This window comes from Acinonyx jubatus, chromosome C2 (assembly GCF_027475565.1).
Source record: "Acinonyx jubatus isolate Ajub_Pintada_27869175 chromosome C2, VMU_Ajub_asm_v1.0, whole genome shotgun sequence".
Classification (NCBI taxonomy): Eukaryota; Metazoa; Chordata; class Mammalia; order Carnivora; family Felidae; genus Acinonyx; species Acinonyx jubatus.
Window position 1 is genome coordinate 11785421 of NC_069384.1, and position 71216 is coordinate 11856636.

General features: G+C 45.6%; 1 protein-coding gene, 1 long non-coding RNA gene and 1 pseudogene across 3 annotated transcripts; 1 reads left to right on the plus strand and 2 right to left on the minus strand.

The window, feature by feature from the left end:
- Nucleotides 1-3936: 3936 nt before the first annotated feature.
- Nucleotides 3937-29719, minus strand: IFNAR1 (interferon alpha and beta receptor subunit 1). 2 transcript variants are annotated; one of them, XM_027041689.2, is made up of 11 exons: nt 29499-29688; nt 25670-25793; nt 20092-20270; nt 18150-18307; nt 17902-18040; nt 16879-16993; nt 13227-13426; nt 12958-13115; nt 10059-10209; nt 8257-8402; nt 3937-7125 (listed from the first exon to the last, which is right to left on the minus strand). In XM_027041689.2, the coding sequence occupies exons 1-11, from the start codon at nt 29569-29571 to the stop codon at nt 6895-6897; spliced, it is 1674 nt and encodes a 557-aa protein (XP_026897490.1). In that variant the 5' UTR covers nt 29572-29688; the 3' UTR covers nt 3937-6894. The 2 variants fall into 2 exon arrangements, with proteins under 2 accessions (XP_026897490.1, XP_053076581.1); XM_053220606.1 differs by lacking the exons at nt 17902-18040; nt 18150-18307 and having other exon boundaries at nt 29499-29719.
- Nucleotides 7395-9200, plus strand: LOC113594384 (uncharacterized). Its single transcript, XR_003414769.2, has 2 exons — nt 7395-7796; nt 8222-9200. It is a non-coding gene; the product is annotated as an uncharacterized LOC113594384 (long non-coding RNA).
- Nucleotides 29720-43404: 13685 nt separating the features above from the next.
- On the minus strand, nt 43405-44892 carry LOC106966458 (mRNA turnover protein 4 homolog; annotated as a pseudogene).
- Between the last annotated feature and the right edge of the window lie 26324 nt (nt 44893-71216).

A 71216-nucleotide genomic window follows, 5' to 3' on the forward strand; every position in this document is an offset into this window, starting at 1 on the left:
GTCCTTGATTTCCCCTATGTCTCCCATTCCAGGCCCGAAGCCATTTGCTAGGATGGGTTCGTGGGTGCAAGTAAAGGCATTCATTCATTCATTCATTCAAAAACATGTATTGATCAAGTACCCGCTTGTGCCACGCCTGCTGTTGCATGCTGGGATCACTGTGGTGTGCATAACCGGCTGTCCCTGCCTTCTGGGGGCTGACCGTCGAGTAGGGGGAAGGTATTTAAGTAATTTCTCAGGGCGCCTGGGTAGTTCCGTGGGCTAAGTGATCAGTGTCCGATTTGGGCTTAGGTCATGATTTCCCGCTTCGTGAGTTCAACCCTGCGTCAGGCTCTGTGCTCACAGTGTGGAAATTCTTTCTCTCTCTCTCTCTCTGCCCCGCCCCGGCTCACTCCCTCTCTCTCTCTTTCTCTCTCTTAAATCCATAAACATTAGAAAAAAAAAAAAGTGAGTAATCTCTCGGGTGACGTGGAGGTACAGAGTGCCAGCACGGGAGGTTCTGGCCTCGTCAGAGAATAGTCAATTCGAGGAACAGAAGTAAGGCCGCAGGTGGGGCTGCAGAAAGGAAGCCCATGAGGTGTGGAAGGGCTGGAGCTTAACCTAAGGGCAACGGAGAAGGATCTGATGCGTCTTGAATGTTTTCTTTGAAGGACCAGCGACTGAGGGACAACGACTTGGAGAAGGTTGGGGAGGAGGAAGTGTAGATAGGAGGCTGGTGTGTGGGAGCCCAGATGCGGGTGTAGACTACCGTGGGGCGGCAGGGACAGAAATGGGAGGATTCGAGAGCTACTCAGGAGACAGAATGAAGGAGACTTGGCGAAGGGTTGGATAAGGAGGAAGAAAGAAGGGCCCGAGACACCTCGTCGAGTTCTGGTCTGAGCCAAAGGATGCCCCACGGGCCCATTTCCTGAATGGGGGAGAGTAGGGGGAGGTGTGAAAGTCCGTTTATTCATGTGCATTTATTGATCTCTTAGTAAGAGGTGCTAAGGAGAGTAAAGGGTTGAGCAAAAAAGGCTGTCTTTGCCCGGAAAAAGGGCACAAAAGAGAAATGTCCCCCAAGTCAAGGCAATCCAGAATATTCCTGCTTTTTGGCCAACTTGTCCTGCTCCTGGACGGTGGTGGGAAGAAACGACTCTAAAGAAAACAGCTGAAGTTAAAAATCAATATCCCTTCTGTCGAGCAACCACTCACAACAGGCCAGGTGCCACTTGGCCTAAGGAAAATCCGAGACAAAGGCACGCGGCCCCTGACTTCAAGTTGCTCACAGTCCATTAGGAAAGACAAAAGAAGCATAAAAATAACCGTGATATGAAACACGCGGTCTGAGCCGGGTGAGAAATGCTGGCAGCAAAGTGGGCCGCAGGTCAAATTCCTCAGAAAGGCCTGCACCCCCACAGGATTCAGACCTCCCCTGCTGTCCCCAACACCTTCTCCTGGGGAGAGAATTAGATTGAAATTAATTTTTCTGGCTATATCATGTTTGCAGTATTAACTCTCTTAACCACTGTTTCAGATTGTAAATAAAACAGGTACTTACTATACATTTCTCTAGGAAGCATTACTTCTATTGGCCCAAGGGTCTGAGAGGGCCTAATAGTACTTCAGAAACCTAACATTAACAGGGTTGCCAGATTAAAAATGCAGGGCATCCAGTTATACGTGAATTTCAGATAAACAAATGAATGTTTTAGTATAAACATGTCCCAAATATTGCACGGGACATAAACTTTAGGACAAAGGTATTTGTTGTTCAGCTGAGATTATAGATGGAATCCAAAGATGACCTCTACACGGCTACGTGGTAGGAGTCATTTAGAGTTCAAAGAGGGAAGGATACACTTTTATACTAAAAAACTCCTAATAATCCCTCTAGAAGTAAACGCCAAAGTATTCAAAGCATTATGCAACAAAACCAAATTATTTAAGCATAAGTATATCCCATACAATGTTTGGGACACACTTGTACTAAGAAAAGCATTCACTGTTTACCTGAAGTTCAAATTCGATTCAGATTTAACTCAGTGTTCTGTATTTTTATTTGCTAAATCTAGCCACTCGAACCCTAGATAGTCTTTAGCTGCACATTTGCTCTCTTCGTGTTTCCTCATTGACTGGGCCCTTTAGGAATCTCTTTCTAAGATACCAGCTGGTTGTGAACCTGAACAGGGTGACTTGTCTTCCCCTAGTGGTGGACTTGGTCAGTTTATGTACCTTTAATGCCCCACTTCATCACTGGTGAAACACGGAGTGTCAGCCACAGAGCTATAAAAAAAAAAAAAAGAAAGAAAGAAACTTGCTTCTGTGAAGCTCGCCATTTAGCAGAAGGATATACGGAGGCATATCGCTATGAAATCTCTCCTAGGCAGCAAGCTAGACAAATGTGCAGGTGCCCAGGGTCACAAAGACGACGCAGGTGGATGAGTAGGGGTCTTTTAGGAAGATTTCAGAGTGGATGATGCACCCCTTTATTCTGTAAAAGTCATTATCATCTCTTTTTATGACTAAAATTCCAGAGTGGCAAAGCATTACAATATTTGGGACTATGCAACTATGCTATTTGTTGTATATTTAAGGACTAACTCCAATCTTTTGGAAAAAGGGACCATCTTTCTACTTGAGAGATAGGGAAACGTTTTCATTCATTCATTCATTCATTCATTCATTTGCTTTCCTCTCAGCTCCTTCTCTGATGGAGCTAGGAAATCTTGAGGATTGGGTTCAGGGCAGCGAGATTCACCGTGAGAAGGGCAGTTTACGTTAAACCAGCGACTGAGAGGAACAATCTCCCCATGTCCTTTCTCTTCCTCAAATTTTTCTAGGCCTGTCAATTTTTGCTTTCTCCCTCATCAATGACAACTTCATCTGCAAAATATCCTCTGCTAGAATGTGAGTCCCAAGTTGGGACCGGCCTCCTAAAGGGTAGGAAACTGGTATATCCTTCACACAAAAAGCATCAAATTCTCTCTTCTTGCCTTTTTCTTCCCTCAGGTGAGGGAAAAGCTATTCCTCTTTTTCTTCCATCCATATAAATAGCCTATGACATATATTCCACATATATTTATGTGGCCTGCAAGACCTAGAATTCTGGGGTCACCTAAACCCAAGGAAAAAAATGCGGTGAGAAAATATTGGATGTTACTGGTATTTGTTAGGTTAACAGGGCAGTTCTTGGGCATCGGAGATGAATTTATTAGTATTTTGAAAAAGTACTGTCCATTTTGAAAAGAAAATTTGAGAAAGCTTATAAAAAACAGATTATTGAAGGGTCCCCGGTCCGAGTATCAGTTGTGTTCAACTTCAGATTAAATGTGTCCAAATGGCAGGAGAGATCAGTTTACGTACAGGATTGGGGAGTGTCGTCAGAAATTTCTGAATTTACTCGGAGAAGAAATATTTGTAAAAGGCAGGCAGTTCAGTTCAGGAAAGAAGCACACGCAACACCATCGCACAGATTTATCCAAGGCTGGGCTCCATCCACGTGTCTGAAGTGGAGGTTGTGAAAAGGAAAAGAACAAGTGAGTGAGCGACTTGTCCAGGGGCTGGGGGACGCAGGATGGCCGCAGTGGCTCCTTCAGGATCCTCGGCACTGGGCCTCAGCACTCTGGGCACAGGCATCGGCCCCCTTTGCTCTGAGCACTGTGTGAAGGCATCAGTTGTGGCATCTTTGGTACATGAGAGTTTATTTATTTTTTAAATGTTTTATTTTTGAGAGAGAGAGAGACAGCGCATGAGTGGGGTCGGGGCAGAGAGAGAGAGAGAGAGACACAGAATCCGAAGCAGGCTCCAGGTTCTGAGTGGTCAGCACAGAGCCCGATGTGGGGCTCGAACCCACAAACCGCAAGATCATGACCTGAGCCGAAGTTGGGCGCCTAAATGAGCCACCCAGGCGCCCTTGTACATGAAAGTTTATTAAGTCTAAACATGACAACAACAAACTTGAAGACTTCTGGCCCCAGTGTTTATTATATAGAATTGTTCGCAGTAACAGGGTTTAAAGACAAAAATATGAATAAAGGATGCAAGTTTACTGAAAAGAAACACTGAAAACATGGCTATGACCTTCCAACAAACTCAACAAACATACAAACATTGTCAGAGACACCCACGTAGTTCAAACTGTAGATTTCACACATTAGATAATTATTTTCTGCTGAGGATACAGCAATGAGTAAGAGAAAGTCTGGTCTCATACAGCTTCTGGTCTCACGGGGGCAGACAGATACCACATGAAAAACAAATATGTAACATGTCAGGGGAGTCACGGGAAGGAGAGGGGAGGGAGGAAAGTTTTTGTACACTCAGAATTCTTAAGAGCAATCCGGGGCTGTTTTAAAGGTCACAGGCTGGGAAAAAGATAACAAACTGCCAATTCTTTTTTTTTTTTTTTTAATTTTTTTTTTTTTTAACGTTTATTTATTTTTGAGACAGAGAAAGACAGAGCATGAACGGGGGAGGGTCAGAGAGAGAGGGAGACACAGAATGTGAAACAGGCTCCAGGCTCTGAGCAGTCAGCACAGAGCCCGATGCGGGGCTCGAACTCACAGACTGCGAGATCGTGACCGGAGCGGAAGTCGGACGCTCAACCGACTGAGCCACCCAGGCGCCCCCAAACTGCAAATTCTATTTAAAAAAATAACTTTACCGGTTGTAAATTTCTGGTCAGATTCTAAAATGCTCTAAGATGCATAGTTCTGAGCAGCATTGCTAATTTTCGAATTAGAATCTACACTAGTAAGTGGTTTAGGGCTGTCCTAACAATGGAATATGGCCCACGTCATATGTGAGGGCAAGGGTAAATATAAACATGAAGGTATGTGTTTACGGACCCATGGCACTACTTACAATGGATATTAATCTATGATAAAGATTTCTGGCTGCGATGATACAAATCTTTTACACAAACTCTTAGGTTACATTCAGCCTCTCCGAGAACAATCCATATTGTGATCATGAGGCATTTTCTCGGCACCCCCGAGGACACGATACTTCCAAGCAAACTATTCTTCGGGAAAAATACTCCTCACTTTGCAAGGAAGCACCTCCTGGCTGTGTTACAAGCAGACCATAATGCAGAATGGAAAGGAACTGTATTTTCAGGTCTAGACAACGAGGGCAAAACCGAGCAGCTTTGTGTTTGCTGCTGCTGCTGAGACGTGTGCTCACCCAACACCATAGAGGTGAAGACGCACGCTGCCACATCGTGGGGCCCAGCTTTGTTGCCGGGGTCAACCTAGGGCCTGGGTGCTGGCCGGGACCGTCACCATCAGCTTGGCATGAAAGCCACAGGGTGGGGGACAGGGTGTCCGAACAGGTTCCTATCACCTCTACAAACAAAGGGCCAACCCAGAAGGTCTGCCTGCAAGGAAATGTCTCCGGTCAGAAAGATCAAAAGGCGAATGTGTGCGGGTCACCTCAGGGATCCCCCCAGCGCAGGCCTGTGTCTCAGAGGGGCTCCGGGGCCTTCCTGACCCCCGCGGCACTCTGCCCGCAGCCTGGACGGCAGGTCCCAGAGAGCGCAGGAAGCCCGGAGAGCGCATGACGTGCAGGTGTACGGCCTTCCCACGGCAGCCGCCTTCAACCTTTTCTTCCCCACGGAGGAACCTGTCACCTCCGTGGGGACCACCGCGTACACAATACTGGCCTTAGGTTACGGATGTCCCAGCGCACCATGTCACTCCCATCTCTTCTCCCTTCAGAGGCCACCAAAATTCCCAGACTTCCTTCCTAAGGGAAGGATCTCCGTGAATAGTTTAAATATAAACTCTAGGTGGCCTTTGGAAAACACGTAATTCTTAAAATTAGGTTTTCCTTCCAGTTACATTTTCTTCCTCACCTCGGCAATACATTTTCCTTTTCTTGAGCACACGTAAACGAAACAGAAGGGATGCCTGAACACAGCTACACACACAGAGAAGCTGGCCGGGTTTGAAACAGGACACAGGTAAGTTACAGGTCAATTACATCTCGATACAACTGAGAAAGGAAAAAAAAATGGCACATGAGCCTAGCAACAAGCGACCACACGGCACGTTAATAATTAAAAGTTGATTACACACATTACTCTTGTTTTTCATTAAAGTCACCTGCTTTCCTCCTACTGCATTATCTTCTACTTCTTACTCTATCGGTAGCAAATTCTGGTCTCAAGCCTTCCTGCATACACCTGGCTCACCTCTACATACTTCCTTCTGCTAAAAAAAATCCTAACTTCTCTAATTAGACAGTTTGCCCTTTCTCTGTAACTTCGGTGGCTGCGAATTCAGAAGCTACTGCTCTACTAAGTTGTGAATTAAGTTCTGAATCGGGAAGTGTTAATGTCTAGCAAAAGATTACCTGTTTTGAAGCCTCAACCACAGAAGGGAGAGGTAACTGTGATGTAGAGCCAGTGTTTCGGGGATACCCGGAGAGAAGTCCCCTGAAAATGTTACGGATCCCATTCCTGGCATCTGCAGATGTTTTCTGGACTAAGCTGTTTTCCAGAAAACCAGTGGTAACGGAACCCGGCTTTTCTAAGGAAATTTCCCAAGGGCCTACAAGAGTGTCTAATTGCTCCCCGAAAAATCCTGAACTATCACACTGGGAATGGAGGATGGCGAACGAATGGGTGACGTGCGGCCACAGGCAGCACGGTGACCGTCTTACCCGACAGGAACACAATTAACCACCCTCGGTCACGGCTCTACACGTGGGAAAGAATACAGAGAACGTGTGTCCCGATCTGTGCTCTTCCGTTTGCAAACACCACCCAGTCACGTGCTTGCCTGTATTTTAGGACCTACGACCCGGCGATGTTTTCCTTCCCCAGCAAGCCGGGGCGGAGGGACAGAGCGGCGCAGCTCGCACTTCCGGCGTGCCTCCCACGCAACTTCCGGAGGGTGTAGGGCTCGCTTTCGGTCACTCGGCTTCCTGCTGCGGGAAGTCTTCGCCGCTTTTGCTGTCGTCTTCGTTCGAGTAATTTCCCGAATCTTGACTGGTTTGGGAATTGTATTTTTTGTGATCTTCACTGATTTGCTCAGTTTCTTCTACTGCAGTGATAATGTTTGTATTTTCGATTATAAAACACCTTTCAGTTTGCTCTTCAGAAGTGAAAAGGAGGAGGTTCCGGAGTGGCGGCTCAGAGAAATACTGATTTAAAGAAGGGGAGGAATGGAAACAGGTTGTTTAAAAGAGTTAACAGTTTCCTACTAATAACCTAGCTTCCGTCTCCTACATCCAGTACCGAGAAAAGCTGTCTTTTGGCGTGCATATGAAAAAAAAGTCAGCTAAGAGCCTGTCGACCCCAGTCTAAGGTTTAGAACACGGCCACTTGTGAGGTCACGTACAACTGAGCACTGTTAGGGTCAGGGGCCCGGTGAGCGCGGGAGAGGACGGAACGGGGGCGGGGGGGGGGGGGGGGTCGTGCTCTGGGATTGTGGCGAGGGTGTCTGGAAATTTTACCCCGTAAGGGTGCTCGCCCAGGTTCTCTTCAGTGATCGGCTGGAGCTCACAGAGTGAACATGTGCAGACGGATTGTGGCTGATCAACAATTCGCCTCCACGTCTCTGGAGCTGCAAAGCCGGGGCCCCGAACGACACTCTCGAGGCAGGCAGCCTGAAGCCCACCTAGGTGAACCCACCATCCCCAGGCCAGGTCCTTGCGCTTGGACCTTGATCATGCTTTCATTAATTAAATCGGCTCCCCTCACAGGTGTGCCAAACAGGAACCTGCGAGGTATCGCCAGAGGAGGCTCATTCTCCTTATTTCCCTGTCTGTGATGTCATCTACAGAATACGCTTTGTGCAACTCACGACAATGTGGTAGGCTTTTGGTGACTACCAAGCCTTTCTTTCTTTTTTTTTTTTTAATATGAAATTTATTGTCAAATTGGTTTCCATACAATACCCGGTGCTCCTCCCAACAGGTGCCCTCCTCAATACCCATCACCCACCCTCCCCTCCCTCCCACCCCCCATCAACCCTCAGTTCGTTCTCAGTTTTTAAGAGTCTCTTATGTTTTGCCAAGCCTTTCAATGGTAAAACAAATGCCACAGGGGCCAAACTGCCAGAATCATAGGAGATGACGGACACATGTTACCAGTCCATGTTATGTGATGTTAAATGGCTGTTTCTAAAGCCAATTTACTGAAAGCTGAAGAAAACAGCCCAGTCTGTATTAGTTTCTGCGCAACAAGAAAAAAGTATGGATTCTGTTGAAACAAAATGTACTTCCCGTTCATTTTAAGAAAAATCCACCTGGCGACACAGAAGAGTAACATACCTCATCTATCGTGGAAGGAGGTTTACTTGATGGGAAGAACACATAACGGACACATCGCAGGAATAGTTTCAGAACGTAAGTGACGACCGGGATGGACAATAAGGCAGCACAAATCCCAGCTATGAGCCACGTTTTGGAAGTACTTCCTAAAACAGAAATAAGTGATGTTTAGCTTCAACGTAAGTTTTGACACGCAAACACGTTAATAGTGCTGACACTGTGTGCGCATAACACGTAGCCACGTGAAAGGAAACATAAAATGTAGGCAACCATACGCCCTTAGAAATATTTCTGGTAACACTGAGCATACAGCAGCTGTGGGCAACCCACTTCCGTTTAAAGATGGTGGCCTGGCCAGTGAAGTAAGAGAGGCTTAGTGAAGGAGGCCACCGTTGACATGTGGCTCCCAACGTGCGAAGTATTCTCTAGCATTTCTGCAACACACAGCTGGCCTAATTAAAACCATTCTGTGACGAGTAAGTACCTACAGGTCAACACTAGGAACTGGAAAATACAACATGGGACTTCACCATTCCCTCATAACAAAATTCACAATTGAGCTACTTAAGCGATTTCCGCGTGATAATCGTATTAAGAATGATGTAAAAAAAAAAAGTCAAAAATAGTTTTATTAAATGCTAAAGAGTAAGTGGTAAGAGCAATTAATTATGTGGGTACTGGAAGAAATTTAACACATTCAAAAACACTGAATTGTGCATTAAAAATATTTTCTAGGGGTGGCTGGGTGGCTCAGTCAATTGAGTGTCCGGCTTCTGCTCAGGTCGTGACCTCGTGGTTTGTGGGTTCAAGCCCTGCGTCGGGCTCTGTGCTGTCAGCTCACAGCCTGGAGCCTGCTTTGGTTTCTGTGTCTCCCTGTCTCTCTGCCCCTCCCTGCTTGTGCTCTGTCTCTCTCGCAAAAATAAAACATTAAAAAGAAAAGAAAAGCAAAATATTTTCTAAAACCGAAAGACTTAACTTCAAGGTCTACTTTTGATTCATGTAGTTCATGAAGAAAATATTCTCTTTATACTTTTAAAGTAGTCAAAAAGGAAATATTTTACAATCTCAGTGAACTGAATTATTTTTAAAGTTTATTTATTTATTTTGAGAGACAGCGAGCGAGCTGGGGAGAGGCAGAGAAACAGCAAGAGAGAGAGAATGCCAAGCAGGCTCTACACTGTCAGCACAGAGCCCGATGTGGGGCTTGGATTCATGAACTGTGAGATCATGACCTGAGGCAAAATCAAGAGATGTTCAACTGATTGAACCACCTAGGCTCCCCAGTCTAGTTACATTAACAAAAAAAAAAAAAAAAGAAAAAAAGTTTATTTATTTTGAAGAAAGAGAGAGAGCAAGCAGGGGAGGTACAGGGAAAGGGAGAGAGAGAAAATCCCAAGCAGGCTCCATGCCATCAGCACAGAGCCTGATGCAGGGCTCAAACTCCCAAACCGTGAGATCATTGACCTGAGCTGAAATCAAGAGTTGGATGCTTAACTGACTGAGCCACCCAGGCGCCCCAAGTCTAGTTACATTTTTAAAAAAGATACAATGAGGGCACCTGGGTGGCTCAGTTGGTTAAGTGTCCGACTTCGGCTCAGGTCATGATCTCACAGTTCATGGGTTCGAGCCCCGCGTCGGCCTCTGTGCTGACAGCTCACAGCCTGGAGTCTAAGATTCTGAGTCTGCCCTGCTCTCTGCCCCTCCCCCCACTCACACTCGGTCTTCCTCTCTCTCTCTCTCTTTCTCAAAAATAAATAAACATTAAAACAATTTTTTTTTAAGACATAATGAAAGATTCTGACCTGGTTTTGTTTTCTCGCACACAGGATCACTAAAAACGCTGCTCTTATTCCACCTTTCATTCTCAGTGAGTGCTCTGGCTTTGACACAGTATACAGTCAGTGGTTTCAAGTTAGGAAAAGTAAAGTCAGTTCTTTTCTCTAGAGTTTTTCTCTATAAAAAATATAAGGAGATCATTGATAAAACTTAGTTACCTTAGGAAATCAGATAGGGAATGTCACTTTCCTGAATTCTCTAAATATCCAGTCTAGGACTGGCCCCTCCTAACCACTTAGTTGGAGTGCATTTAAGAAATATAAATTTGTTTTGGATGACACATCAGAACCAAATCAAAGTTAAAAATGCTGCTTCCAAAAAAAAAGAGTAAGATAGAGTCCTAAGACAACTCTAATTTATAAGTACCCGTGGATTTGGATTAATTGCCATTGTACTTCCTCTGCTCAGGAGTGGGGGGTTCTGGCCTTAAACTGCCTGTATTAAGGTATCACGTATAGCTATGTGGCCTTTGGCGAAGTTATTTCATTTCTCCCTGCCCTATTTCCGGATCTGTAAAACGAAGACAATTATTGTACCTCCCTGTAGTAGTCGGGTATGGCCACCATAATATTGTGTAACAACATCACGAAACAAGGACAACGAAGTAACGTGCAATGTTACATAATAACACTAAAGGTCCTGTGGCTGAAAACACATTTATTCTCCCCCCTGCCCCGCCCTCCCCAACATGTTCTGACTGGCTGGGGAGCCCTCATGGAGGCGGTGGGTCAGGTTTAGGTCTCCTCCAGGAGTCCCTCATCCTCCTTGGACCAGAAACCAGGTGGAGCATTGTTCCCTCCTGGCAAACGAGAGAAGTCTGAGTGCCAAGGCAAACTATGCTCACATCACACCCAGCCACGTTCCACTGTCGAAAGCTCCGCATCAATCAGGGAAGGAATAAGGGACGGACACTCCACCGCAAGTGTCTGCTGAATGATTTCATCAATCAGATCGCCTGGCAGGGTTGTTCTGTGGAAGAATGACTGAGACAGTTGATGTAAATTACTTACCACAGTACCTGCTGCTTAATAAGCTTTCAATAAATAGGAGTTGCTATCATGAGTGTAATAACTGCCGTACTGGCCAGACAGGACAAGATGGCCAGTGAAATTATTTAATCTCTACTATCTGTCAAGTCATGTGCTAGGTATTTTCATATGTTGCCTCGTTTTAAAAGATTTTTAGGGGCGCCCAGGTGGCTCAGTCGGTTAAGCGTCCGGCTTCAGCTCAGGTCATGATCTTACAGTCTGTGGGTTCGAGTCCCGTGTCAGGCTCTGTGCTGACAGCTGAGTCTGGAGACTGCTTCCAATTCTGTGTCTCCCTCTCTCTCTGCCCCTCCCCCAGTCGTGCTCTGTCTCTCTCTGTCTCAAAAATAAATAAGAACATTAAAAACAATTTTTAAAAAAGATTAAAAAATTTTTTAAATAAGGGGTGCCTGGGTGGCTCAGTAGGTTGGGCGTCTGACTTCGGCTCACGTCATGATCTCAACAGTTCGTGGGTTTGAGCCCCACATCAGGCTCTGTGCTGACAGCTCAGAGCCTGGAGCCTGCTTCGGATTCTGTCTCCCTGTCTCTCTCTCTGCCCCTCCTCCACTCATGCTCTGTCTCTCTGTCTCTCAAGAATGAATAAACGTTAAAAAAAAAATTAAAAAAAAATTTTTTTTAAGTAATCTCTATACCCAACATGGGGCTCAAACCACAATCCAAGATCAAAAGTCACAAGTTCCACCGCCTGAGCTGGCCAGGTACCCCTCAGATGTTGCCTCATTTTAAACCTTATAAACATAAACATCCTTTCAAAAAAAATGTCGTTACTATGACTACCACCACTTTACAAAAGAGGAAACAAAATCTCAGAGAGGTAAAGCACCTTGAGTAAGGTTACACAATTTGGTGGCTTGAGACACATATTTAGGTTTTCCTGATGTAGGGATAACTGAGAACTGACTAATTCTCAGTGTACTAAATTATGCTTTGGTTACAGTGTGTTCAGATAGTTAAAAGGAAAGCAGCCAAGTCACTGGAATCTTCTTAGATTTCCAACTGAAAATGAAGTCAAGTTACAGGATTCACCCCACTCGACTGCCTAAGATTTTTAAAGGTTGAGTCCTTGATTGTAATTCCACAGGGAAAAGAGATCTAGAAATAATGTGGATTATCTGATGTTGTATATTATCTTTGCCCATGGTTTTTGAATTTTAGTATTTGAACCCATGTTTCTTAACCTTTTTTTTCAGGAGTCCCCCAGCTCAAGAGCCTTTTTAGACGACTGTTCTCTAATCTTTCCCTTGCCACGAAATTGATTTTGTTGAGTGAAATTGAACTCTGGAGGCATGGTTTCCTCCTGGAGGGCCACAAACCGTTGTACCATCTAAGATTCTTCACCTCCTCGGAGGTACCCTGCCTCCGAGGGATATCTGGCAACATCTAAAGGTTTTTTTGGTTGTCCTGACTGGGAGGGATGATCCTGGCATCCATAATGCGTAAGACAACTCTGACCACAAAGAATGATCCAATCCAAAGGTCAACAGCATTGAGCAACCCTGGTTTAGATAAATACCCAGGAATCGTTTTAAAAACACAAATTCCTGAGTTCTACCTCTGGAGATTCTGATTTGAGTAGTAAAAGGGCTCAGGGATCTGAGTGTTAAAAACAAACGGGCCCAGACGCAGATGATCCATAACTAGCACGCAAAACATGGAAAGATGCTAACATTATTAGAGTTTACAAATTTTGCCAAAATTTTAACTTCAAACTTTGTTTACCCAAATCACATTTACAGCCCTACATTACAAACTTGCAGCACATAGTTTGTTGTTGTTGGTGTTGTGTGTGTGTGTGTGTGTGTGTGTGTGTGTGTTTTACCTCAGCATTTGAAGTATTTTCCCAAAATACGACTTCATAAATTAGTGAGTAATGCTGGTTCACAGACTTGTTTTCAGGCTCTTCTGGAGCGCCAATAAAGACCCGCAAGGAAACATCATTCGTGGGTTTCACGTTAATGGTTGGAGGAACGAGGACACCTAGGGAAAAAATGTACAGACACGAAGCTCAACTTGGGACTTAGGAAAACAGCGTTAAGAATTTGCATCAAATCAGAGAAACACATTCCGGAGGAAAAGCTACTGGCTTACTTTGTAACTGAGCATCAAATCTTTTTTCTTTAGACCAAACAGATGTGGTATTTCCATCAGATGCTTGAACACGGATAAGGTAAATTCCTTTCTGGAAAGTATTTTGAGGAATGGCACACTGGGTAGTTTTGACATTTTCACAGCCTGGCATTTGTTTCCATTTACCTGAGTTGTTCCCAGGAATCTTTTTAAAATAGGCACTTTTAAGACAAAAAAAAAAAAATTTTTTTTATTACAAACATAATCATTCAATAAGTATTTATGAAACACCTATAATATGCTAGACACTCTGTTAGGGACTAAGGTTACAGAGGCAAACAGTCCCCACCCTCAGTGTCTCGCAATACGGTGTCAGAGACGTCCATACGACGCAGAGAACCGAAGACCTTGTTCCAGAATGTGATAAAGCACGGGTGTGCCGGGGCTGACCAGTGCCAGCACACAAAAACAGCTGCTGAATAGTCAGCAATGCTGCGAACCCATTATTAAAAGCCATTATTAAAAATCAAATTGCAGGGCCCCTGGGTGGCTCAGTGGGTTGAGCGTCCGACTTCAGCTCAGGTCATGATCTCCCGGTTTGAGAGTTCGAGCCCCAAATCGGGCTCATTGCTGTCACCCTGTCAGTGCAGAGCCTGCTTCGGGTCTTCTGTCCCCCTCTCTCTACTCCTCCCCCACTTGCACTTTCCCAAAACGTAAATAAGATATTAAAAAAAAATCATCAAATTGTATAAGCCTACAAAGAGTTTGTATTAAAAATAAAAATACTCAAAACTCTTCTCTTCTTTTTTCATTTTCTGTCTTTTTTTTTTAATTTGTAGCTGGTGGGTCAGAAGCACAGGTGACAACCTGGCTCGAAAGTCCTCTGTCCTAATTATTTGACTATATTTTGTTATCTGTGCTCAAAGCTATTCACGCCTATTGTATCTATGTGGTGGACATACTGTGTAACGGAGTTTTGCTGTGCGTTTCTTCCCAAAGCCATGTTCGGTGACATCATGTTGGAAGCTTGAAAGTGAACACAGTAAAAAGAAAAAAAAAAGTGACCACAGTGGGAGCATTTACATCATGAAAACTGGCAAACATTAAAAATAAGGCTTTTTCTTCTTCTGGAAAACCAGCTGTGAAACATCCACCCACACGCCAATGGCTGCCTGTTATAATGGGAGATGTACACCACAGGGTGATAAGAGCAAGTCTAAACAGAACGTGGGCACCTAACTGAGCCTGGGGAGGTCAAGTAAATTGCTCAGAAACCAACGGCTCGAAGCATCCCAGTTCAAGCTTGGAACTACAATAGCCTCCTAACTGGTTCTCCTGTCTTTGGGGTTTCAGTGGTTCACTGCATCACATACAATGCAGCAACCTTCACCCTCCTTGAATATGGACCTCATGTTACCTATCCCTCAATGTAAAATTCTGAACGGCACCCAAATGCCTAGAGGGCAGTCTGAGGCTAAGCTTATCTTACTCCATCCTACCTATTCAACTTTCTCTCCCACTTCTCTCCCATGACCAAAGGTTCAACTGTTCTCAACGCGGGTCTTCTCCCACATGGTAGGCAAAATTCCAAGATGGCCCCCAAGATTCTCACCCTTGGTGCACATGTCCTATATATTCCCTCCCCTTGAGTGTGGGCAGAATCCATGAACTCTTGAGTAGGTTACATTGTATGGCAAAGATACAGGGATTTGCAAATGAAATTAAGGTCCCAAATCAGCAGACTCTTTGTTAACTGAATGACACTAAGCTTGAGGGACCTGCCTCATCAAACAGGCCCCCGAAAAGAGGTCTAGAGATCTGAGATTCTCTCTCCTGATGGCCTCCAAGGAGTAGGTCACCACAAGTCCTATAGCTTTGAGAAATGAATTCTGTCAACAACCACATGAGTGTAGGAGAGGACGCCAAGGTCCTCTATGAGGGCTGTATGAAACCACAGCCCCAGATGACACCTTGACTGCTGCCTTGGGACACCTTGAGCAGAGGGACCATGTAAGCCAGGCCTGGTCCCCTGACCCGAAGTCAGTGGGAGGTAACAGCCCTCTTTACACTGCTAAATTTGTGGTAATTTGTTACAGAGCAATAGAAAACTGTACCTCCCCCTTACCTTGACCTAATTTTATCTATCTATCTATCTATCTATCTATCTATCATTTTTAAAGTTTACTTATTTAGAGAGGAGGGAGGGGCAGAGAGAGAGGGGGAGAGAGAATCCCAAGCAGGCTGTGCACTGTCAGCGCAGAGCCCAATGCGGGGCTCGAACTCACAAACTGTGAGGCCATGACCTGAGCCAAAATCAAGAGTCGGATGCTTAACCGACTGAGCCACCCAGGCGTGCTGACCTAGTTCTAAATCTCTTCGCAGCCCGAGTTTCCCGTGTGGTGTAGCTCTGCCTAATGTGCCCCGTCTCGTCCAGTTTAAAACACGTGATTCACCAATCCAGGCCTTGTTCACATCTCCTCCCCCTCCACGCGGCTCCTTTGGCCTCTCCAGCCCCACTCCCACCTTCGCATTTTCGATTTCTGTCACCTTTTAATTTGTACACCACTCCTCAGCCCCAAATCACACCTTGCTATGCAACCTCAGCTACCCGCTTTGGATTTCAGGAACCACGGGCCGTATTCGGCTGCCCCTTTACAGTCCCTTCCGGGCTCTGTACAGTGGGCCAAGTACCCAAAAGACACTTCGAGACGGGCCACCGGAAACCTCCATCCCTCTCTCGTCTGCGGCCCTATCATTCAGCATCCTGCTGGGAGGGAAGTGAACACAAAAGACTACTGCACGGTTTCCTGGTCCGTCTGAGGGTTCATGGGCATGCATGGAGGCACAGGGGCACATTTCTATTCCACGACCAACACTGAAGGACAGAGAAAGTCCAGCAGAGTCAGTATCCACTTCCCTTCGCCCTGTTTGCTTCTCGCTTCTCTCCTGGCTCTTTCTTTCCTTGTGTCTGGTCCCTCCATCCCTCTGCTCTAAACGGAGCTTTCTTTCCCATCCCTTTCCTCCCCTGCGGCCCCCTTCTCCTTCCACCTGATTTGCCTCTTTATCCCCTACAACCTCCCGGTCAATGAGAACCGCGTGCAGCTCTCAACCCACTTCTGCGGCGCCTAGACGTCATCCAGTGTCGGCGAGAGCACAGTTTTCCCGGCTCTCTCCGTTTCCCACTGAAGTCATCGCTAAAAACCCCCGTCAAAACTAATGAAGTCGTCAAGAAAATGGGAAGGCTGACTCGAGCAAGGCAGAGTGGCTGGACTGAGATCATTTCAAGGACTCCCGGAAAAAGCGAGTTCTGAAGAACAGGTCAGGGTCACGTGTCAAGTCCTGCAGAATGGGGAAATGACACACACAACGAGACACATACTTAGGAGAAAGAAAAAGAGCCAGTGGGCACTCGAGATATTACGAGAGTGTGCCCATCTTACAACAAACGAGGAAAGTGAGGCCAAAAGAGTAAGGGGTTAGCTCAGTGTCATCCAGTCAGTTCCCGGCAGAGCAGGAACCGGTATTAAACATCCCGTTCCCAATATAGGGTAACGCGTCTCCATCAGTCAGCATGTGTGCCTGGAACAGTGGGGGGCTGAAGTGGAACGAAAGGAACCGTAACGACCTGTGCAAAATAAACTGTGCAAAAGGAAACTAATGGACTAGGACTTACTGGAGCCACTGAGCTTGAAAAGTCGTGTTTTCAGATGTGTAATCCCACTTAAGAACATAGATGTCATTTACAGCATCAATTCGAACGTTTTCTGGTGGAGGCAGCTTATTTTCAACTAGAAGACAAAGATGACACAGAAGAGCATGCATTTTTACTTTAGGGAGATAACGTATGGTAAGAATTCTTAGCGGCACGGCAAAGAAAATAAAAGGCTTACATTTTATCACGAGGTAACGGCTAAGTGAGTTCTGGTATATGTTCACACAATGCAGTATGGTGCGGCCACTTAAAAGAATGTGATAGATCTGTATGTGCTCACGCACAAAGAGATCCTCAGTGCATTAGGTTAAACGAGGAAGTGGAAAGACAGATCTAGCAGGATCCAATTTTTTTATTTTGAAAGCCAAAACCAAGAAACTGTAGGTCCGTGCGTATGCTTACACGAGCCCTGACCGAGGCAGGAGAGAATATGTACAAAATGAGAGCAGTGCTCGTCACTTATAAACGGAACCAGGGGTAAGGAGGCAGGAGAGGAAAACTTTAAACCCTTCTGTGTTGTTTGATTTTGAAAACAAAGCATATAAAACTTTGATCAAAATAACAAACAAATCTAAGCTCCTAACCCCGGACCTTCATTACTGGCAAGATGTCATTGACGAAACATGTCAGGATGCTTTCACATTTGAACATTTCACTTACAAAGGTATACTTTTTGGAAAACTAACTGCTCCTCTGGCAGCTACTTTGTGGATTCTGAGCGAATAAAAATCAGTTTTTGTCATTAGAAATTATTTAGACTTTTAGGCAGAATTTTCATTCCTCTGGACTTGAGACAAAAAAAAAAAAATCCCAAACACTGTGACATTTTTCCCCCTTATGTAACGGCGGTGATAATGTTTTTGTTTTAACATCTATTAAACATCATATAACCTCCAGCAACCCAAGGGGGAAAAAATGCCACAATTAATAGATTGCCCATCCGGACATACAGTTACTGAATCTAAAGCATAACTTCCTCCTTACCTGTGGTCCTTATACAATACACTGGACTATAGGCACCAATTTTTCTCGGCAAAAGTCTTGCTTTAACTTTTAAACAGTAAGTCGTCTCTGGTGAGAGTTTATAAATTTTGTCTCTGGGATAAACAGTTTTAGTCTTTATCTATAATAAAACAAATAGAATTCTGCTGTTAAAAAGTACACAGTCAAAATCTGGACCAGATCCATGTCCTTTTGCCCTTCTGCTGAACAAAGGTAAAAGTCATGCTCACTTCGGCACTTGAAGAGTTTTTCCAGATCTCTAAGCTGTATGTAAAACTCGAACTATCCAGAGCCCACATGACACCACCTTTTGCTCCAGGTGGGGAGATGTTTATTTTTATTGCCTTATCTTCGGCTTCTAAATGTACTTTTGGAGGACCAATTTGAGCTGTAAAAAGACCAACGTATTTATTATAACAATTTCATTAACACAAGGTCAAAACATTCAGTTGGCAAATAATTCTAAGTGCTTCATATGTGCCTGGCATAGTCAAACAGAGAAAGTCCCTCGCAGAGCCTACATTTCAGTGGGGCATATGGCAAAAAACAAAACCAACCAACAAACAAAAAAGACAATCGAAAAAACCAAAAAAACGTCCAAACACCCAAATAAACGAATACATACAATGTGGTGTGCTATACGGAAAAATGAAGTGACATAAAGGGATAGAGGACGGTGGCAAGGGCTGTTTTAGGTAAATTAGTCCGGAAAAGCCTCTCTGAGACAGGTGCTCAGAGGCATAAGTCACTTAAGGGCGGCAGCCATGCACATTACGTAGGGAAAAGGTATTCCTGCCCGAGGGTGCTCCAAGTGCAAAGCCTCCGAGGTGGGAATGTGCTCCCCCTTTGCAAGAGATGACGAAGAGGCTTGAATGGCTGAATGGTTGAAAAGGAGATCAGAGGAGTAGCTGGGAGCCAGATGACAAAGGAAGAACTCCGTAGTAGTTCCTAGTTCATGTAGTTAAATCAGTGACATGTAGTTAATCAGTGTCGGGGTGAGATCGGAGGAGAGCCATGCCACCGTGATTTACATTGTGGAAAGATCATCCTAGTTAACGTCCGAGGAAGCAGGGAGGCCGGGAAGAAGCTACTGCAGAAGTTCAAGTGGCAAGTGGGAGTGGCTTAGTGAAGGCTGGCCCAGGTGGGGGAGGGGGGTGGGGTGCAGTGACAAAGGATCCTATTCGGGACACGCTCTGAAGGTTGATCTTTCAGAATTCCTTGGCAGGCTGGAGGCAGGATGCCAAGGAGGACTCCAAGACTCTTGGCCTGAGCGAGCGAATAAATAGGTGCTGTCCTTAGAAGGGATGGAAAAAACTGCTAGAAGAGCAGGTTTTGAGGGGAGGAAATCAAGAGCTTTGGCCAGATGACCCCTAGGCATCTACGCAGGGATGCTGAATTCGAGAAGGGATGATACCAGTCTAAAGGCAAGGGGAAAAGAGTGGGGCTGGAGGTGTAAGCGTGGGCCTTTTTCAAGAGCGTACAGATGGGCTCAAAAGCCAGATTAGCCGCGGATGAGCGTAGAAAGAGAAGAGGCGAGGACCGAGCCCCGTGAGCAGTGGGGCACTGAAAGGTCAGGGGGGCCGGAACAAAGTGGCAAAGGAGGGATCCGATGCGCAGGAGTGCTGGGAGGGAGCAGGGCCCTGGAGATCTAGAAGAGGGCTGGGGACTCACTCGGCGTTGACGTCACCAGGGTACTGGACGAGAGTGGTTTTGTGTAGTGATGAGGGACAGAATTGATGTAGAAGGCTGCAGGCTGAGCGGCAGGCAGAGACGTGTAGAGAGGGATACAGACCATTCTCGGGAGTGTCTTTTGTTTTCATATTTATCTGGTTTTGAGAGAGAGAGAGAGAGAGAGAGAGAGAGAGAGAGAGAGGGAGAGAGAGAGAATGTGAGCAAGCAGGGGAAGGGCAGAAAGAGAGGGAGGCACAGAGTCCGAAGCAGGCTCCAGGCTCCGAGCTGTCAGCACAGAGCCCGACACGGGGCACGAACCCACGAACCGCGAGATCACGACCTGAGCCGAAGTCGGACGCTTAACCGATGAGTCACCTAGGTGGCCCGCTTTTTTTTTTTAATGGGAGACTTCACATCGTGCAAATGAACAGGCTTACGAAGTGAGCTGTTGCAGTGAGATTTGATGAAGAATATACTGTAATTCGGCTGGCAACTTCTTACCTTTTTCAAATGGGGCGAATGCGTCAACGTTATGCCATGGAGAAGTCTCGTTTCCTTTCTCTGCTCTTACACGCAATTTGACTTCTTCGTAAACATTTAGCTTGAGTGAAGAAAAGTTGCATTTGGTACTGGTAACAGATTGACACCCAGGCAATTTTAGCCAAGTATCATTTCTGGGTCTTTAAAATAAAAAGGCAAATAAATGCATAAGAAAATATATAAATACAAGTGTTAAACACAGTCTCTGTTTACTGACATTATAAAGCTGGTCTAAGTAGTTATTTTTTTCTATTTGAGGTCCTGTTAACGTTTTCCTCTGCAACTCTGCACTTTTTCAATACATATATACCAAGTTATTATTTATAAAATGGAATAATTCTGACAGTTAATGTTTTTGAGAGAGAGAAAGAGAGAAAAAGAGAGAGAGAAAGAGAGAGAGAGAAAGAGAGACAGTGTGCGTGCACAAGTGCAAGAGAGAATCCTAAGCAGGCTCCATTGCCAGCACGGAGCCCAGTGTGGGGCTCAATCCCATGACTGTGGGGTGAAGACCCGACCCAAAATCAAGAGCTGGATACCTAACTGACTGAGCCACTCAGGAACCCCGTGACAGTTAATTTTTTACTACAGTTCTATAATTTTGTGACAGTTTGTATTAGGAAGGATTTCAAAAAAGCAGAGAAAGAAATAACATGTAAGGTAACAGCGAACTTTGTTAAGAATAGTTGTGTGACTTCTGGCCAGCTGTCTTGTGTTTCTGGATCTTTTCCTTATCGAAAATTTGGTAACTGGATTTGATGATGCCCTTCTTTTTAAAAAAAATTAAAAAAAAATGTTTATTTTTATTTTTGAGAGACAGACTGCAAAGAGGGGAGGAGAAGAGAGAGAGGGAGACACAGAATCCAAAGCAGGCTCCAAGCTCCAAGCTGTCAGCACGGAGCCCGATGTGGGGCTTGAACCCACGAACCGTGAGATCATGACCTGAGCCGAAGTCGGACGCTCAACCGACTGAGCCACCCAGGCGCCCCGATGACGCCCTTCTAAACTTGTCCTACGAATAGATTTACCAGACCAAAGAAAGACCTCAGAATCAGCATGGTTTGGTAACTTCCCCTGCCCTCATCAAGACCAAACTGTCCCTTTGGCTCGCTGATTGCAGTAATTCTGCTACATCACTAGAGACAAAGAACTTAAAATGTTAACATAAATTAACAAATTCTTTGAAGTGGATTTAGTCCATTCAAAAGTAGAACTGATCAATATTAGATTCTTCAAAAAACAGGAAAAAATCAAATTGGCAAGGAGGGCCTAAAAGGGAAAGGGTCATGTTGCCACATGTCACTTTGCCTGACCTACCGGGGAGGCTAACGGGAAGGTGAGAGGAAACTTGCCAGGTTTCGAAATTTTTTGCCTATGTGAAGCCCTGTCTACCTTCAACCAGGCAGAGGAACTATCTGGTGAGAAGGCATTTTTGTCAAGATGAATTCATGGCTCCAGCCTAAGCTGCTCCTCGGAGGGGAGGGGGACGAGGAGGGAAGGAGAATATTGTAGATTTCATTTTAAAAATGCTTTAAGGGGGCGCCTGGGTGGCTCAGTAGGTTAAGCATCCGACTTCGGCTCAGGTCATGATCTCGTGGTCCGTGAGTTCGAGCCCCGCATCAGGCTCTGTGCTAACAGCTCAGCACAGAGCCTGGAGCCTGTTTCAGATTCTGTGTCTCCCTCTCTCTCTGACCCTCCCCCGTTCATGCTGTCTCTCCCTGTCTCAAAAATAAATAAACGTTAAAAAACAAAAAAATTTAAAAAATGCTTTAAGGGGCACCTGGGTGGCTCAGGTGGTTGAGCAATTAACTCTTGATTTCAGCTCAGATCACAATCCCAGGGTTGTGGGATTGAGCCCTGCGTCAAGCTCCACGCTCAGCCTACTTGGGTGCGCGCTCTCTCTTTCTTTTTTTTTTTTTTTTAATTTTTTTTTCAACGTTTTTTATTTATTTTGGGACAGAGAGAGACAGAGCATGAACAGGGGAGGGGCAGAGAGAGAGGGAGACACAGAATCGGAAACAGGCTCCAGGCTCCGAGCCATCAGCCCAGAGCCTGACACGGGGCTCGAACTCACGGACCGCGAGATTGTGACCTGGCTGAAGTCGGACGCTTAACCGACTGAGCCACCCAGGCGCCCCTCTCTCTCTTTCAAATAAATAAATAAATAAATAAATAAATAAATAAATAAAGGAAATACATGGAAATAAAAATGCTTTAAGACAACAGACTCCAGGGGTGATCTATCCACATAAGTTCTTTGAGGACCCCAATACAAGTCTATCTCATTTTTCAAAAAAGAAACCTTTGAAAAATCTGCCAAAAACATACACTAGCATGTGGAAAGCTTCATTCCTGGCCGGTTTCCCTTTTTTATTTTACTCATCTGAGCTGTGAGGGTAGAGCTGGCATTTAATGATACCATTCCTGAGACACTTCTCCACACCAGAATCTATTTTTTATTTTGAGAGAGAAAGAGTGGGGGTGGGGCAGAGAGAGAGAGAGAGAGACAGAGACAGAGACAGAGAACCCTAAGCAGGCTCCCCACTCAGAATGGAGCCCGACGCAGGGCTAGATCCCACAACCCTGGGATCATGATCTGAGCTGAAATCAAGTTGGATGCTCAACTGACTGATCCAGCCGGGCATCCCCAGAATCTATTTTTAAAAATCCAGAAACTCTTAATATAAACAGAAAACCTTATAAAAATTTTGTGGGTTTTTTTGTTTTGTTTTGTTTTAACATTTGAGAGAGAGAGAGAGAGAGAGAGAGAGAGAGCATGAGCAGGGGAGGAACAAAGAGAGAGGGAGACACAGAACCCAGAGCAGGTGCCAGGCTCTGAGCTGTCAGCACAGAGCCCCATGGGGGCTTGAACTTAACGAGCAGTGTGATCATGACCTGAGCCAAAGTCGGACGCTTAACCAACTGAGCCACCCAGGGGCCCCGACCTTATAAAACTTCTAAAACCAAGTCTTGACATGGTTCTAACCCACTCTCACTCTTTACCTCTTTCCTGTTTCAGGAGATGCACTTACATCCTTGATTCCGATGCTTCTGTAGACGAGGGAGCTAATGCAGCAGTAGCTGCTTTTATGTTACTTAAAGAAAAAACAAACCCTGAACTCAACTTTATCATAAAAGTATTTAGATCGGAACAAAATAGAATTTGAAACTGATTATGTAACCAACACAAAACTCATTTCATAAAACCAGTGTCATAACATAATCACCTGCCACCTTTGTCTTTCCTATTCACGGATATATTCTAAGCGCCCACAGGAGGATTCGGCACAGGAGGCACTCGGTGTTTATTGAATGAAAGAATCAATACTAAACACTACATACATCATAATTAACTGTAGATATAGGTCACAAACACTGATGTCTTAGCATGTGTTCTACAGAGGCCGGAATCCTAACAGCTTTTTTATGCGGCATTTATCACCAGTGCCTATGTCCTATGTTCTGAGAAACACTACGTTAAAAAATATTTGTTTGCTGCTGCGATTAACTACACTTCCACTGATCATTTACTCCATATCAGTGCTCTGGGCACCTTCCATACAACTGTTCTATATACTTCTAACAGCCTTCAGAGTTAGACACCTTATTTCAGGGGTGCCCCATCTCAGCGTGCCTGGGGTGGTGCTGGTTGTAGTTTGTTGTTCTCGCTTATCTAAAATGAACTGCCCCTTCTAACTCCGAAAAGTGTCTTGGTTTGGATGATAAACATATATGGTCATATTAGTTTTTATTATCACAACGTAACAGGCAAGAAAACTGGGACAGAATAGGTAGCATGGGACGGCTCTAAACCCAAGCAGCCTGGCCCAAGTCCGCACGACACTACACCATCGCCACACTGTCTCCTTAAACTGGTGGTCTGGCATATTTTTACAAGGCGATTATTTATAAAGCTAGTAGAACAGGGTAGAATAAGAACACCGTGAAATAATGCATTCGATGCTAAAGTCAGAAAGGGTAAAAGGCTATTATGGGCCGGAGAATTCAGGATAAGCAACAGGATGCGGAGGAATGACAGTACAAGAGCGCTGTCTATGACTATTCTTTATTAAAAGGGTAACTTTAATTAAGAGCATCTAGGGGCGCCTGGGTGGCTCAGTCGGTTGAGCGTCCGACTTCGGCTCAGGTCACGATCTCGCGGCTCGTGAGTTCGAGCCCCGCATCGGGCTCTGGGCTGATGGCTCGGAGCCTGGAGCCTGCTTTGGATTCTGTGTCTCCTTCTCTCTCCGCCCCTTCCCTGCTCATGCTCTGTCTCTGTCTCTCAAAAATGAATAAACATTAAAAAAAATAAAAAAAAAAAGGAGTATCCGAAATGACCTTTGTTATACTGAAAGCAGTTGTTTCATGAGAAAGTTCTCAACGAGAGCAAAGAACAAAAGTGACAAAACTCCAAGTTCAACTTAAAGAGCTTCTAGAGCTAAATTCTTAAATAATTAATTCCGAGAAAAACCACGTATGTACGTATACAAGTTCGTGTGTGTACACGCACACACACATATATCTATGTACACATGCACAAGTACACACATGCTAATTACTAAAGTTGTGGGATTAATCTCACAGTTCTATTAACAACCACTGGAGGGGGTGCCCGGGTGGCTCAGTCGGTTAAGCGTCCAACTTCAGCTCAGGTCATGATCTCACGGTTCGTGAGTTCGAGCCCTGTGTCAGGCTGTCTACTGTCAGCACAGAAGCCCCCTTCGGATCCTCTGCCCCCTCTCTCTGCCCCTCCCCTGCTCATTCTCTCTCTCTCAAAATAAATAAATAAACCTAAAAAAACAAACAAAACTCCAAAGAACAATCAATGGGAGAAGGAGGGTGCCGGGGCTGTGGCTGAAGTGGGAGCGTCCTGGTTCTGGAGGTCCTGCACCCCGTTTCTTCACCGCCCAATTACTGGCCGCTCTTTCTTAGACACAGATCACCCCGGACAGGGATCACTTAACACCCAGGACACCCAAAGCAAAGTACTGTGCTTCCTGAGCTGTGTTCCTTCTGTAATCCTTTCTTCTGCAACTCCCCACCTGCCCAATTATCTTGCCAGCTATTACGTAGGAAATTAGCACCAGGGAGGAGACAGAAACTCCAGAAACAGGGTCTGTGGAAATGCGAGGTCCTGTATCTAAAATGAAAACATTGTGCCTAATGGAGATAGTAAAGCCTGACCGGCAGGGTGCGGGTGGCCTATTCCAAGACCATGGATAGACCTTTTGGGGCCCTCTCCCATGTCCTCAAGACACGTTCAAGTTCCGACCCTAATTTATACTCAAAGAAGGCGGGGCGTCTAGAAGAGAAAAGCGTGGTCTACAGAAGCTGTCTGCCGTCCTTATGCCCCAAACCTCTTTTGCTGAAACACCCAAAGATGAATTTGTAGAAACGAAGGCATAAATATCACACAGACATAAAATTCCTCTAGAAGATGGAAAAGCCAATGGTTTCCCAACCCTGAGAAGTAAATGACAGGGTTACATTGGTTTGAAATTATTCAGGTGGTTCTTGCAAACCAATCAGTAGAGTCACATACACTTGATAATCTGCTGAGAAAGTCACGTTCCCGCCAGCTGGATCGCTCCCATTCCACCTCAGGGTGAAGGTATCATCAATGATGTGGACCTCTACATTTTCAGGAGATTTTAGATTTGTTCCCCCTATAAATGAAGGCAATAAAAAAGAACACAGTTACATATACACCGTGCATATTCTTTAAAACGTGAGTCTTCCTTTCACATCACTGATCAAAGGGTGAATGCATTCAAATATAATAAAGCATATACAAAAATCTAAAACAAAAACCCAATGAGTGCTCGTGGCCCAGGGAGGCTGCTAATTATATCTCTGCATTTGAGAAAGCTGGAGAAAGGCTGAGATTTTTTTAATCTGCAAAAAGTTAGCCTTATATGGCAAATGCATCTCAGTAAAGCTGGAGAAAAGAAACAAAGGGAAATTGTCTTTTATTTGAAAAAATGTCTCTTTGCCCAAAAAATGTGAAAATGTAATTCAAAAGGATACATGCACCCCTATGTTTACTGCAGCTCTATCTACAATAGCCAAGTTATGGGAGCAGCCCAAGTGTCTGTCAGTAGCTGAACAGAAAAAGAAGATGTGGTGTGTAGGTATAATGGAATATTATTCAGCTGTAAAACAGAATGAAATCTTACCATTTGCAACAACATGGAGAGAGCCAGAGAATATAATGCTAAGCGAAGTAAGTCAGGCAGAGAAATACAAACACCGTATGATCTCATTAATATGTGCAAGTTTAAAAATTCTTTTAAATGTTTTTATTTATTTTTGAGACAGAGAGAGACAGAGCATCAGCAGGGGAGGGGCAGAGAGAGAGGGAGACACAGAATCGCAAGCAGGCTTCCAGGCTCTGAGCTGTGAGCACAGAGCCCGACGTGGGGTTCGAAATCACAGACTGTGAGATCATGACCTGAGCTGAAGTCGGACGCTTAACCGACTGAGCCACCCAGGCGCCCCTTCTTTTAATATGTGCAATTTAAGAAACAAAATGAGCAAAGGAAAAAAGAGACAAACCACGAAACAGATTAACTGTAGAGAACAAACTAATGGTTAACAGAGGGAGGGTAGGTGGGGGATGGGTGAACTAGGAGATGGGGATTAATGCCCTCATCATGATGACAAAAATAAATAAATAAATAAATACAAACTAATTAATTAAAAAAAAAAAAAGACCTTGGGGCACCTGGGTGGCTCAGTCAGTTGAGCGTCTGACTTCAGCTCAGATCACGGTCTCGTGGTTTGTGAGTTCAAGTCCCTTCCCTCTGTCCCTCTCTCTCTGTCCCTCCCCTACTTGTGCTCTTTCGAAAAGAAATTAAACATTAAAAAAAAAAAAAAAAAAAAAGACTTACCAGCAAAAAGATTACAACTTGCTGAAATCTCAGATTACAGTTGGCATTTTTTAGCACTAAAAGTATTCTTTAGTTAAGGTTTAAAAAAAAAGAAAAAATAGTCTGTATAAACATTTTCTTTGATCTTAGAAGCAATGAGAGCATACAGGGTTATACAGGGTTCCACTGTGTAACAGCCTCAGTTTGGTTTCACATTCTATGTTCACGCTTCATATTTTCTGATAGAGAATGAGACAGGTGTGATTCAAAGTGAACAGCTACTGACAGAAACCAAATATTTACATGACAAAATCGAGAGATGGAGGTATGAATGTTGATCATGTCAGCCGAGCCCTACAGGAACTTGCAAAGGTGTTCATTAACAAGCCTGAACCCTTCTGTTTTTGTTTTTGTTTTTAAGAATGTTTTTTTAATGTTTTATTTATTATTGAGAGAGTATGCGCTGGGGAAGGGCAGAGAGAGAGGGAGACACAGAATCCGAAGCAGGCGCCAGGCTCCGAGCTGTCAGCACAGCCCAATGTAGGGCTCGAACTCGTGAACTGCGAGATCATGACCTAAGCCGAAGTCGGATGTTTACCTGACTGAGCCACCCAGGCGCCCCTCTTCTGTTTATTTTTAAGGACTTCTATCTAGAGATCTGCTTTATTTCTTATGCTTTGAGTACAAATCTTCCCCCAGTTGGATTTCCTGTCTTCTTATTTTTCCCTTTTGGCCCCTCCAACCTGAATTTTTCTTCCTCTCACACTCCAGACCCAGCTCACGGAAGCTCAAACACTGAAGCTCAAATACTGCGGCCCATACTAACTTTGCTCTTTATATGTTGTAGCAGGAATCCATTTGCTTAATTTCACACTAAAGTAGATACTCAATACAGTACCTGACATCTAGCAGGACCTCAAAACTCATTGAAAGAAGATGTTACAAACAAACAAACTAAAAAACAAAACTCAATTGCTTCTTTGTGTCACGCACATATCTGCCATCAGATTACAAATTCCTTAAGGGCAGGGTCTATATAGCTTCATACTTAACCTGCATTTCTCAGTAGCGTAATGCTGAGTTCACAGGAATTTCTTCAACATCACAAAGGACTGATCTTTCGTTATGACAAACTACAGTTTTTTAAAGACTGGCTTTAAAATGTATTCCTACCGTATTTCTAGCCTTTACTTCTGCCTCAAGGCAAGCAATTATCTCCTTGCAGACTTTCGACCATAGGAGTCCACATGTAGAACTTTCTTTAGTGGGACTGCTTCCTCTATTTTCCAGCTGGAGATATTATGGTATGCAGTCAAAAGGGGAGGCATCTTAGAAAACATCTGAAAATGTTTTTTTTTTTTACTTTGGGGAGCTCCTTATTGAGTCTCCCCTCCCTCAATTTTCTTTTTTACATTCATTTTCTCTGTGACTTCATCACTGAGACTACTTTTCCTTATTGCACTCCTCTAAACTTTATTCCCATCCCGTTTGTTGTAATTTTCTGGATTCTATGCAGCCAAAGGGCAGTGATTGGGTTTATGGGAATCAATAAAAGATCCGAAAGCATTTATAGTCTCCAGTTTAGACCAGTCTAATGACAGCAATTCTGAGCCTTGAGACAAGAAGAGGACATTGATGGGGTAGAACCAGGGATTTCCTCTGGGATGCAGTCCTTCTACTGCTGAAGGAGAGAGACCCTGAAGTTAGGGGCATCTTGGCATTTGGGAGACCACCAAATAATTGACTGAAAAATGCAAAAGGACTTGGAAATAGTCATTAAGTAGCATCTTCGATTTCAGATTTTGTCCTATTACTGTCAGCAATCTCCTTTTGACAACAAGTCTATTTCACCTTTGTACCGTGTACAATTTACACAATTGGTTGCTTCCAGCTTTTCACATGCCTACTGATGGTCAGAAATGATTTACTATCTTCTTAAATCTGACATAAATCCAAACACATACATCCTCCCATATTAAATTTCCTCCCACATGTTGGATAATTTTCTGAAGCTAGGGTCCAGAATTGCATTTACTAGGTTTAAAAAGTATGAATATTTTTATGACTTTGAAAGAGAGCAACATTAGGATCTCAATAACTGTTTACTGAATTGAGACACGGTTTCAGGAGCAGCAGCATAGCTCGCGGCTAAAGCCCGGGTTATTTTTTAAGGCTCTAGTCAAGCTGCCGGATTTTTCAAAGAGACACGAAGGCGACAGGAAGGCTCTGAACACCCAGCACCGCGGGGGTGGGAACCCGGGGAGGGATGGCGGGGAGGGCGTCCCCTGCCGGGGGACGGGGGCGCTGGCTCCCAAGCAAGCGGCGTGGAAGGATCCTCGAACACTATTTCCTCTTGATTTTCGATTTGAGCGCTGTGACCACGGACGAGCAGAGGTCTCCCAGACATCAGCCCCTTCCACCGGCCTCCAAGGGCGGAGGCTTCCAACGCCCCTACCGCCCAGCCTGATGCCCACCCCCCACCCCGGACCCCTCGTCTCTCACCTGCGGCTGCGGGCAAAGTCCACGGCGCTCCAGCAACCAGCATCAGGGTCGTCGCGCCCAGGAGGGAGAACATCCTCCGCTGGCCGCCGCCGGCCGGGCCAGTCACATCCTCGGTCACCTCGAGCAGAACCCCACAACGCAAGGCAACCCTCGGCGCAAAAGCGGCTTCTCGCTCCGCCCCTCGCCCCGCCCACTGCACAGTCACCTCCTGTCCGCGGCCGCCTCCCACCCCTGACCCCGCGCTCGCCCCGCCTCTCCGCGCCCGCCCCCGACGAGCGCTCGCCCCGCCCCCCCCGCGCACGCCCCGCCCACCCACGCTCGCCCCGCCCTCTGCGCGGGCTCCCCGTGCTACGAGCCTGGGGCGCTGGTGGACTCCCGCGAGGAGTGAGGTGAGCCGGCCGCTAGCTCCTCGAGTGGCGGTGGGCAGTATGTTGGGCTCCTCACTCCTCCTTTTTCCCGCCAGTGACCGCCCTTGGCGGCTCACCCTCTCATTACGGAAAGACCACGCCCAACTGGAGGCCTTGACCCTCGCAAGAATGCGGCGCGCGCTTGCACTGGCCTTAGGGCCCAGGAGTTATCCAGCCTCTTGTCCTCTAATTGCGGCGGGAGGCCTTGGAAATGCCGCGTAGGGCGGCTTGGGGGTTCAGGGAGGCAGGAATGAGGAAGCTGCTGAGCGGGCCAGGCCGTTTCCGTGCAGAGCGCTGTGAACGAGGGCAAGAGTGTCCATAGGTAAACCAAGGTGTTTCGAGCACTCGTTTTCGGGGCGACCTGGCCGAGGGGCCCCCGAGACCCTGGGAGAGAGTCCTGACGGCCTCCGGGCTTGGGGTGGTCTCCAAGACAGTGGTCTCTAAGCATTTTTGATCGATCGTTTTCCCTTAGCTGTAAACACTATGGGTCCACCATTTAAATGGTTATTTAAATGCTTAAATAACAGATTATGTACATTATTGAAATATGCAAAACGAAAAATATAAAGGATGAGAGATGAAATAAGCAAAGCCAGCTGTTAATTACAACTAAAGGATATTATCAATTATGTGATAAAATGAATATTTGTAGAGAACAATGCACTTGGTATTTGCCTTGTAAACAATGTTGAAGAATAATTTACATACCATGAGATTCAGCCATTTTAAGTGAGAAATGATTTTTAGTAAGTCTAACCAGTTGTTAAGCCTCATTTTTGTTTTTACACCAAAAACTTACTACTTTGTGATTCAGGAAACTTTTAGGTTTAATTCTGAGTTTGTCAGTTCTTTGTTTTATTTTGTTTTAAATGTTTATTCTTTTTGAGGGTGGGGGAGGGGATAGAGAGAGGAAGACACAGAATCTGAAGCAGGCTCCAGGCTCTGAGGTGTCAGCACAGAGCCTAACAGAGGTGGAACTCACAGACTGGGAGATCATGACCTGAGCTGAAGTCGCCGCTTAAGGGACTGAGCCACCAGGCGTCCCAGTCAGTTCTTTGTTTTAAGGATGTGGTAGATGGAAAAATAACCCACGAGAATATGTGGGGCCAAATGGAAAAGGGAAATTCCTGGTTGCACTTACTAAATCATACTTATTTTTAAAGACTTTACAATGACTTTTTGACTTCAGGTTTTTATTAAAATTTCCATTTCCTGTTGTCCAAATTGTTCTTGCAAACTGGTTGGAATAGGTTGCAGTTTTATATTTAAAACTGTGGGCCCAAAACATTTCATGAACTGAAACAGTCCATCTGAAATATTTTAAAATATGTTGGTAGATCCCCCCTACCCTAGCTTTTTTTTTTTTTTTTTTTTAATGTTTCAAAGGGGGTGGGCAGAGGGAGAGAGGAGAGAATCTTAAGCAGGCTGCCATGACCCTGGGACCAAGACCTGAACAGAAATCAAGAGTCAGAGGTTCAACAGGCTAAACCACCCAGATGCCCCTCCTCCACTTTTAAAAATGGGAAGCTAGAGTTTTTTTACAGATGCACACAGCATTTTTGGCAACATAAATCACATCCATATGGAAACACCCCAGATGTATTTTATTTTATTTTATTTTATTTTATTTTATTTTATTTTATATTTTATTTTATTTTATTTTATTTTATTTTTTATTTTTTCCAAATGTATTTTAAAATGCAAGAGTTACTCAGTTCTGTGGGGTCGAGCCCTCCCCCACCCCCACCCCCCATCAGTCTCCCTGGTTTGGGATTCTCTGTCTCCCTCTCTCTCTGCCCCTCCCCTACTCACACTGTCTCTTTCTCCAAATAAGTACACATAAAAAAATAATGCAAGAGTTATATATAGTATATGCCTATATAATTTCTTTTGATTTTCATTTGCTCCCAATAAGAGCAGTTTTAAAGGATTTAATGGTTCATTTTTTCAGTGTTGCTACAGAACATGCTAGTGTTACCCAGTTGCCAGAGAGAAGGTTAAAAAAAATACATAAGTCATCTTTAAGTTGACAGCATTTGCATTGCACAGAAGATTTTCAGCATCTTTCCCCATCTTAATACAATATATTGTAAGGAATATTCTAAGTATTCATTTTGACTTACTTGCTGTAGTGGTTTGTCTATGGATAAAACATGAATTAATTTCCCCTGCGGTGCCAGTTCTCTGACCTTAGCCCAGAACTTGCCCTCCACCCCCTTTATTCAAGTCAAAATGATTCGTCAGAGGTTACACTGGGAGTTCTTCCGTAAAACATTTTTTTAACTTTTTATTTTGAAATAATTTCAAATTTACAAGAATAGTCACAAAAGTAATGAAAATACCTCCCTACCCCTTTGCTCAGATCCACCAAATTGTTAACATTTTGCCACATTTGTACTCTCTCTCTCCAATTCAAATGGAATATTTCCCTGAACTTCTTTATGCTTTCTTTGATCTGTTACCTGCCCTTGGTTTTTCACCACACTGCCCCCCCCCCTTTTTAATACAGGCCAATTATTTTATAGAACGCTACCTAATTTGGGCTTGTCCGATGCTTGTAAAGATTAGATTTAGATTACACAGTCCTGGCTGGAGTACTGCATAAATTGTGCAGTGTTCTCAGAGGTTATAGTTCATCACTATCCTTATTTGTTACAATTATTTTTTTTAACTAATAGATTTTATTTTTTGGAGCAGTTTTACATTTAAAGCTAGATTGAACAGAAGTCGGATGCTCAACGGACTGAGCCACGCAGGTACCCCTACCAGGGAGTTATATGGCAAACTTTCACATGATGAAGTTTAATTTTTGCTTCTTCAAACCTTCAGCCACATTTTCTAGACACCTTCTAATAGATTTGCTGACAAAGGAATAGGCATCATCATACAGTGGCAAGCAGAGCAAATATTTCCCTATGACATGCAGCTTTTTTGTTTTTTGGCTGTTAAATGAGAACATCGAAGGCAGCTTCTAAACATTGTCCTCAGTTATGAAACTTTGCAAAGACCTGGAGTGACCAAGTATCACATGACTTAAACATATTCTTGAAACACTTGTAGAGGTTTGCTTTTATGGCCTTCCTAAGGCAATGGTTCACACTGTCAATTGGCTAATATGATTTAGGGCACGGTGAGTGGTTAATAAAATTAGCATAAAAGACATTTTTCTTTTTTTTTTTTAATTAAATTTTTTTTTTCAACGTTTATTTATTTTTGGGACAGAGAGAGACAGAGCATGAACGGGGGAGGGGCAGAGAGAGAGGGAGACACAGAATCGGAAACAGGCCCCAGGCTCTGAGCCATCAGCCCAGATCCCGACGCGGGGCTGGAACTCACCGACCGCGACATCGTGACCTGGCTGAAGTCAGACGCTTAACCGATTGCGCCACCCAGGCGCCCCAAAAGACATTTTTCAAATAGTCTTTGTGATGATTTTTTTTTCCTAACTCCTTTAAGGGTCTGATCAGATTGTCATTGTTTTTGCAACATAATGTGGTGCTAAAAAAAGAAAAAAAGTTCATACCACCAATGGAAGAGGAAGTTCTGACGTTATCTTATTCACTGTGTTAATAGTATTATCTTTAATTCCAGTTTATTTGCAAGAATCCATTCCTGAGTTCGTTAAAACTAGTTAGTTAGAGCTAGCAAATGTAATCTGTACACACACTTAATGAGGCCAAGTAAACAGCTAGACATAGTCACAAACTTCAAAAGTGAGCAGGGGCGGGGCACCTGGGTGGCTCAGTCGGTTAAGCTCTGACTCTTGATTTCAGCTTGGGTCATGATCTCACAGTTCATGAGTCCCAGCCCTGCGTCAGGCTCTGCACAGACAGTGCGGAGCCTGCTTGGGATTCTGTCTCTCCCTATCTCTGCCCCTTCCCCACTTGCTCTCTCTCTCTCAAAATAAATAAACTTAAAACAAAAAAAAGTGAATGGAGGAAAGCATCACTGCACATTTCCACTCTGTGATACTCCCAGTCCACTTTCAGGTGGTCACACATCACTGGATGTGACATATGATCTTCTGACGTTTGGTCTAAGTGATGGTACTTGTGCTAGACCACATATCAAATAGTAGCGAAGCTTAATTTTTTTCTTATTAAAAAGGCAAATCGAATTTCATCGGACCCCGGTAGGCCCTCTGTTCCAACACAAACCCCAGCTTAGAAACTGCTGCTCTAGAATCTTCCAGAAGAATGAGTTTACTTTAGGCAGAGAGGATGGTACAGGAACCTAGCTGAGCAGTGACTAGCTGAGCAACAGTGGAGCGAACTTTCAGAGCGTCCAAATACTAGCTCCAGGATGGGCAGGGAGGAATCTCAGCAGCCCTGCTCTGGAAGCTTCAGAATTGCCTTTCTCGTGAATGCTTTATCACCCTACTCCTTTCCTTATCCCAGCAGGCAGACAGTTAGATAAGAAAATAACATTAAAACAAACGGTAGGGACACTCAACTGATTTGGTGGTGAAGGATATGGATTTTAGCAGGAGACCTGGGGTAAGAGGTGTTTAAGGGAGACTGGGTGTATAAGTAGCAGCCAGTGAGGAAAAGAAGAGGGAAGTGTTTCAAGCAAAGGGAACGCCATATTTGAAGCCTTGTGTTCAGTGTAGCTTGAGGTAAGGGTACTGCCTGCATATTCACTGCCCACATGGGAGAAAAAGATACCAGTTGTATGTGATACCCTGGAGGACAGCCCTGCCTTTCCCAGCTGGTAACTAAGCATCCTTGAAACAGAATACTGGAACTGGGGAGCCTGGGTGGCTCAGTTGGTCGAGCACAGACTTCAGCTCAGATCATGATCTCACGGTTTTGTGGGTTCGAGCCCTGCACCCGGCTCTGTGCTGACAGCTCGGAGCCTGGAGCCTGCTTCGGATTCCGTGTCTCCCTCTCTCTCTGCCCCTCCCCCTCTTGTGCTCTGTCTCTCAAAAAATAAATAATAAAAAAAATTTTTTTTTAAGCAAAAAAGGAACACTGGAACGATTGGTTAAGAGTATGAGTTCTGAAGCTCGCTTGACCTGGTTTGGTATCCCAGCTCCAACACTCTGGAACCTTGTGCAAGTTATTTCACCTTGTTTTCTTATGGGGACCATAAGAGTTTGCATGTCCTAGTGGCGCCGTGAGGATTCAGTGAATTAATGCATGTAGATTTTCGTTCAGTATCTGGCACATGGTGTTCAATAAATATTACTATTCCCCACCCCCAGCGCCCCCAAACCATTGTGATGATTGTTTTTTGTACGTCAGAAAGGCTCAGGGGGAAACTAGTTCTGCCAGAGAAAACCAGAAGGATCACATGGCCCCAGTGATCAAAACTTCATTCCCCAACCTCACCTGGGTTGAAATTTAAAACCTTCTGTACTCGCTGTAAATCTTTGCCTCACCACTTCTCATTCTCGACAGACCAGACTTCAGCTTCCCACCACCGAAACCTCAAACTCATTTGGACCTGCAGCCATGCCTTTCTTTCCTCCTGTGGCTGGGAACACATTCTTCCTTCAGTCAAACAATAATCTATCTGTAAGCAGCTATAGCTCTTATAGGTTCTATAGGTTCTTACAGGTTCTATAAGCAGCTCCTTTCTACATATGGCCTTCCACTGATTATCTTTCCCTTCCCCCATGACTTCATCCTCTCTTTGGTTCCTTCTCATCAACAGTGAAACATGCTCAAGTCTTTCCCATCTTAAACAAGGCACAGCCTTTACTCTCTCCAGAAGCTGTCTACCATTCATAGCTACATTCATCCATACCCATCTGTATTTTCTCACTTCCCATGTATTCCTCAGCCCACTGAGTCTGGCTCTCTGTCCCCGCCATTGTGCTTAGCCTGTTCTCAGCAAGGTCACCAGCTAATTTCTAGCATTAAAATCCATTAAGTCTTTGGCGTCTGTCAGGCTTGACTTCTTTTTTTTTTTTTTTTTTTTTTTAATATTTATTTTGGGGACAGAGAGAGACAGAGCATGAATGGGGGAGAGGCAGAGAGGAGGGAGACACAGAATCGGAAGCAGGCTCCAGGCTCTGAGCCATCAGCCCAGAGCCCGACACGGGGCTCGAACTCACAGACCGTGAGATCATGACCTGAGCTGAAGTCGGACGCTCAACCGACTGAGCCACCCAGGCGCCCCTGTCATGCTTGACTTCTTGATAGCAGTTCGTATATTTCGTTTCCTGTTCCCTTCCCCTTGGAGTCTCCTACTTTCACAGTTGTTTGCCTTTTCTTCTATCTCTCTGCCCCTTCATGTTTTTCTCCCTTGCAAACCCACTCCACTGCCTGTCCCTTCAATATTGGTGTCACTCACTGCTTTGTCTTAGCCTCCTCTCTTCTCCATTTAAGTGATATCCCCTCAAGGTCTCCTCCCCTGTATGAGTTCATTAGCTGTCATTTATGCTGATGGCGCCTCAAATTGTCTTTGGCTTAGATCTCCCTTCTGATATCCAGATTTTACATCCACCAACGTATTGGAAGTACTCCCTGATGCAGTTTGAAGTGTTGGGGTTTGGAGCCGATGGCTAAGAAAAAATTCTTGAGAGGCCTTTGATGCAAAGAAGGTGGTTTTATTAAAGCAGGGGGACAGGACCCGTGTGCAGAAAGAGCTGCACTTGGGTTGTGAGGAGTGACTGATTAGAAAAGATTTTCTTTCCTAGGGAGGGGAGGGTGACGTTCGGGCTTCAGGAAATTGAGTCTGTAGGTTTCTGGAAGTTTGGCTATTGATAAAATCGCTTTTTTTTCCTTGTAAACCAGGGAGTCAGATGTAAACTTACAGAGACTCCTGTCCCGCGTGCCTGTGATCTCAATCAGTTAACCTTTTTTTTCCCTTTCCTTTGTTCTTGGGCGGCCTGAGGAATGTAACACAGATCCCACGGGGGGGGGGGGGGGGGGGGGGGGGTTAGTTCCTGCCTTGCCCTCAGGTTGTCTTTGTTTCCCACTTCATTCCCCAGTTATTTTGCTCCCCATCTGGGGAGTCCAGTTCCAGGCCAAGGTCCTTTGTGTGATCTTTCAGTCCTGACCACGAGCAGTCACAAAGCTTTGCCTGGTGGGCGTCACGGGGGAAACTGCCCTCCCCACGCCAGACTTGGGGCACAGCTGTCCTGGGTATCATCTGAAACTGGCCCCCAATACCCAGAGGGCAGGGAGAGACTGAAGAAAGAGGCAGTTTTAATAAGCAAGGGGAATTTATTTATTTATTATTATTTTTTTAAATATGAAATTTATTGTCAAATTGGTTTCCATACAACACCCAGTGCTCATCCCAACAGGTGCCCTCCTCAATGCCCATACCAACCCTCCCCGCCCTCCCACCCCCCCATCAACCCTCAGTTTATTCTCAGTTTTTAAGAGTCTCTTATGCTTTGGCTCCCTCCCTCTCTTAACTTTTTTTTTTTTTCCTCCCCCTCCCGCATGGTCTTCTGTTTAAGTTTCTCAGGATCCACGTAAAGTGAAAACATATGGTACCTGTCTTTCTCTGTATGACTTATTTCACTTAGCATAACACTCTCCAGTTCCATCCACGTTGCTACAAAGGGCCGTATTTCATTCTTTCTCATTGCCAAGTAGAATTCCATGCTGTATATAAACCACAATTTCTTTATCCATTCATCAGCTGATGGACATTTAGGCTCTTTCCAGAATTTGGCTATTGTTGAAAGGGCTGCTATAAACATTGGGGTACAAGTGCCCCTATGCATCAGCCCTCCTGTATCCCTTGGGTACATTCCTAGCAGTGCTATTGCTGGGTCATAGGGTAGATCTGTTTTCAATTTTTTGAGAAACCTCCACACTGTTTTCCAGAGTGGCTGCACCAGTTTGCATTCCCACCAACAGTGCAAGAGGGTTCCCTTTTCTCCACATCCTCGCCAGCATCCTTAGTCTCCTGATTTGTTCATTTTAGCCACTCTGACTGGTGTGAGGTGGTATCTCAGTGTGGCTTTGATTTGTATTTCCCTGATGAGGAGCGACGTTGAGCATCTTTTCACGTGCCTGTTGGCCATCTGGATGTCTTCTTTAGAGAAGTGTCTATTCATGTTTTCTGCCCATTGCTTCACTGGATTATTTGTTTTTCGGGTGTGGAGCTTGGTGAGCTCTTTATAGATTTTGGATACTAGCCCTTTGTCCGATACGTCATTTGCAAATATCTTCTCCCATTCCGTCGGTTGCCTTTTAGTTTTGCTTTTAGTTTTGTTGATTGTTTCCTTGGCAGTGCAGAAGCTTTTTATCTTCATGAGGTCCCAATAGTTCATTTTAAGCAAGGTGGATTTACAAACGAGGCTTGTCTTGGATGGCAGCAAGATGAATGGATCCCCACACTCCCGCCCTGAAACCAAATCTGAATAAAGAGGCCCTAACTGGGTTCAGTCCCATACACCATGCGGGGGCTTTCAATAGTGTGTCACGATCTCAAGACTGTGTCCTTGGAGCAAGGCGAGCCAAACCCACATTCCAAGGAGCCTCTGAGAGGCCTGGTCCAGCTCACGGGTCAGTGGGCGGTCATGCCTTTTTGATGGCATTCCCTGTTGACAGCAGGGCACTGCAGTCTGAGAGAGGGCGTTGCAGACAAAAACTCGGGCCGCCCCAGGACAGCCAGGCTCAGATACATATTTGTAATCCAGAAACCTCCAGGTGGATTCACTCCCTTTCCACTCTCCCCAGTCTCTTTTGCTCGGAAGCCTCTGTCGGTGAGAGAGCTCTCCCACCCCGGGTGCTTCACCTACTCCACTTCCCTGAGCACTTCTGGGGGACAAGGGAACACTGCAAGCCGGTGCGCCTCTCTTGTTTGGCCTGGGGCAGGACATGAATACAGCCTTGCTTTTTATTGCACTTGGGCTCTTGTCCTAGCTGACTCCCTGGACACTTGATTGCTTGACATCACTCAGCAGGCCCTTCCCATTTGAAAACCTGGAGTCCCTCCTCAGCTGAAGGAGACGCAGCTTGCGGGCTTTTTGGATCTGTGGGTTTTTAGTTTTTATCAAGTTTAGAAAATTATCTACCATGACCTCTTCAAACATGTTTTTTTCTTTCCCGCCCTCTCTTTCTTCTCTTTCCAAATACACATATATTAGGTTGCTGGAAATTCTGGTGTAGCTCGCTGGGATCCTTTTCATTTCTTTTCTTTTCTTTTCTTTTTTTCCTCCCTGGCTTCAGTTTTGGGTAGTTTCTGTTGCGATGTGATCCAGCGCACTGATCTTTTCTTCTGCAGTGTCTAATCTCTGTTAACCCTAATTCAGTATATTTTCCATCTCTGACGTTGTGTTTTTCATCTCTAGAAGTTTGATGTGGGTTTTTAAAAATAAATTATGTTTTGTTTTTTAATTTCTTTTTTTAGCATTTATTTATTATTGAGAGAGAGAGAGCAAGTGAGCGTAAGCATGGGAGGGGCAGACAGAGGGGGAGACACAGAATCCGAAGCAGGCTCCAGGCTCTGAGCAAGCTGTCAGCACAGAGCCTGACGCGGGGCTCGAACTCATGAACTGCGAGATCATGACCTGAGCTGAAGTCGGACACTCAACCAACTGAGCCACCCAGGTACCCCCAAAATAAATTATGTTTAATAAATAAGTTAAAAAATAAACTTATTATTTAATAAATAAGTTAAAAATAAACGTATTATTTAATAAATAAGTTTAAAAATAAATTTTCATGTCTCTCTTTAACATGCTAATGCTTTCCTCTACCTTCTTGAACATATGAAATATGATTTCAGTAACTGTTTTAATATTCTGAGTTGCTAATTCTATTTATTGTTTCTATTGACTTCTTTTCCTTCTCATTCTGTGTTGTATTTGCCTGCCTCTTTGCATGCCTGGCAATTTTTGATTGGATGACAGACACTGTAAATATTACATTATTGGGTATTGGAAATTTCTGTATCCCTATAAATATGCTTCAGTTTCATTCTGGGATGTAGTTAAGTTACTTGGAAATAGTTTTGTCCTCTTGAGGCTTGCTTTTGTTAGGTGGTACCAGAGAAGTGTTATTTAAAAACAATTTTTTTTAATGTTTATTTATTTTTGAGAGAGAGAGGGTGTGCGCGTGTGTGCACACATGAGTCAGAGAGAGGCAAAGAGAGAGGAAGACACAGAATTTGAAGCAGGCTCCAGGCTCTGAGCTGTCAGCACAGAGCCCGATGCGGGGCCTGAACTCACGGACCGCAAGATCATGACCTGAGCCGAAGTTGGAGGCTTAACCAACTGAACCACCCAGGTGCCCCCAAGGAAGTGTTTAATGTGGGGCTAAATTTGCCCCACTCATAGTCTCCTGAGTACTCTTCCCAATGCCCCATGAATTATGAGGCTTTCCACTCTGGCCGGTGAACTATTCCCATCCTGTAAGAGCCTGTTGGGTTGGTCATCTTTGTTTTTTGGGGGGTGGTTCTTTCCCTCGCTTCCAGTTTCCTCACAATACATGCTCTGATCGCTTCATGTGACCAGATACCTCGGGGGACCCTTTGCAGACCTCCAGAGCTTTCTCTGTGCGCGGCATTGTCCTCTCTGGCACTCTGCCCTGTCAGATCCAACTGTCTCAGCTTGCTTGGGCTCCGTATTCTCAATTCACAAGACTCTGGGTTCCTCCCTCCTGTGCCGAGGGCTGGAAATTATCTCCAGGAAGTCAGCTTGGGCAATTACAGAGCTTATCTTGTTTGTTTTTCCTTCCTCAGCAGTGCTGTCTTGAGCTGCCTATTATTATCTAACAATTATCTATCTAAAATATATTTTGTCTTTTTGCGTATTGATAATTTAAGTCAGGAGAGTGAATCTGGCCTGCGTTATTCCACGCTAGCCAGAAACAGAAGCCCCGTTGTTGTACTATTTTTTTTTAAGTTTATTTATTTTGAGAGAGAGACGGAGCGTGGAGTGGGGGAGGAGCAGAGAGAGAGAATCCTAAGCAGGCTTCACACTGTCAGCAGAGAGCCGGAGTGGGGCTCGAACCCCCGAACTATGAGATCATGGCCAGAGCCAGATGCTTAACCGACTAAGCCATCCAGGTGTCCCAGACGGTACTATTTTTTAGATACTTTCTCCTTTCCATTTTTTCTGCTTTTTTCCTTCGTAGTAGAACGTTGTACTTCCCTGATTCCCCCTTGATGTCTCTTAATCTGTTCTCTCTAGTTTTTAGCTCTTTGTATTTTCGCTCTTGATTCTGATTTCCTTGGCCTCTAATGAAAATTTTATTTCTGCAATTATGTGTTTAATTTTCAAAAGTATTTCCTTATTCTTATTGTTCTTTTTTTAAAAAAATAACATCCTGTCTTTGTTTTATGGATACTCTACCATGTCAAGTCTTTTAGAATTTGTGTTTTTGTGACATTCTCTTCTTTCCAGCTTTCTAATTCTTCAAGAGTCAATTTATTCTGTTTGCTTATTTTTTTTGTCTTTCTCCCTTATGCTGCTAGTTTTTCTCATTGTCTGGTGGTTTTTAGGTGTCCGTTTATATTTAAAAAGACCAAAGGCTGGGAGCCTGGGTGGCTCAGTCGGTTAAGCATCCGACTTCAGCATAGGTCATGATCTCACCACTTGGGAATTCGAGTCCTGCATCGGGCCCTGTACTGACAGCTCAGAGCCTGGAGCCTACTGTGTCTCCCTCTTTCTCTGCCCCTCTCCCACTCACGTTCTGTCTCTTTCTCTCAAAAATAAATAAACATTAAAAAAAATTTTTTTAAAGGCCAAAGGCTATTTTTTCCTTTTCAAAAGACCCACAAACCTGATGCTTGTGCACCGTAACTGATGGCTTATTTAGCAGGATGAATTGTGTGTCTGAGGCAATAAAAGGTCATCAACCCCCATAGTAGGCTCTTCTCAGTACAACTGCTGAGACCACAAAATTGTGAGCTGGAGGCACAGAGGAAGCAGTGGTGAGACATGTGTACCCATCTGTTTCTTATCTGATTTCGATCACTCGAAAAGCTTATTTGCTGCTTCAGGAATGAAACAAAATAAAACTCCGTCTCAAGCAGTGACTCTCCATTTTCCAGTTTTAGACCTGGACCCGACTTTGTCGTTTGACCTTGCAGGTACTAATGCTATGGGAGATCAATCCATGACACCTGGGATCCCCTTTACTTGTCTGTGTACGTCAGGCAGCATTTTCTGGTGGCAAGTACCTGGACCTCTGTTGGACGTGCGCCAGAAGTTCTCAGGAATGACGTGTGGGGGTATAAATACCCCAGTTCCCTCGCCCCTTGGCCAGTCCATTTCTGAGGAACGTGCTCTACGCCGGTTCCTTAAGCTTCGCCGCGGGATGAAGATTTACTCACCCACCTTGAGAGCTGCCTTATTGGCAGTTTTCCCTTCCGGGTATCACTTCCCCTCCCATTCTGGTGCTGTCCTGCACCCCCCAGAAAAACTACGTGATCTCAACGGTCATCTCAGGATCTTCTTGGTTGTGAGGGGGTGGGGCGGTTATCCAAGTAAGGTCAATGGGAATATGGGCCGAAGGCTGACACCCTTCCCATACCTCTTTGCACCAAAAGCCCTGCTCTCCTCTCTCTAAAAGTTCATGAGGAGACGTTGATCAAGAGGAACAAATTCCCACTCGTGTGCTTCTTAGAATGTGTTCGATCTGGCCTGTGGCAGGAAGAATTCGGACACCCAGAACCTGCAGAGTTGTCTCTTAGACTGTTAAACCACAACAAACACAGATCTTCAAGACTAGTCGAAATGTAGGTTCCCGCTGTCACAAAGAATCCCTTCTGCTGCTGATGGGGTTTCATATCTGTTTATCTCTACTATAACAAGGTACTTTTCTACTCCTGAAAAGCCAGAAAGCCGCAGTAACACAAAAACCTGCACATTTTATACTCGATTAGCAAAGTAGGTATATTTTCAGGCAGCGACTCTCAAAGTTTGGTGTGCAGCAAGATTACCTGAGGGCTTACTAAAACACACATTAAACTACTGGGCCTCACCCCAAGAGTCCCTGATCCAGCAGATCTGGGTGGGACCAGAGAGTCTGTGCTTCTCGTAAGTTTCCGGGGGAGTGTTCTTGTCCGGGGAACACACTTCCGGAACAGTTGCTGTAGGGCGTTGATGTTCTTCTTCCCCTAGCTTAGACGATTATATTTTACAGTCTGTTCTCTTCAAGGGGTTCTAATACGATCTATGTAGTTTTCCATATAATTATATTGAAGCTAGTAGATTGTCAAGGTAATTTATTAGTGATGATAGGATATTTAGAGTTTTCTACCTATAGGGTCATCTTTGGGCTAGCATATTCTACATTGGCTGCTCTTTGAACCTAGTGAAATAATAACCTAATTCATTTAGTTTTGAGTTTTCATGTTCATTTTTTCTTGTGGAACAGTTTTTATATCCACTCAGAGTTGCAGCAGTGGCTTTACTCTTGTCTCTGTAAAAGCTTCCTGTCTTCTGTAAGACTCTTAGCCATGGGGATGCCTGGGTAGTTTGGTTGGTTAAGCATCCAACTCTTTTTTTTTTTTTTTTAATTTATTAAATATTTATTTATTTTTGAGAGAGAGAGACAGAGTGTGAGCAAGGGAGGGGCAGAGAGATAGGGAGACACAGAATCCGAAGCAGGCTCCAGGCTCCAAGCCGTCAGCACAGAGCCCAACATGGGGCTTGAACTCACGAACCATGAGATCCTGACCTGAGCCAAAGTCGGATGCCTAACCGACTGAGCCACCCAGGTGTCCCAGCATCCGACTCTTGATTTTGGCTCAGGTCATGAGCCCATGGCTGTGGGATACAGCCCGGTGACAGGCTCTGCACTGAGCATGGTGTCTGCTTGGGATTCTGTCTCCCTCTCCCTCCGGCCCTCCTCTGCTCACATTTCTCTCTCTTTCAAAATACATAAGTAAACATTAAAAAAAAAAAAAAAAAAAGACTCTTGGCCCTGGCTTGGGAGGGAAGAAGGGGGGGGGGGATGGTAAGGAGTGTGGAGAGGAGGGAGAGAAAGCAAGGGGTAGAGGGGGCAGCCAGGGTTCCTGTATTTCTGGGCAAACACAAACCCTCTTTTCCAGTAGGGTGGCAGCGTGGAGGGCCCAGGTAGAGAAGTGATGACCGTCACGTCCCCGGCCACCACGCAGGAGCCCAGTGCTGGAAGCTGGCTCCAAGTACACAGAGGGGAATCTTGGGAATCCAAACAAAAGCCCAAAGCCAAGGCCTTTATTCTAAGAAAAGTCCTCTTTGCTGTCCAAAGGGAGCCACCCTGCACTTTTATTTCTTGTAGAATAACAATCTGTCCCTCGCCCTCCTTTGTCTGCATTCACAGCAAAATAAACAGTTAGACAGCTGCTCCCCCAGCGGGGCAGTGGTTCCCTGCGTCCTGGCCTCAAGCACCTGTCAGCCATAGTCTTACCCCCTCTGATTCTTCTGATTCTCCTGCCAGCTGGGACGCGCTCTCAGCCAAGTCATCTCCCAGCCACTGGAACCTCCTGGACTGTACATCCTACATGTATTTGATGGTTACCTTGAATTCAGCCATCTCACACTCAAAAAGCTTCAGCACGCGGGCCTGCTCTGGGGTCAGCACGTCGCCCTCCTTGCACACCTTGGACAGGCCCAGTTGCCTCTTCTGTGGCTCCATGGGGGGGGAGGGGCTTGCTTCAGGGCCCCCACCCCTCCACCCGGGGTCCAGGGTCACGGTGAAAGTTGCTTTGCTTCCAGCTCTGGCGAAGTCCATTTCCCTGTGTCTCCTGAACCACTTTCACCTCGTCCTGCGGTAGGTGAAAAGGACAGATGTCACCCCTGAACCTCTGGCTGACCTGACGCAGGGTGTCTTTGTACTGGTCAGATGGCCTTCATACCAAGGCAGCCATCATCACTTGTGTTTTTTGCCAAAGAACGTCTGGCTATGCTGCCCGGCATTCTGGATATCCTTCTGCTGGATATCCTGGAGACCAGCCATGGAGACGCTGAAACGGTACTCGTACATGTCCATACATTGCCAAAGCTCTCCTGTCAGGTTCTAGTTCAGTTCTAAGCCTTTCTTGGCAGTTTTGGTGAAGGAAACTTTCTTGTCGTGCTTGGATCTGGGCATCGCACCGCAGGCAGAGGCAGCGGCTGGTGGTCTACGTCATTTAACTTCATTTAACTTAATTTTTAAAAAAAATTAAAAAGATTTTGTTTTTAAGGACTCTCTACAGCCAGTGTGGGGCTCGAACCTACAACCCCCAAGATCAAGAGTTGTGTGCTCCACCAACGGAGCCAAGAAGGTGCCCCCTCATTTAATTTAATTTAATAATTTAATTTAATTTTTGTTTAATTAAATTTACAACATCTAATTTTAAACACCAAGGAGCAGTCTCATTCTTTTCAGATGTAACATTTAATTAGCGCATCCGAATGTTTTGCGCATACGGTGGAGATTCGTTTCCATTCTTTTCAGGGCACTTTTTACACACGTAAAGTGACAGGCTTTGAAGCCAAAGCTCTGATCTCTTCCTTAATCCTGATGCATTTGCGTTGTATTTCCAGAATAAAGACGGAGGTCCCCTGAGGAGTTTCTGGGAAGTTCTGGGGACGCTGATGCCAGGCAAGGACTGAGAGAGAAAAAGGGAACCATGTCAGCTGAGTGGCCAGCAGTCGATAGTCAAGAGGGCCACCCGAAAAGCCTAATCACATGGTGGGGACCTGGAGGGTCGAGGCTCTGGGCAGGTCAGAGAGGAGAAGGAAAGCAGGAGCAAGGCAGCTTGGAAGGCAGGGGGCTGGGGGACAAAGGGCGAGGGAAAGCGAAAAGCACGGCCTGAGTTGGAAGAGGCAAAGCAGAAGTCGCCTGCCATTAATCATGAAATATCCTGCAGTTTTATGTAAGAAGAGACATTGCGGCATTCAGTTGCTGTGTTGAAGAGCAAGGTTCGAAAAAGAAGTTTAGAGCCGATTTTACGTGAAACATTGTTAGATGGGTGGGGCACGTTCCTTATAGCTTATGTCACATGGGCCATGGTCCATGTGGCCTCTGTTACAAATCTTTTGCTTAGGTTCACTCATAGAAGGAGAAGGGGAAGGGGAAGGGGGAGGAGGAGGAGGGGGAGGAGGAGGAGGAAAGGAAAAGGAGAAGAAGGAGGTAGGAGGGGGAGGGGGGAAGGCGAAAGAGGAGGAGAAAAACAGGACTTGGTGGAGAAATGTAATTTATCTAATGACAAATACACGATAAGGGATGCTTGTTCTTGGAAGCTGAATTTGCCCAACGCATCGTAAAATGAACACACTTGTGGTATTTCTCCCGCTTCCGGATCTAGGCAGCCCATGCCACGACCGCACCAGTGTGTCTTTCGATCCACTATTAGCTTAGGGTCCTTTTGCTAGTCAGAAAGCACTGGATTCTAGTCTTAGATTTATCTTGCAAGCCTGTTCAAAAGAACATTGCCTACAGCTGCCCAAATGTCCATTGGTGGATGAGTGGATGGAAGCCAGACGTAAGAGGTCACACATTACGTGCATAAGTAAATGCATAGAGACAGAAAGTAGATAGGTGGTCTCCAGGGACGGGATGGGGGTGTACAGGAGCGATTACTTAATGTGTGGGTTTTGGGGGGGGGGTGACGAAAATGGTGGTACTCGAAATGGGTGGTGGTCGCATAACATTGTGAAGGTACTAAATGCCACTGAATTGTACACGTTTCAATGGTTCATTTTATGTTATGTGAATTTCATCCCCCTTAAAAAAGAGAGAGAGAGAATATTGCCCGTGGCACATCAGATTCCAATATAATGTGAAGTTTTGTTCCTCCGTGGCGGGCACTCAACCTCCCTCTCCCAGAGCGCCTGGGGGTGAGTTTCTCAGATGTTTCTTCCAGCATCTCTAACCTCACAGCCAAGGAGGGAAGGCTGACTCATGGAATGAGAGCAGTCTCTTATGGCCGTCTCTGCTTTGCTGTCTCGCCCGCCACTTCCTTGCAGTGTATCAATAGATTTCTGTCTGCTTTGTTCTACCTTGGGTGAATTCTTGCACCGCCTGCCCGCGGGCTTCCACCCCGTTGGGTCACCCCACATTTGGTGGCTCCCATCCGATTGGGAGATCCCACATGAGTGGCCTCCCCCACCCCCAGCATTTGGTGGACCGCACATGGAGAGCCTTTGGCAGCCGGAGCTCTCCCTGGATTCTCCGGGAATTTCTCGGGACTGTCTCTCGGTGGACCGACTCTGGTAGTTCTTGGCAGTTCTTGGCGAACTGATGACCTCCCGCGGAGGTGACTCCTCAGTGAGGATCCAAAGCGCCAGGGGGATCCAGCTGGCCACGCTTGCCGGAATGGATGAAGGATTTTGCCTTTTGCTCTTGGAAGGGATCCTTCCCTCTCTCCTCTCTCTCTCTCTCTCTCTCTCTCTTTTTCATTTAATGTTTATTTTTGAGAGAGGGAGAGGGAGACAGAACGTGAGCATGGGAGGGACAGAGAGAGAGAGAGAGAGGAGACACAGAATCCGAATCCAGGCTCCAGACTCTGGGCTGTCATGTCAGCACAGAGCCCGATCTGGGACTTGAACTCACAAACCGTGAGATCATGACCTGAGCTGAAGTCAGCCGCTCAACCTACTGAGCCACCTAGGCGTCCTGTCCCCGCGCCCCCCCCCCCCCGCCCTGCCCTGCCCTTTCTCCAGACAACTGAAGATCTCTGAGCAGGGCAGCTCCCCGGTGTGGTCTGAAGGTCTGAGAACGAATAAGTTGGACTGTCTACACCTTTGAGGGCAAAGGACCCCTTTGCTCCACTTTCTTCTTCCATCCCCTGAGGTCCATTCTGCAGGTGCGGGGTAGAGGGGGGCGGGGGGTGGGCAGCTGGCAGGGGTGGCTCCCGGGAGAATTCGCACATGTTCCAGGCTCGCTTGGGACCCTTTCCTGCCACAGGCTGACTTTCAGCTGCCTTATATCTTAAAACCAAAACCAAAACCAAAACCCTAATACAAGGTAGACTCCTGTGATGAAGGCAGAAGCAAAGGGGCATGGGCAGGAGAGAGAAAAGAAGGAGGCAGGTAGAATCTCAGCCACGAATGCTGCATTTTAGAGCGAATGAAAGAGAATTGATGGGAAAGTGCTAACATTTCCACACAGGGAAGAAACAGATGCTGTAAAAGTCCTAGCTGTGGGTACAGATATCATCGAGTCACAAATCGAACAATTTAGGAGGGGTTGTATGTGTGCTGATTCCAAATCAGGTACGTGTGTTGTCCAAGACTCTGCAGATGGGAAATCCTAGAAGTAATACTGGGAAAAGTAGAAGCCACTGGGAAAAGGACCACAGAAGACTTTATCTCTGGATGTGAAGTTGCCACTGATTTACTGGATGACCCCGGGCATTCATTCATTCATTCATGTATTCAACAAGTAGATCTTGAACACCTATTAAGTGCTAAGAAGCACCCTTCTAAGGGCTAGGGATCCAGCAGTGAACAAGACGCACAAAGTTTCTGCTTTCGTGGAACCTAGAGCCTCGCGTGGACCCAGACAAATGTGCAAAGACATATTTGTTGAACCGAAATGGCCTAATAGCATGTAAGTAGTGATATGTGCGATGAAAAAAAAAAGAAAAAGCAGGATGAGAGACGGTGAGAAGGAAGGTCTCTCCCCAGAGGAGACATTGCAGCAGAAAGGCAATGAAATGAGTAGGCTGTATAAGCAGAGCGTGTTCTGGGCACAGAGAAGGCCGGGCGCAGAGGCTCTGGGACATAGCCATGCTCGCACATTCCAGGCACGGCCACGAGGACAGAGCATATGAATGCAGAGACAAGAAGGCCAGGCCAGTAGTGTGTAGGGCCTGCAGGCAATGAGAAGGGCATGTGTTTTCAAGCCGCATCTCTGCCGTTGTATGTATTAATCCTTCACTCCCCGTATTGCCAAACAACATTCCATTGTATGCATATACCACATTTTACTTATCCATTCCTCTGTTGATGAATATTTGGGTTTTCTCTACTTTCTGGCTACTACACATGCAAGCTCTTGTATGGACATAGGTTTTCCTCTCCCTTTGGCCACATACCTAAGAGTGAAATCACCCGGTCACATAGCGATTCTGCGCGATCTTTGAAAGACCGGCCAGACCGTTTTCTGAGGTGGCCGCCCCGTTTCACACCCCCACCAGCAAGAAATGAGGGTTCTGATGTCTCCCCATCTCTTCAGACACTTATTGGGTGTCTCTTTCCTTATAGCATCTTGGAGGGTATCCAGTGGAATCTCACTGTGGTGTGCCTTTCCTTTCCCTGATGGCCACTGAGCAACTTCTCGTGTGCACCTTGGCCATTGGTTCATCTTCTTTGGAGGAACGTCTATATGGACCCTTTGCCCATTTTCAAATTGGGTTATTTGTCTTTTCATTGCCTTTGAAACCCTCGCAAGCTCCAGTTCTACCCAATGCCACATAAAAGGTCCCTCAAGTTAAGAAACTCTGGACTCTAGAACTAGACTCTGGGGCCAACCCAGGACAGGATCAGCAGGTGACCTTGGGGAAGAAGAGGTGTGATCACACCCGGTGCTTATGTCTCTCCCGGCTCACAGTGACCCTGGACTTACCCCATTTTAATAGTTTAATGTCCAAAGGGCTTTCGTACACTACGAGGAACCTACACTAAACTATTATTTGTTTTTAAATTTAAAAAAATGTTTTAAATTTATTTATTTATTTTGGGGGGTGGGAGAGAGAGGGGGAGAGAGAGAGAGAGAGAGAGAAAGCATGAGTAGGAGAGGGGCAGAGAGAGAAAGAATTCCCCAAAGGCTCCAAGCTGTCAGCGCAGAGACTGACGCGGGGCTCGAACCCACGAACCGGGAGACCATGACCTGAACGAACTGGGAGATCATGATCTGAGCCCAAACCAAGAGTTGGATGCTTAACCGAATGAGCCACCCAAGTGCCCCTGTTATTTGTTTTTAGACAGTTAATGGTTGTCTAAATAGTCACATTCTGCTTAGATAACTATTATATCAAAAAATGATTTTACAGATTAGAGCTCCGCAAACATTTTAATAGAGATAAAAACGTAATGAATTAAACTCTTCCAAATGAAAACTCGATGCGAATTACAAGCCAATACATTGATTATTCTTCCAAATGCTTTACACATCTCAAAAATCTGAAAAATGTGAATACGATTATAAAATGTTAAGTATAAACCCTAAAAAGCCTTTTTGCAAAAAAATGCCAATTGTCATGGATCTAAATTTGCTTCTTCATTATCTTTGCTCTTATTCTTATCCTTTTTCATATGGCTTCCCTGGGGTGCTGGAGGCTTTCCATCTGCCCCCCCCTCCCCCAGAACCCCTCTCACCTCATCTGCCCTGCTCTGTGCTCTGGGAGACTTGTATAAAATGCATCAACAGAGTCCTTTGCCCCTGTCTTTGGATTTTGTCAGTGGAAGCCATCAGCTCAAGATTTGGGGGTGGCAGAACAGTGAAGTGGGCTCCTTTCCTGAAGGAGTCTCGGTGAGTTGGCTGTGTCTCTCAACAAGAAGCCATATATCCTGCCACTGACCCCAACTCTCTGTGGGGTGATGGTTCCTCCCTTTCTCCTCCGGGCCTGGACCCAATAAGCTCCCCATGCTAGTTGACTTGGGGCATCCGAGTGACCTTTGCTGACCCAGTGAGGGTGACCAATACAGAATTGGAGTTGAAGGCACAGAACCAGGGACAGAAGACTTGGGTCCGCCATCCAGGGGATTCCGTTCAAGTAGAATAGGCTCTTTATCTTTTTTATGGCTGGCTTTTGTCCCTTACAGGAGGACCTGCCCAGGTTATTGGCTCTAACCGGTTTTGCCTTGATTTGTGTGTGTGTGTCCTTAGTCTTATAATTCTTTGAAAAATAATGCTGCTTGGATGTCTCGTCTTTGAAAGGAGAGCCTGATAGAAGACGATGTCTAGTTACATGAGTGTGTGTGATACAACCGACATAAGAGACATTTCATAATTGCTTTTGTCCCCATGGCACTTATTGCAATCTGTCACGTGACGTATTTACGTACGCTCATTGTCCACGGTGTTAGTCGGAGTTCTCTAGAACAGCAGCACCAAGCAGATTAATTGCAGGAATTATCTCACATTAAATCGTGGAGGCGGAGGAGTCCCGCGGTCCGCTCTTGGCAAGCTGGAGCCCCAGGCAAGCTGATGGTGTAGGTTTCAGTTCACGTGCAGAGGAAGACCAATGTTGCCGCTCACAATAAATTCTCTCTTTTGTTCTATTTAGGCCTCCAGCAGATTAGATGATCTGCTTTCCTCAGTCTACAGAATCAGATGTTAATCTCATCCCCAAACACTGTGGGGTGGGGTTTGGCTAAACCCAGAATGATGTTTAGCCAGATAACTGAGCACCCCCTGTCCCGGTCACGTTGACACGTAAAATTAACCATCACATCTTTCTCCCTTCACTGAAATGTAAGTCGCATGAAGGCAGGGACACTGCCACAGTCATCTTCTGTTGTATTCCTGGCATTTAGAACCTCACCTGGCACCAAGTAGTTGCTCAGCAAATAGTTGTTGAGTGAATGAATGAAAGTAGCCCCTCTCTCACTGAATTGATGAGAAACCCGAGGCGTGGGACGGTGCATGGTCAGCGGGTTTATGGCTAAGTTGGGATTCCATCTCAGGGGGCTGTATCAGTTATCTGTTGCTGCATAACAAATAACCCCACGCTCAATAGCTTAAAACAACACTCATCTCATAGTTTCTGTAGATCAGAATTCGGGCACAGCTTAGCTGGCTTCTCTGTTCAAGGTCTCCCAAGGTATCAGCCAGGGCTAGTGTCCACTGGGGCAGAACCCATTTTGAAGCCCACATCGTTGTTGGAAGAACTCAGTTTCTCTAAAAAAACTTTTTTTTTAATGTTTTTATTTATTTTGAGAGAGAGAGAGAGGGAAACTATGAATGGGGGAGGGGCAGAGAGGGGGGGGGGGGGAGACAGAGAATAGAAGCAAGCTCCAGGCTCTGACCTTTCAGCTCACGGGGCTCGAACCCACGAACTGTGAGATCGTGACCTGAGCTGAAGGTGGATGCTCAACCAACTGAGCCACCCAGGTGCCCCGAACTCAGTTTCTTTAGGGTTGTTGGACTGAGGACCTCAAGTCTTTGCTGGAGGCAACGCCAGTTCCTTGCCATGGGGGCCTTTCTACCGTGGCTGCTTGCTTCTTCAATGTGTGTGGGCCAAGAAGGCAATAGAGAGATTCTTCTAGCAAAATGGAAACTACCATCATCTGTAACTAGAATACAGAAGTGGTGTCCCTTCGACTTTGCCACATTCTATCGAGTGATAGGAACCATCCATACTCAAGAGGAAGGGATTCCTCAGAGGGGTGAATACCAGGAGATGGGGATCACAGGTGGCCTTCTCAGCCCTCCTGTCACGGATGGGTACAAGCACAGACGCTGGAGCCAGACCACCTAGGTTCAGATCCCTGCCGTCGCTTCTTCCCTGCGTGATCTCAGGTAAGTTACTCAGTTTCTCTCCGTTTCAGTTTCAGCCTTTGAAAAGTGAGGCAAATAATAACTGGTTCATAGGGTTGCTGTGGGAATTGAGTAAAAAATGCGAACATGCTTACAACTGGGCCTGCGCGTAGAGATTGCCGACTAGGGATTGGCTGTTATCTCGCGCCCCCCAGGCACGGGTGCAATGCGGGCCCCCAAAGGAGGGGGAGCCTCAGCTACCCTGTGTTTCCTGTTTGTGCAGAATTATTGGATCCAATCTAGGGTCTGTCCCTATCATGATTTCTCCTGCCCAGAGGCTTTACTCTCATTGTGTAGTCTTTTGGGTACATTTGTAGTCACAAGCCAAGGGCAGTGAGTCTGGACTCATAAAGTGCTGGCCCACTGGTAGTGGGTGCTCTGTGAAGAGTTCCGATGGGCCCGGAAACAAAGGCATTGTTGGGGGTCTGTTCGGACCGGGCGGGAGCAGGGAAGCAGCCAGGAGACAGATGCGAACTTGACTCAGGGAGAAAATCACGTGAAGTCTCCATCGCTTGAGACAGACCTTTTATTGAGTTAATTAATTAATTCACTTATTTTCACTTTTCAAGGAAGTGGCTTGGCTTGAGCATTGTCTGAATTAGAGAGCTCAGGATTTGAGACAACTCGTGGAAGTCTGTGGCTGAAGGGGGGTATCAGGTTCCCATACGATGAATCGGGACCTGCTCTCACCCCATCCCATTGTAAACACTAAGAAGATGCTATACCTGGTCAGCCTTTCACCGCAAGGTTAGTTTCCTGTGGCCGCCTTAAGAAATCACAGCAAACCGGGGTGCTTGGGTGGCTCAGTCGGTTGAGTGTCCGACTCTTAATCTCAGCTCAGGTTATGATCTCACAGTTTGTCGCATCGAGCCCCCCGTCTGACTCTGTGCTTACTGCACGGAGCCTGCTTGGGATTCTCTCTCTCTTTCTCTCCTTCTCTCTCTTAAAATAAATAAATAAACACTAAAAAAAAAAAAAAAGAAGAAAGAAAGAAAAGAAAGAAAGAAAGAAAGAAAGAAAAAAATTACAGCAAACTGAGTGGTTTAAAATGACAAAAATTCATTTTCGGACATCAGGCAATGTACTAGAGTATACCCTAATCTAATATGACCTCATCTTAAATTAATTAATTACATCTGCCAAGACGCTATTTTCAAATAAGGCCACATTCTGAGATTTTGGGTGGACGTGAATTTTGGAGGGGCTTTATTCAACCCACTACAATTGCCCATAAGTTTTATATATTCATCTTCGCTAGCTACAAATCATTTCTCATTATGGCTCTGAGGTCCTCTGGAATCTAGAGCCATGGGCAATTTATTGTATTCTAACTCTAGGATTCATTCTCTCTCCCACCCATCATGATTTTTTAATTGAAGTGTAATCGACATGCAATGTTACATTAGTTTCAAGCGATCCACAATTCTCTACTCTGCGCTCACCATGATAAGTGTAGTTACCATCTGTCACCTTACAATGTCATTACAATGTTATTGACTGATTCTCAGCGCTGTACTTTTCAACCCCATGACTTACATATTTTATAACTGGAAGCCTGTACCTCTTAACCCCCTTCACCTATTTTGGCCATTCGCCCAATCCCCTCCCCTCTGGCCATCATCAGTCCATTCTCTGTATTTATGATTTTGTTTCTGGTTTTTGTTTGTTCATGTATGTTGCTTTTTGGATTCCACATATAAATGAAATCGTATCCTATTTGTCTTTCTCTGTCTGAATTACTTCACTTAAGGGCATACCCTCCAGGTTCATCCGTGTTGTCCCAAATGGCAAGATCTCATTCTTTTTTATAGCTGAGTAATATTCCGTTGTATATATATGTACCTCATTTTCTTTATCCGTTCATCTATTGATGGACACTTAGGTCGCTCCCATAACTTGGTTATTGTAAACAATACTACAATAAACATAGAAGTGCGTATATCTTTTTAAATTAGTATTTTCATATTTAAAACAAATTTTACAGAGAGAGAGAGAGGACATGAGCTGAAGTGAAGGGCAAAGGGAGAGAGAGAGAATCTCAAGCAGGCTCCATGTGGATCCTGACTCGGGGCTCGATTTCACAACCCTGAGATCCCAACCCTGAGCCAAAACCAAGAGTCGGATGCTCAACTGACTGAGCCACCCAGGATCGGTTCAGTGTTTTCATTTTCTTTGGGTAAAAACCCAGTAGTGGAATTACTGGAATTACTGAATCATATGGTGATTCTATTTTTTATCTTTTGAGAAACCTCCATACTGTTCCCACAGTGGCTATACCAGTTTGCATTTCCACCAACAGTGCATGAGGCTGTCTTTTTCTCCACGTCCTCACCCACACTTGTTATTTCTTGTCTTTTTGATATTAGCCATCCTGACAGGCACGAGGTGGTATCTCATTGTGGTTTTGATTTGCGCCTCCCTGACGACGAGTGATGTTGAGCATCTCTTCATGTGTCTGCTGGCCAGTTGTCTGTCTTCTTTGGAAAAACGCCTGGGCAGGTCCTCTGCCCATTTTTAATCAGATTCTTCGTTTTATTGGTGTTGAGTTGTATAAATTATGTATATATTTTGGAGACTAGCCCTCTAGGATTCATTCTCGATTAGGACAAAACTATGGGATAAAGTGAGCTCGTCTGTGAGCACACAACCAGTGACCGTGAGTCTTGGGATGGGCCATCTGAAATTCTGCCTCCTCTGAGCATTGAAAATGGCTTTATGGACACCCAGCGAGGTAGGGTGTCATATCTAAGGCTCCTTAGACGTCATTGCATCCAGCTCAAACTGCAACCCAGTTCAGCCCTGACTGATCACCTTCATGCTGGAAGGAGACCGTCACCTTCTGAGGCTGCTTGTTGCCTCTAAGGCCAAAGAGATGGATGGATGGATGGATGGTCTTCCTTCCAGGAGCTGAAGTCTGCCTCCTCAAGCCCAGCTGCACTGTTCTGCCTTCTCATTAATCCTTCACAAGACAGCCGAGGACAGGTCAGCCCCCATCACACCTCTGCTTCTTTTAAAAACATACCTATTCTGCCACCCTTTCCTTTTTTTTTTTTTTTTTTGAACGCTTATTCATTTTTGAGAGACAGAGAGAGACAGAGCAGGGGCAGGGGAGAGGCAGAGAGAGAGGGAGACACAGAATCGGAAGCAGGCTCCAGGCTCGGAGCTGTCAGCACAGAGCCTGACGTCGGGCTGGAACTCATGAACTGCAAGATCGTGACCTGAGGCAAAGTCAGACACGTAGCCAACTGAGCCACCCAGGCGCCCCAACTGCCACCCTTTTCACAGTGTGTGGCAGGTTTTCACTGTGGTACCAGGACCAAAATAAAATTTTCCATATACGATCTGACAAAGGCCCTGTGTACTTAGCGTTTCCTCTTTTTTTTTTTTCAAGTTTTTATTTTGAAATAATTTGAAACTGATAGCGAAAAAGAACTCCCTCATGTCCTTAACCCAGGTGCACTGGCTGGTGTTTCTCTAGAAAACAGGATGGGCCAATGTCAACGCTGTGGAGGGCTCAGCAGGTGGTCCTCGGCGCCCGCACACTGGGATTCGGAGAATGCAAGAACAGGTTACCTCGCTTTCTAGGAGACACATCACACACGGTTACCACTGGATGAGTTTGAGGTCAAATACATTCCCTAGCTCATTTTCAATTCTTGCTTTCTTTGCGGCACTCAGTCATGAGAAACTTCAATTCAGGGGCATCTGGGTGACTCGGTTAAACATCTCGCTCTTGATTTTTGCTCAAGTCATGATCTCTCGGTTCGTGAGTTCGAGCCCTGCGCAGGGCTCTGTGCTGACAGCTCAGAGCCTGGAGCTTGCTTTGGATTCTGTGCCTTCCTCTCTCTCCGCCCCTACCCTGCTCACGCTCTGTCTCTCTCTCTCTCAAAAATAAACATTAGAAAGAAAGAAAGAAAGAAAGAAAGAAAGAAAGAAAGAAAGAAAAAGAAAAAGAAAAAGAAAAAGAAAAAAGAAAGAAACCTCAATTCAATGAATAACCCCTGGTAAGGGTATCTTGTTGGTTTTAGTCAACCATTGATTGTCAAAGTCTTGTTGAATATCTCATTTGACATGCTCATTGCTCACCTCAGCTTTGTCTTATCTGCACATTTGAAAGGAATGGCTTCCAGAACGTTATTCTATCTGTGGATTCTTTATGCTGTGTGAAGTCATTAACTATTTGCTTTGTTGGCCACAATTCCTTCTAATTAATTACTGCCTCGGCTATCTTTCCTCCTATTTTCCACCTGGTTCTCACTAACATGTCGTTACACGGCCTGCCAAAATCCAGATATGCATTGTCAATTCTAGCAATTTCCAATCTCTGTTCCTTGACTGGCACCTGTATTTATGGGTCTTCTTCCAAATAAGGATCTTATGAAATGTTTAAAAATGATCTGTGCCATATTCGCCTTCTGGGAAAATGCCCTGCATGAGTCAGTTTACTATATGCCCTGAGGAATCCCGCAATAATAATATGTTTTCAAGCTCATTTTGTTTAACCCAGTGCTTCCCCAATTCCTCAATGATCACTCCCCTTGTTTTGGTTACCATTTTAAGGAACACTAGTGTTGTGAGAAACCCTGTGAAGGGGAAACTGAAAGATCTCACTAATTCACCGTATAAGTCACCTAGTCCGTGGAAAGAAACGAGGCTACATTGACAGGATTCGAAACCGTCCATTCAATAATTCATCCTTGATATTAACTTTTTTTTCCTGGTGAATCAGACTTAATCTTAATGGTTTATCGTTTCCCAAATCTTTCTTTCCCCACCCCCCGCCACGCCCTTTCTGAAAATGTGGTAACTCTTTGCGTCCACGGTGTCGGCAACTTCTCACTCATTATAATTTCCCCAATCTTGTTGACCAAGAGATCGGTCGCACGTTGCAAGTTCTGTTAGCCTGTGAGGCAGTGTCCGAGTCCAGACGTGCTGTCTTTGCCCTGGAGGGCTCTCTGAGCAACTCTTCTTGGCATCTCACGTTTCTCGGTTCGGTGCTATGTATACAGCAGGTGCTTAATACATGACCTTCCTTTCCAGGCTTGTGCAAGACCTTCAGAAATCTGAGCCGGCTGAGTTTTCCCGATGACGTCTTTGAACTATAAGAAGTGGTGTGGCCGCCCCGGGGCCACCAGTTATTTTCTCCTACCGTCTGCCTCAGTTTGCCTCAGCTGCCACAGCTGAGGCCCACAGCCTGGGTGGCTCCGTCCGACAGCGGACATTTCTTTCTCACAGTTCTGGAGGTTGGAAGTCAGAGACAAAGGTGTTGACAGAGTCGGTCTCTCCTGAGGCTTCTCTCCTTGGCTAGCAGATGACCGTCTTCTCGCTATGTCTTCATGCGGCCCTTTCTTTGCGCACATCCGTGTTGTCTCTCTCTCTGCGTCCTGATCTCCTCTTCTCCTAAGGACACCAGGCGCGTTGTATGGGGGCCCCACCCTGATGACCTCGTTTAACTTAGTCACCTCTTTAACGGGTCCATCTCCAAACACAGTCACATTCTGAGACACCGGAGGTCAGGGCCTCAACACGGGAACTTTTGGGTAGACACAATCCGGCTTATAACGCGATGTGGTTTTGTTTTTTTCTTTCTTTCTCATTGTATTCCTTTCTTGAATCATTTGTACTTGAATCAGAATTCTGTACCTTGGGAACCCCCCATCCTGCTGGAGTCAGTAGAATCCCTGATCTTGAAATCATCCCTCTTTCTCTCTAAACAGCCGCCTGCTTTCTTAAAGCCTTGAGTTTGTGCCCAATTGTCCGGTGTCCCGTCCGTCCCTGCTGTGAATTCCAACAAAACACGTGATGTGGGGTGAGCCCTGGAACCTGTGTCTTAGCCGCTTCATCTGAATATAGGGGAGTACAACGGGGCCACAGTACACAGGGGGTGGGGGGTTGGAAGGACTTAGAGCAACGCCTGACAAACGTGAGCCCTTGACATACGTTAGTAATGATTATATTATTATTCTTATCATTTTTAAAGTTTATTAATTTTGTTTTGAAATTTACATCCAAGTTAGTTAACATATAGTGCAATAATGATTTCAGGAGTAGAATCTAGTGATTCATTCCCTACATCTAATACCCCGTGCTCATCCCAACAAGTGCCCTCCTTAATGCCCCTCACCCGTTTAGCCCAGCCCCCCACCCAACACCCCTCCAGCAACCCTCGGTTCTCTGTATTTAAGAGTCTCTTATGGTTTGTCCCCCTTCCCTGTTTTTATCTTATTTTTGCTTCCCCTCGCTTCTGTTCATCTGTATTATTATCATTAACGTGCATTGTCATCGTTATGTTCTACTAAAAGCTCAGGCCATGAAACATATTACAGGACATAAAATCTGACCAAAAAAGATGCTTTTCAATGATCTCGTGAATATAGATTCTCACCACTTAGCTGATAAATTCAAAGTTGTTCGTTTTTATTTCGGTAAGAAAACCCCTTACAAGAACGATTATACATCAGATGTTATTTGATGCACTTCCCACATTGAATACGTAATTATCTCCGAGATGGGCATCCTTTTCATCACCTTCCATGTTACAGAGTAGAAAGCTAGAGCGGCTAGATGTTAAGCATCTTGCCGAGGTCACTCAGCTAGTAACGGCAAAGTCAGAATTGGAACACGAGCCAGGCTGCTTCCCGAGCGAGGTCATTTCCCCGTGGGTATGAGTTTCCCATGATTGCTGTAACAGATGTGAAAATCCATACAAGGAAACCTCATTTCGAACAGAATCAGGAGGCAGGCAGGGGAAGCTCTCATGCCCAGCACTAATCTCATTGCAGACCCAGCAGAAAGGGAGGTACCTTGCGAGTTGATATTACTCATTATCACAGCAGGAGGAGGAAGGTTCTCTCCTCCCACCAGCAACAGTGCCACCAATGAGAGACAGCCTCAGCTCAGCCAATGAAAAGCCACTATTCCTTCCAGCTCCCAGTTTACTCCAATGGGCTTTTTGTTTATAACGGCCCTTCCCACCTCCCTGCTGTCCTCTATAAAAGAGTGGTCTTGTTTTCCAGACTTGCCTATGGTTTTGCCACATCTTCCTTGTGCCTGATCGCGATTCTCTGCTATTCCCAAATCAACCCATCGTTTGCTGGTAAAATAACTGGCAGTTTTATTAATTAATTAATTGACTAATTCATTGTCTTTTAAAGCAGGCATGGTGTCTAGTGCAGAATCCAATGTGGGGCTTGAACGCACAACCCTGAAATCAAGACCTGAGCTGAGATCAAGAGTTGGACGCTTAATCGACTATGAGCGATAAGCTTAGGAACCCCCCTGGGCTTACACCAATGGGTTAACAAGGCCTAAAGAAATACAAAGTCATAAAATGCTCACACCCGAGTTTGAGTAAATCAGATTGGCACCCCAAGAATAGGGGGTGCAAAGACACCTTGAGAATAGGGAGGTGCAAAGGCACCCCCAAATAGAGAGGGGGTGAAAGCCCCCAAAATAGGGAGAGACAAAGGCCTAAAATAAGAATGGCGCAAAGGTGCCCAATACATAGGTATGTGAAATAAACAGGATTAGATAATCAGGGTGAAGTCACCCCAATTTAGTACTATAGCTGAAAAGGTGCTTTCACAAGAGGATAGGGCCAGTGGACTATGGACCACTGCGCTGCAGGCAAAGCAGCCCAGAGCAGAGATGGTTAACAAAAGAAAAGGTGCCTTGTCAACCCTGAGGTTATTGCTGCTGTCTCATCCCCGAGGGTAAGAAAAACAGAGGTGCCGCCTCCTGTCCACTGTAAACAACCTTCCTCCCGCCTGCCCGGCGCCCGGATTTTGTTTTGTATTAACCCAAACCCCCAACCACAAGTATCCTCAAGACTCCCTTTCCCTCAGGCCCCCAAGTTAATGTTCACAGATTCATTGTCCCTTTGTGCACGTCCATCACCGTGTTTGTAAGCCTTCTGATCCTAATAAAAACGGGGCAAGGACCCTTATTCAGGGCTCTTGTCTTTTCCCGGACATTAGCCATTTCTTGCTTTCAATTCTGCATCCTGCTGTTTTACTAGACAAGAGAGAACTTTAGACCCAGAGTCTACGACAATCCACTGAGCCACCCAGGTGCCCCTAACTGGCAGTTTTATTTTTTATTTGTTTTTTATAATTAATTTTTTTTCTTTTCAAATTTTAATTTAAATTCTAGTTAGTTAGCATACAGTGCAATATTGGTTTCAGGAGAATTCAGTGATTTAGCACTTCCCTATATGTCACACCCAGTGCCCATCATAACAAGTGCTCTCGTTAATACCCATCGCCTATTTAGCCCATCCCCCCTCCCCACTTCCCTCCATCAATCCTCAGTTTGTTCTCTACCTTTAAGAGTCTCTTATGGTTTGTTTCCCTCTCTCTCTTTTCCCCCCTCCCATATATTCATCTGTTTTGTTTCTTAAATTCCACATATGAATGAAATCATATGGTATTTGTCTCTTTCTGACTGACTTATCTGACCTAGCATAATCTCCACCCACATTGTTGCAAATGGCGAGCTTTTATTCTTTTCACTGGCTGAGTAATATTCACACACACACACACACACACACACACACACATATGTACATATATACGCCACAACTTTTTCTTAAAATTTTTTTATAGTTTATTTATTTATTTTGAGAGAGAGAGTGAGCAGAGAGAGAGGGAGAGAGAGAGAATCTCAAGCACGCTGTCAGCATGGAGCCCGATGTGGGGCTTGAACTCACAGACCATGAGATCATGACCTGAGCTGAAGTCAGACACTTAACTGACTGAGGCACCCCTACACCACATCTTCTTTATCCATTCATCAGGTGATGGACATTGGGGCTTTCTCCATAGTTTACTTATTGTTGATAATGCTGCTATAAACATCAGGGTGCATGTACCCCTTCAAATCTGTATTTTTGTATCCTTTGGATAAATACCTAGTAATGTAATGGCTGGGTCATAGGGCAGTTCTATTTTTCACTCTTTGAGGAACCTCCACACTGTTTTCCAGAGCAACTGCACCAGTTTGCATTCCCACCAACAGTGCAAGAGGGTTCCCCTTTCTGCACATCCTCGCCAACACCCATTGTTTCTTGTGTTGTTAGTTTTAACATTCTGACAGGTGTGAGGTGGTATCTCATCTTGAGTTTGATTTGTCTTTCCCTGATGATGAGTGATGAGCATTTTTTCATGTGTCTGTTGGCCATCTGGATGTCTTCTTTGGAAAAGTGACTGTTCATGTCTTCTGCCCATTTTTTAACTGAATTATTTGTTTTTTGGGTGGTGAGTAATACATTCTTCATGGATTTTGGATACTAACCCTTTAGCAGATATGTCCTTTGCAAATATCTTCTCCCACTCACTGCCTTTTAGTTTTGTTGATTGTTTCCTTCGCTGTACTGCTGTACTGAAGTTTTTTTTTTTTATCTTGATGAAGTCCTAAAAGTTCATTGTTGCTTTTGTTTCCCTTGCCTCTGGTGACCTGCCTAGTAAGAAGCTGCTCTGGCAGAGATCAAAGAGGTTGCTGCTTATGTTCTCCTCTAGCATTTTGATGGTTTCCTGTCTCACAGTTAGGTCTTTCCTCCATTTTGAATTTATTTTTGTCCACGGGGTAAAAGAGTGGTCCATTTGCATGTTGCTGTCCAGTTTTCCCAGCACCATTTGTTGATGAGACTTTTTTCCATTGGATAGTCTTTGCTGCTTTCTCGAAGATTAGTTGACCATATAGTTGTGGGTCCCTTTCTGGGTTTTCTACTCTGTTCCATTGACTTATGCGTCTATTTCTGTGCTAGCACCATACTGTCTTGATGACTGAAACTTTATTTTTTTTTTTATTAAAAAAATTTTTTTTATTAACTTTTTTTTTTTATTTATTTTTGAGATAGAGAGAGACAGAGCATGAACGGGGGAGGGGCAGAGAGAGAGGGAGACACAGAATCGGAAGCAGGCTCCAGGCTCTGAGCTGTCAGCCCAGAGCCCGACGCGGGGCTCGAACTCATGGACCGCGAGATCGTGACCTGAGCCGAAGTCGGCCGCTCAACCGACTGAGCCACCCAGGCGCCCCGATGACTGAAGCTTTATAATATAGCTTGCAATCCGGACTCGTGGTGCCTCCAATTTTGTTTTTATTTTTCAGGATTGCTTTGGCTATTCGGGGTCTTTTGTGGTTCCATACACATTTTAGGATTGTTTGTTCTAGCTCTGCGAAAAATGCTGATGGTATTTTGATGGGGACTGCATTAAATGTGTAGATTGCTTTGGGTAGCGTAGACATTTTAACAATGTGTATTCTTCTAATTCATGACCATGGAATGTTTTTCCATTTCTTTGTATCTTCAATTTCCTTCATAAGTTTTCTATAGTTTTCAGAGTACAGATCTTTTACCTCTTTACTTAGGTTTATTCCTAGGTATCTAATTGTTTTTGGTGCAATTGCAAATGGGATTGATGTCTTGATTTCTCTTTCTTTCTTTCCTTCTTTCTTCCTTTTTTTGTTTTTGTTTTGAGAGGAAGGGCGAGAGAGAGAGAGAGAGAGAGAGAGAGAGAGCGCATACAGGGGAGGGGCAGAGAGAGGGAGACAGAATCCCAGGCAGGCTCTGCATTGTTAGTGCAGAGCCAGATGTGGGGCTAAAATCCATGAAGCGTGTGAGATCATGAGCTGAGCCGAAACCAAGAGTTGGATGCTTAACCAACTGAGCCACCCAGGCGCCTCTTAATTTCTTTTTCTGCTGCTTTATTATTGGTGTATAGAAATGCAACAGATTTCTGCACATTGACTTTCTATCCTGTGACTGCTGAATTCACAGCAACTTTTTGGTGGAGTCTTTTGAGTTTTTGGCATTGAGTATCATGTCATCTGGAAGTTTTATTTTTAAGGTTGACACAAAGTACTGCAAACCGTGTGGCTTAAAACAATAGAATATTCTTCCACCACAGTTCCAGAGGCCAAAAGTCTAAAATCAGTACCACTGAGCCACAATCAAGGTGTCAGCAAGGCTGTATTCCCTCCCGAGGCTCTGGGAGAGAGTCTGTTCCTTCCAGCATCTGGTGGTTCCAGATCCTCCTTGACTTGTGGCCACAACAATCAATTCAATCTCTGCCTCTGTGGTCACATGGCCTCCTCCTTTTCTGTCTGTGGAATCTCCCTCTGCATCTTTTATAAGGACACGCGTAAGGGCATTTCGGGCCCTCTACAATAATTCAGGACAATGTCTTTGTCTCAAGATCCTGAACTTAATCCCATCTGCAAAGACCCTTTTTCCAAATAAAGGCACGGTTCTCAGGTTCCAGGGATTAGGACCTGGATATCTTTTGGCAGTAGGAAGTTTTTAGCCCACCACGGTGTTATTCCCATCCAACAGCCTGATTAATGCCATGATGGAATTAATGCACGATGCTCTTGTGGACCACGGGGAGAAACATAGCCTCCATCATGGCCCGGTCATGGAAAAGCCAAGCGGTACAGAAATCATAGACTGTAGGAAGGTCAGTTGGAAATGTTTTAAAATAAATTAAGGCTGCCACCAAGGCACAGTGGAGAGGAAGAGGCCCTAAAAATGGAAATTCTGACTGTACAGTAACATGTCAAGATGTAAGCGATGCTTTCATAAATAAATATTTATTTACTTATCACACATAAATGTATTTATTTATCATAAATAAGTATTTACCCAGTAAGGTTTTTGGAGCCCCGACTCAAATCTCTAAAGATTCTAAGCGGGCCCACAGCCAAAGGCAATTGTTTCCAAGTGGCCAGAACCTTCTAACAAGAGTCTTACCAGAGACTGCAGCACCAGAATGAGCCGAGAGTGTTCTGTGAGCTCTTGAGAAGCCGGAAGAGCAAAGAGGGGCAGGCCCTTTCCTCTGGGCAGAAGGTGTATTGTAAGTGGAGACCCAGGAGGAAGCAAAACTATTCACCTGTTATTTTTGCTTCTGGCTTGTCATCATAGAAACTGGAGGGTGGGAACCACGTCAAAGCCAGAGATGCGTGGGCGGGCGTAGTAAAGGGGCTGTTAGATGACTTTGCCGAGCCAGCCCCTGTAATAGCTGAGAAATGCCAGGGCTGGTGGGGGGAGGGGTGGGGATGGGCTGCTGGACAAGGGCCGGAGGAAAAACCCAGGAAACTGCAGATCAGGGTCCTCGCGTCATGAAATTCTCTGGTGTGATGCCTAAGGCAGGGAATCCACTCCCCGGGGCCAGAGGGTAACTTCGAGTGCAGGGAGACCTGCTGGGGCTGGAGACTGTACGCTGGAAAAGCACTCGTGAGATTTATAAAATACTGGGTATATTGGGCCAGCTCACCAGCCCGCCAGTCTCGTCTTGCAGGGTTTATCTTCTGCCCTTTTCAAGGAGAATCAAGAATTGTGTATCTCTTGAACCCATTGAATTCAATTTTGGGGAACTCCCTCCTGCTCTTCCCCGCCCCCTCCCCCCTTGTTTCTGGAAGCCAGCCGGGATGCAGATCGTCTTGTGTAACCCCCCCACCCATCACTTTTCCTCTTTGATGCAAAGAGGGGGAGCCCATAAAGGGAAGGCCCAGCAGACATCCCTTAGCACCTGTTAAAAAGAAACCACAGGCCCCAGATGGTGTCACTTAGACCAAGTTCCCAAAGTGGGTCTTAATACCTAATCTAACTGCAGTTTCAACCTCCCCCAGAAATGTAGTCTTAACTGGGCAGGGATTTTTCCATCCGTGGCAAGGGGTCTGCCACACGGACACTATCTGTCCCCCAAAGGAAGATGAGGTAATTTCTATGATAAGACCCCTTGCTTCTCCCCCTCGGGGAAATCCTTGCCTGGAACAATCTTATTCTTCTGCTAATACCTTTCTTGCCCCTCCTCCGAAAACTTTCCATTTTGTACAACTCCTCGAGCTTCCTCTACTTGCTAGATGGGCGGCTGCCTGATTTCATGCATCTTTTCTTTGTTTGATTACGTAGGCTTCACGCTCGGGGCAGAGCCCAACGCAGAGCCTGAACTGGTGACCCTGAGACCAGGACCTGAGCTGGGATCAAGGGTAGGACACTTAACCAACTGAGCTACCCAGGCCCCCTATGAATCATGTAATAAAGCCTGCTTGGTCTTTAAAATCTATTCAGTTGAAGTTTTGTTATTTGACACGGCTTTGTGGTTCCAAGTGTCGGGGAGACAGAGATGAGACCAGAATATGGTCCTGCCACTCTAATAATGAACAGTGGGGACGGACGCTGCGGAAATGTAGCCGAACTAACGGGAGTTCGCTCCTTGGTGAGTTCCAGGTAGAGACTACACCAGGTGAAATTGTCGTGCAAAGAACATTTTATCTGCAGCACATAAGGAGATCGTGGGGAATAACTTCCAAAGCAGTGACTCCCTGAGTAAGGGTGGGTGCATTTCTTCTATTTAGGGTTGGGATGAATCTTCAGAAAGCGGGGTTTTGTCATCGTGTGTAAAAGCGGGTGTAAGGTTCAACAGGCGTGATTAGAAATCATGCCTATGCACGCATCCTATGTTATGTTAAAGAAGCTTGTGCTCCTTTTTGGGTGGAGATTTTTCCCCCCTATTCTATTCTATTCTATTCTATTCTTTCTATTCTATTCTATTCTATTCTATTCTATTCTATTCTAGGGCGCACATGAGAGAGGGAGAGGAGGCAGAGGGAGGGATAGAGAGAATCCCAAGCAGGCTGTATGCTCAGTGTGGAACCTGACATGGGGCTCGATCCGATGACCCTGGGATTGTTACCTGAGCTGAAATCAAGAGTTAAATACTTAACTGACTGAGCCACGCAGGCGCCCTTTGGGTGGAGATTTTAACATTCTAATGAGGAATTGGTAACTGAGACACTCAGTCACCTGTGCAGGCGTGAGTCGGTGGTCGAGCTCAAAATGGTCCAGGCCACTGGAACTCTACTTATTCTCCCCTAGAAGATGAGGTTAACATACCCGTGAAGAAGAAGAGGGGTCGGCGGGGGGTCTTGCTGGTGACAGGTTTAACCTCATTAACCCTATGGGGCATGGTTTCAGAAAGACTGTTACAAAGTGCAAAACTGCTCTGGAAAACAGTCTGGCCGTTCATCAAGCAGCTAAACATAAAACTGTCGTATGACCCAGCAGTTCTGCTCCTGGGTGTCTCCTGAACTGAACTGAAAACACGCGTCCACACAAACACCCGCACGCAAATGTTCATAGCAGCTTTATTCATGGGGATCAAAAAAAAAAAAAAAAAAAAAAAAAGAATGGAAGTGTCCCGATTGCTCGTCCGCTGGTGAACGGATAAGCAAAGCGGGGTCTCTCCGTACAATGGAATGACAACCAAGCAGTAATAAAAACAAATGAAGTTATGACCACACACTACAGGGCTTGGATGACTCTTGAAAACCTTACGCTAAGTGAAAGAAGCCGGTTACAAAGGATCCCATACTGTATGATTCCTCCTGTATGGAATGTCCAGAAGAGGCGGATCCATTGACACGTCAAGTGGATTAGCGGTTGCCAAGGGCCAGAGGGGAGGGGAGAATGGGGAGGGGCCGAGAACGGGGAGGGGCCCCCTTTCTTGGGGAGATGAAACTGTTTGGCCGTGGATAGGGGTGTTGGCTGCCCAACTTTGTGAATACGCTGAAAACGTTTGCCCTGTACGCTTAACGGGTGCGATGTACTGAATTACATCTCAGGAAAGCGGGTATTACTGTCATTTTTCAAAGTGCTGAAATTGCAGTACACACAGGATGCGGAGGCAGGACCGAGGGGAGCCAATGACTCCCTTGAGGGTTCACGGAGAACTTCCTGTGCTCTTTGCACTGATATTAGCATTGGGTGTCTGCGCGGCTTCCTGGAGGCCCTCCCAGGTTGTCATCAGCCACAGGTACGTCCTCCAGTTTCCAGTAGGAACCCTCCGAGTATGAACGTTCCCTGGTTGTATTTGGCAAATGCAACCTGTTGTCCTTTCTTAAGACTGAGTTCTACACAGAATGTCTGGAAGGCTAGAAAAAGAAAGGGAAAGCAGCGATTCTTGTTGAGCTTTTCTTCCGCAGTATTTGATCCTCCCTCATCATAGCTCTGTTTTTGGCGAGAGTGAAGGTATAAGCTAAATGGCGTGTCTGGTGACCGAGGCTCGAGCAAACACCAGGTGATGATCCCGTCTTGGGAGGAAGCTTCAGAGCCAATCTTTGAGGAAAAAACAAACTTGGGGGGCACAGCAACACCTTATTCTCACATCTGCCTCTAAGGATGATCAGAGCATCCAACGTGGCCTGAGAACGCCTGACTAAACACTGACTCTAGAGAACTCCTTGACACTGGGCTCATCTTAAACGGCCAAAGCTTAAGGATGGCTTTTAATACTAAGACAGAGTTTACCATGGGGCGCCCGGGTGGCTCAGTCGGTGAAGGGTCCGACTTCGGCTCAGGTCACGATCTCACGGTTCGTGGGTTCGAGCCCCACGTCGGGCTCTGGGCTGACGGCTCGGAGCCTGGAACCGGTGCCTCCCTCTCGCTCTGCCCCTTCTCTCCGGACTTACTCTCAGTCTCTCAAAAATAAATAAACATTGAAAAAAAAGTTAAAAAAGAGTTTGGCATTGAGGGCGTGATTCCTAATGACTTTACCGCTTCTGACTACAACACAGGCTACATTTTAGCCCCAAGCAACAAACGGATGAAAAATGGGGCACGGAATGGAGCTGCTGTAAACTTCCGAGTGACTTCCGATACGCAGCTGGACGTGACCAACGACTCCGTTTAAAAGCAGTCGGGGTCCCCTGACAGAACACCACCCTCTTCTTTCACCTGGAAAATTTTCACTGGTTTTGCTGGGCTCTTTTACGTGTTTTATGGCGTCTTGTTGAACAGAGTCAGCTCTGTTTAACCTGCGTGTTTATGATACGTGTCACTGTCACGTATTCAAGAAGGCTTCAGGTTACCACTTTTTATTCGCCATTAATTCGATAGAGGTTGCTTGGTCCGAGGCTCCGTGACGGGTGCTGGCCCAGAGACAGGGGTAACAGCCCCAGAACTGCTTCCCAGGTGACCCCTGGCGAGCCGATCAGAAACCTGAAGTGGGGCTGGAGTGTGGGGCCGGGGTTAAGGTGTCGGCTTCCCAGAGATGCTCACGACCCCAGACCCCAGACAACTTCTGACCTGCCTACAAAAGCTGGGTAGTAAAAGCAAGATTAACCCTTTTGAAGGCTGGAGACCAGGAAGACAAAGGGAGGTCAGCGGGTACGCAGGTCATACCGTTAAATAACAAGAACTCCACCAAGTAAATCGGAAGACCTAAGTGATGTTATTAAATGATTCGTGAATGGTGCAGCATCCCACCTAGCGAGCAGGAGGGTGCTCTGGGGATTTTATAGAAGGAGGCGGAGCAAGACAATTATTAGCAGAAGCAAAGGACTGTTCCAGGCCAGGCTTTCCCTCAGCCCCTGGGGGGGGGGGGGTGGGGGGGGTGGAGCATGGGTTCTTATCAAGCAGATTACCTCATCTTCCTTCGGGGGATGGAGAGGGCCAGGTGGCAGACTCCTTGGCACTTGGTGGAAGAACTCCTGACTGACCAGTTAAGACTGCGTTTCTGGGGGAGGTTTCTGCAAATGGGTCATGTATCAAGCCCCAGCTTGGGGACTTGGCCTAGGAGACGCCATTTTGGGCCTCCTTTTGAACAGTAGTAGCATAAATGCTCTAAGGGAGCAGCTCCTCTCCATCATGGTTGCGAACTGGAATAACCCAGAGGGGAGTTTTATAAAATAGAGACACCCGAATCCTGCCCCAGAGAGCTGGAAGTAACTGGTCAGGGCAAGGCCTGGGTATTGACATTTCTAAAGCTCTCCAGGTGGCCACAATGGGCAGCCACAGATGCCAAGAGGGGAAACGATGCCTTGGAGGCTAAGGGCAGCAGGGTAGCAGCCCCATGAGGAAGTGCAGTGAGTTCCTTTCCCACAAGGTGGGTCTCCCAGAAAGAGCTGGCAAGGGGAGGGATGGGGGTGGGGAGGGGAAGTGGGCTGGGCTGGCTTCCCTCAGGGGAGCCTTTTCAACAAAAACAGGACACACGTTTCTGCCACAGGGTCTTAGAATTATCTTGGCCCACAAGATGATCTGATGAATCCCCTTCTGGTCTCAGACTTTTTGGACATTTTCCTCCCAAGTGGGATTCTTCCCTCCTTCCTGACTGTGAGGTTTGCAGCCTCAGCAGCCTGTCGGCCACATCTGCCCCAGTACAGCCGGGCTCCAGACCCTCGACAAGGCAGCAAACCCTCCCCCGAACGACCTGCAGGGCTCGGGCCACAACCCTTTCCGCGCATCCTGGAGGAACTCCTTCTGTCACATAGTTTCAGAGGGTCCTGCTGAAGGCTCAACCACAAAGGATCCATGAGATAATAAATCACAAAGCCTGGCACGCAGTAAGCCCTTAATACACGATGACTTGGTCAATATTATTTCTTCGTTACAAAGAAAAGAAAAAAAAAAAAAAGAAGGTTCAAGTCCGTTGGAAAGGAAGACCCCTCAAACGGATCCATCACGGGAGAAAAAGAGATTTGAACAATTCTGGGGAGAAAAGCCTCTGGGGGCCTGAGCCAACAAAAAGCAAGAACGCAAGTAAAAAGGAATCAACCAGGGGCGTCTGGGTGGCTCAGTTGGTTAAGCGCCTGACTCTTGATTTCAGCTCAGGTCATGATCTCATGGTTTGTGGGATGGAACCCCGCCTCGGGCTCCACGCTGACTGTAGCCAGTCTGCTTGGGATTCTCTCTCTCTCCCTCTCTGCCCCTCCCCTGATCACTCTCACTCTCTCTCTCTCAAAATAAATAAATAAAACATAAAAAAAGAGAAAGGAATCAAATGGACAGTTAGCTAGGACCGGACTCGGTTGCCCAGTGTCCACACCTGCATCCGTGTGGCGTGTGAATGTGGCGTGAATGTCAGGAGCCCCACTGTTTTCTGGGACTCCACCAGAAAGCCCAGAAGGCTCTGCAGGGACCCCGGCTCAGCCCCTCCCCCTCACCACCAGTGTGGACCCTTCACATCCCAGGGTGTGGTATCCTCTGCTTCTCCCAGTTTGGGGGCCACCTCTCCATACAGGCAGGCAGCAACCCCTCAAGGAAGGTCCCCAGCAACACCTTCCCTGTCAAACCTTCCCTGTTACCTATCAGACAGGAAGATACTGGGACAGAGTCACTGATAAGATTAAAGCCTCCACAGACTTTTTTTTTTTTCTGAGACAAAGACGCATTACTTCATTCTGAGCAAATTCTATGTATTTTGAACATATGTGGAAATCGAATACTTGATTTGTAAGTATTTGTATATTTATTATAATTTTCCCCAACTATGTCTCGTGAAAACTTTTAAACCTACAGAAAAGCTGAATGTCTAGGCACCCTGCATTCTATTAACACTTTGTCACATTTACTTCCTCTCTGTCTCTCTCTCTGTCTCCACACACACACACACACACACACACACACACACGCTTTTAAAAAAATGTTTACTTATTTATTTGGAGACAGCGTGTGTGCACGAGTAGGGGAGAGGCAGAGAGAGAGGGAGACAAAGAATCCCAAGCAGGCTCCCCACTAGCCTGACACGGGGCTTGAACTCACAAACCGTGAGATTATGACCTGACCCGAAACCAAGAGTTGGATGTTTAACTGATTGAACCACCCAGGCGTCCCCCATCCTCTGACTTTTAAACTCCAACTATTATAGTTTGCATTTCTAGAGGGTCTATTTGCACGATGCCCTCCCCCCGCCCCCGCCCCGTCCCCCCCAATCTGTTTGGTCATTTCTCAGTTTGTAGCAGATTATAATTATTGCTCCCAATTCTCTCCCTTCCTTGTAAGAGGACTGTGAATTCCTGCTTGTTGCTCTATGACTCACAGTTCCCCTCAGGAGGAGTCCTTCCCCACTCTCTTGACCTTGGCTTTGGCCAGGTCTTTGACCAAAGGAATGTGGACAGAAGTGACATGCTACATGTCCAATCAGAAGCTCTAAGAACTGTTGTAGGGT

Excerpts from the sequence above, each read along its gene's own strand:
- IFNAR1 (XM_027041689.2), bottom strand. The coding sequence starts at position 29,571 with ATGTTCTCCCTCCTGGGCGCGACGACCCTGATGCTGGTTGCTGGAGCG. Across the intron at positions 25,794-29,498 it reads GACTTTGCCCGCAGCCGCAG|GGGGAACAAATCTAAAATCT; the intron begins GTGAGAGACGAG and ends CTTCATTTATAG. Across the intron at positions 8,403-10,058 it reads GTGCGAGAAAACAAAACCAG|GAAGTACTTCCAAAACGTGG; the intron begins GTCAGAATCTTT and ends TTTCTGTTTTAG.